Source organism: Schistocerca serialis, chromosome 1 (assembly GCF_023864345.2).
Source record: "Schistocerca serialis cubense isolate TAMUIC-IGC-003099 chromosome 1, iqSchSeri2.2, whole genome shotgun sequence".
Classification (NCBI taxonomy): domain Eukaryota; kingdom Metazoa; phylum Arthropoda; class Insecta; order Orthoptera; family Acrididae; genus Schistocerca; species Schistocerca serialis.
Window position 1 is genome coordinate 203,307,868 of NC_064638.1, and position 70,484 is coordinate 203,378,351.

General features: G+C 55.2%; 1 protein-coding gene across 1 annotated transcript; it reads right to left on the reverse strand.

The window, feature by feature from the left end:
• Nucleotides 1–15,297: 15,297 nt before the first annotated feature.
• Nucleotides 15,298–46,846, reverse strand: LOC126459460 (mucin-19-like). The gene is made up of 35 exons (XM_050095865.1): nt 46,760–46,846; nt 42,623–43,252; nt 42,278–42,574; nt 41,325–42,161; nt 40,724–41,164; nt 39,439–40,563; nt 38,951–39,325; nt 38,098–38,886; nt 37,330–38,052; nt 36,302–37,169; nt 35,794–36,218; nt 35,306–35,680; nt 34,453–35,241; nt 33,907–34,407; nt 33,150–33,848; nt 32,406–33,101; nt 31,860–32,360; nt 31,283–31,801; nt 30,795–31,169; nt 29,942–30,730; nt 29,015–29,896; nt 28,061–28,966; nt 26,854–27,900; nt 26,147–26,808; nt 24,018–26,035; nt 23,615–23,961; nt 22,670–23,569; nt 22,040–22,618; nt 20,642–21,991; nt 20,128–20,481; nt 17,889–20,042; nt 17,131–17,775; nt 16,512–16,970; nt 15,934–16,395; nt 15,298–15,888 (listed from the first exon to the last, which is right to left on the reverse strand). Exons 1-35 carry the CDS (start codon nt 46,844–46,846, stop codon nt 15,298–15,300), a joined length of 25,197 nt encoding a protein of 8,398 aa, XP_049951822.1.
• Between the last annotated feature and the right edge of the window lie 23,638 nt (nt 46,847–70,484).

Genomic DNA, 70,484 nt, shown 5'->3' on the forward strand with positions numbered 1-70,484 from the left:
ACCCACTAGTTCCACTGCACCTCTCGTACGCGAGCTCTTGCAGTAATAACTGAAACGATTTAACATCGTTCATGTTTCTCCTGGCAATTGCAATGCCACATTGTAGTCGTTGTTGGAGTTTTGTCAGGCAGCCGCGTGTCAACTCAGATGAGTCATAAGGCGCCTCCAGAAACTAATTACGTTGTATAAAGTCTTTAAAATAAGAAACAGGGCCTTCGGTTTGGTCATTATGATGTCCAAATTAACACGATCTTGATCACCCTTCAGGCAAAACTCCTAAACAAAGGCTTTTCGAAAATCCCTATATGATCGGCGGTCCCACATTGAGATTCGCATGCATCATTCCTGATATGCCGGCAGACGAAATTAATCTTGAGGGAAGGGCGCCACAGTAATGGAAAGACATTCTGAAATTGGTCAGTAAGTGTATGCGAATGTATCTCGAAAGCTGGGTAATGAAAGGTGCAGTATTTCCAAACTGACAGGAAGTGTCTCCGGTTGCCATCTTCCTCAACATCGTAGAACAATTCATCGTGTCTCTGATGGTCTGGCGGATTGCATTCTCGGAATCGACATAGTCTCTCCCCAAAATCCTTAAATTCATTTACGTTCACATCCCTAGGCCAGCGATCATTACTGTCTTCTATATTAGCCTTCATAATCGTTGCCGGCGTCCCGTTTTCATGCCAAGTGAATTTATGCAGCTCAAGCAATGTTCCTTGGTTTTCCCAGTTAATTTCCACCTGTTTCTCCTTAAAGCGTGATAGGAACTGGACATAATCACTTTTATTGTTTACTATCGGTTGAGTTCGGCCTGAGACTTAACTACTCTTTACTGACAGCTGTTTGGTTACTCAACTCCCTCCCTCCTCGGTACGAGAGACGTTCTGGCACACTTTCTGAACGATCGCAACTCGTTCTTTGTTGACGTCTGCTACAACGTCGCAAGTCTTGTCCACATTTACGGAAGGCACGTCTGAGCTACCAATTACACCACTTTCGACAGCGTTAATCCATTCTTCCAGTCAGTGATTGACGCTTACTTGGCCTTCTGTTATGTCACCTATATGACCGCAGATATCCTCACTCCAAGATTCAACAGATTCAAGTCCTCTTTTTATTTAATCTACTTCCTTCCTAAGTCCAGTCGTTACATTGTTCGTCTCAGTTTTTAAGAGTCTAGCCTAGTAGATCTTTCTTCACACTCACATCTTCGAGTCTCGAACGAGAAGCCTTCTGTTTCTCTCTATTAGCCGTTATTTCATTCAAAAGAACCTTAGGTTCCTCTCTGGAAGTCTCCTTGAATCGTAACAGCCCATTAAGAACCATTTAAAACGAACATTTCCCAGTGTCGTTCAGGATCGCACATGTAAACAAAATATGTAACTCGTCTAGAAAAAATTATAATTGAGATAACAACTGTTTAATTTGTTTCAGTTCAAAGTGTAGAAGCTCTGTAAATGAAGGGAACAATTCCCATGCAGGGAGTCTCTAGTAATTAATAAAAAATGTAAATGTATTATTGTAATTTCTTATTTGAGAGTTTATTCTCCAATGAAATAAGAGACATGTACTAATATCGTAGTACACTAGCTGTTCTAAAGAAAATATACAATCAGATATGTTTTCATTTTTTTGATAAGTTTTAATTGTTAATTAATGAAATAATAATTTTAAACAATGCCAAGGATTGTTCGGGATTGTTAAGAAAGTATAAATAGTTTCAGCCATATTGGCAAAGTGAGTCAATCTGGTTTTAGTTTTTGAGCATCCTGCCTCGGGCATGGATGTGTCAGATGTCCTTAGGTTAGTTAGGTTTAAGTAGTTCTAGGGGACTGATAACGTCAGCTGCTCCTTTTGTATTGTAAGTATTGTTTGCCTTTGTATAATACTTTAATTTTGTTTTGAAAGTATAATAAATGTATAAAAAAACATAATACAAGATTAATTTTAAATTTAACTTTTCGAAGTTAAATGTTACAGTAACCGTAAATGAATTCAGGACCACGACAGCAGCAGCTAAAGAGTAACTATGATCAACCCCATTATTACGAGTAGTTAGAGAAAAGTTATATCCTTGTGATCTTAATTTCTTCTCCACTAGGCAAAAGAATTTTACTTTCCTCCCTAAGAAGTGCCACTAAAGCTGACAGGTCGAGGGCAGTTGCCGCCCTCTGGCCGGCAGTATGGTGTGCGGACATTTGCCACGCTGGACATTTGCCACGATTTCACCTGCTCCGAAGGTTTGGGTCCTTTGTCTCCCCCTCTTCCTCCTTCTCCTCCTCCTCCTCCTCCAGACCCGTCGCCCGACCCGTGGAATTCCCGTGGACTGTGTCCAGTCACCGAACCTGCACACTGGCCGCAACAAAAGTCGTTACGCTCAGTTTGCTTTCGAAGATCCTAACGTGACCAACAGTATGGACGTTATTACAACGAACAGGACCAGGCCTTCTGCTCATTACAATGGTTACGCGTATCTTAAACAGAGGGAATCTAAAGAAGGTGTTGTTACGTGGATATGATTAGGCCGAAAATCGGATCATTGCAAGGGAAAGGTGCTGTCGAAGAACGGAGAAGTGTTGAACGTATTAGAACATCTCTGTGGACCACCTGACGATGCGGCTCTGGAAGTGAGAAAGCAAGTGGAAAGGGCGAAGAGAAGGTCTTAAGAAGAAACTACACAGTTATCGGAGATATACGCGGATGAAATAGGAAATCTACATAATAAAGGTTATGACTTTGTTACAGTGATGCCTAATTCACAATCTATGAAGAGAACCGTGCGTCATCGACGGAGTCAAGCGCGGGGGGAACCAACAAGAGCCTAAGAACTCTTATGAAATTGATCTTCCTGAAGATCTACTAAAAATGGGAAATGGCAGTAGTTTTCTTCTAGAAGACGACAGATTAGAGGAGAAAATAATGATTTTTAGTGGAAGCAAAGGAAAAGAAAGTTTAAATACATGTTCCCATTTTTGTATGGATGGAACATTTAAGAGCTGCAGCAGGCAGTTTGCACAAATCTACACCATACACGTAGACTTAGGAGGCCAGATTAAAGAAACAAACATTCTTCCTACTGTATTTGCACTGCTCCCTAATAAGAAGAAAGACACATATGTTCGTCTGTTTTGTCTGATAAAAAAGGGCAGTCTCTGAGTGGTGTCCTAAAGAAGTGAATGACGATTTTGAGGCAACTGCGACATCAGCCATTCGTCAAGTTTTTCCCACAATTGAAATAAATGGATGCTATTTCCATATGAAGAAGAGTTTATGGAGAAGAATTCAAGTTCTCGGTCTAACTGTGGAGTACCGCCAGAACTAGGATTTAAGACTTCAGGTCAGCATGTGTGCAGCGTTGGCATTTGTAAAACCGGAGGACGTAAACAATTGAGGGATTGAGATTCATGCAGAAGCTTCTGATAATGGAAGGCTCTATAAATTTTTTGACTACTTTATGGACAACTAGCTAGAGAATGAGGGTATCCCAATAGAAATGTGGAGCTCCTACGGGAAAAGGCACCGAACGACGAATGCTGTTGAAGGGTGGCACAACAAAATAAATAGTATTATTGGAAACCAGCATCCTAGAATCACCTATTTGGTTGAGTGCCTGAAGAAGGAAGCAGAGCTCACAAATTGCATGTACATGAAATTGGAAATGAATCTTGAAGGTAAGAACAGGAAGAAGTACTTGAAGCTGGACGACAGGATAGAGAGAATCGTAAAGAATTATGAACAGACTGGCAACATTAGGCCTTGCTTGAAAGCGATTGCCCATAATCAGAAACTGAACTAAAATATGTTAAAAATAATGCATTAAAAACTATGAGGACCACTGAGTCGTCACAGATTACTGAGTTAAAATTATTAAAACACTGAAGCAGCATTATCGGCGCTAATATTAAGTTGTAATTGTGTTGTGAATTGGCAGGAGCCAATTCACGGAGTTTGGAGGAAGCCGAAATGCACGCTTTTAAGCTCACGCAAACTGGCGTGAGGTCTGGAACAGGACAATGTAATTAATATAGCCAATAAGGTACGTTGCTGCTGGAATACTTAAATTTAATCCATAATTGGTATACATCGCTCTTGACGGTACATGTTTTACAATCTCAATATAAACTGGTAATGGCGCCTTGCTAGGTCGTAGCAAATGACGTAGCTGAAGGCTATGCTAACTATCGTCTCGGCAAATGAGAGCGTATTTGTCAATGTAGCATCGCTAGCAAAGTCGTCTGCACAACTGGGGCGAGTGCTAGGAAGTCCCTCTAGACCTGCCGTGTGGCGGCGCTCGGTCTGCAATCACTGACAGTGGCGACACGCGGGTCCGACGTATACTAATGGACCGCGGCCGATTTAAAGGCTACCACCTAGCAAGTGTGGTGTCTGGCGGTGACACCACAAATTGTAAATAGAGTGTACATTAGTTCAGCCTGTTTAGGCTGATTTTAAACACGCCAAAATGGTAAAAGGTCATTTATCATTTTCACAGTCCAAAGCCTGTGCAAAAAATTGTAAAAATTAAAGAGTGTTTCAAGCCTCACAAAAGTATCCCTAAATAGCTTAACGATGTAATTAGCTGGTCCCAGCTCGGTTCACTAGCGCGCCGGCCAAAGTGGCCGAGCGGTTCTAAGCGCTACAGTCTGGAACCACGCGACCGCTACGGTCGCAGATTCGAATCCTGCCTCGGGCATGGATGTGTGTGATGTGCTTAGGTTAGTTAGGTTTAAGTAGTTCTAGGGGACTGATAACGTCAGAAGTTAAGTCCCATAGTGCTCAGAGCCATTTGAACCGTTTCACTAACGCGTAATCAAGAAGCAGTGAAATTTGACTTAACGAAGCCAACATGAAACATCACTCAAATGTTCCTCCTGTAACCAGAATTTACAGTTACATCTAACTTTTTTCAGTAGCAATTTCCTATTTAAGTAAGAGCTCCTATTGTTGTCACGTTAAGATAACTTTTTTCTACCTTCTAATATTACGGCCATACTATTAAATAATTGTCAGTTCTAATATTATTTTCTTAAGCTTCAGAGTCGCATGTATCACCTCAAATACCATGGTTTGTTAAACATATAGTATACAGTTTTATAAAATAAAATGGAAACTGAACCTTTGAATTACACCTAAAATTGACATTCCAAAAGTGAACTGATTGGCAATTTTGGCACCTTAAATATTTTTATTTAAGTTAAATGCAAACATTTATAGTAGATGTAGATCTACTTAAGTACGTTTCGATATAGTCCTTTTAAAAATTAAAATTCCTTGCCAAAATGTTGATTATCTTTAAACAGGACAGTAAAAGCAACTAAAAGTAGGCAAGGAAATTACTACTGAAAATTAATTTTTACTAAGGAACATCAGAAACAAATGTATTAGACCTACTTTTCTTATACATTAGAGACTTTCTGAAAAAAAATCATCATTTCCTCTGTCACTGACAGTTCAGGCACCTAAGCAACATCAGTTACTTGACAGTGTAACTTGAGTTGCTTCGCAACACCGGAGATATCTACTTCTATATTATGTTTGTAGCTGTTCTCATTTCGAATTCTGGAATATTTACTTTGTTTTCTTTGGCGAAGGAATTTCGGAAAACTGCATTTAGTAACTCCACTTTAGTGGCACTGTCATCAGTAACTGTACTGTCGCACAGTAAAGGTACGAGTACTTAGTGAGCCTTTCCGCTGGTTTACTTAACGTAGGATCAGAATCTCTCTGGATTTTTCCGCCACATTTCTAGAGAGAGTTTCGTTGTGGAAACTGTTAAATGCACTGTTAAATCCGCACCAAATTTCGAGCCTCAGTAAAACTTCGCCAATCTTGGAGATTTTGCTTTCGTCTAAATTATACGTGCCTTTTACGGTGCTCCTGCAGCAGCTTTCTGTCGTGTTTTGTGTACCATGGGGGATCAGTACCGTCTCTTATTAATTTATTTGGTATGAATCTCTCGAGTGCTGTTGATACTATTTCTTTGAACTTAAGCCACATATGGTGTTCACTTACACAGTTTGGAAGGTTTGGAGACTGAGAAAGAAGTCAACCGAATTTTTAGCTGCTTTTATAAATAGATATATTTCGCGTTTAGTTGTGGTGAATTTCTTTGCTACGGAATTGAGCCTCGCTACGACTGTGTGTTCACTAATCCCTGTATCCGTCGTGATGCTCAGGATTATTTGTGGCTAAGAGGTCAAGTGTGTTTTCGTAACCATTTACAATTTGAATGGTCGCGTGAACTAATTGTTCAAAAAAATTAAAAAAAGTTAAGAACAATTACGGAAGTTGTTTCTATCTCCAATAGGGTCTGAAAATGTATTTTTGTCAACATACGGAGGGTAGATTGAAGTCACTGCCAACTATAATTGTATGAGTAGAGTACCTATTTGTGTTGAGGCTCAAGTTTCCTTTGAACTGTTCAGCAACTGTTTCATTTGAAACCAGGGGTCGGTAAAAAAAGCCAGTTATTAATATATTCCGGTTGTCGAATATAACCTCTACCAATACTAAGTTACAGCAACTACCTGCTCCAATGTCGCTTGTGAGCTGGAACACACATTACATTGTTTTTCCTTAAGTTGTGCTATTTGTTTCTGTTGTAGTGCATATCATTACAATTACGGCTTTTCCCTCCAAAACCTAGGATGCTTTGACTGTGGCCCTGTAAATACCAGAGCTAAACAATCTAGAACAAGAACGTGATGTGTCGACAGAAGTGCCGACACAGTGTTATTTTGAGGGGGCCGATAGGCACGCTATCTAACGCAGACGGGCGTGAATTCTGGAACAGGATAAGTAGTGAATTATCATAAGAAAAGTATGCAGCCCCTCAAATACTTATCTTTTATTCTTTGATGAATACAGCGTTCTTCTTGAGACATTTATACTATAACTCTCAAAGTAGGTAAGGCTAATGGCGCCTTGCTAGGTCGTAGCCATGGACTTAGCAGAAGGCTATTCTAACTGTCTCTCGGCAAATGAGAGGAAGGCTTCGTCCGTATGGTCGCTAGCAATGTCGTCCGTACAACTGGGGCGAGTGCTCTATCGTATATCGAGACCTGCCTTGTGGTGGCGCTAGGTCTGCGATCACACAGTGGCGACACGCGGGTCCGACATGTACTAAATGGACCGCGGCCGATTTAAGCTACCACCTAGCAAGTGTGGTGTCTGGCGGTGACACCACAGAACGTACGTCACAAGCATAGCATTCTGTATTACTTCGTTTCCTTATTTCTAACATTTTGAAATTGTACGTCGACTTTAGGTGACACGCCAGTCATAGATGTTCTTATCTCTATTTAGTGAACGTATTTTCAGTCATGTTTTGAACATTGTCCCGCTACACTTTACTAACTAATGTTTCGCCGCAAGGGATATCGGATTTTAGAGAGTAAATTAATATGGAGTATGTCGTTCTTCTTATGAAACATTCGCATACCCATTTCTTCTTTCCTTCTTGTCTTTTGGGCATGCAGTTGTAGTAATTAAAGTAGGCACAAATGAAATAATCAAAAAGAAATGATTAGCGTACATTCGCATTCTCTTTACACCGTTCCTTTCTTGTTGCTCCCATGGCGATGGACTGTTTCTATCGCAATCAGTAAGCGTGAAAGGAAGCTACCGTACAGACAGAGGGATCTATATTTATACTTGGCATAACTAATTACATACTGACATAATTGTCGGTATTGCTTTCGTTTCCAAAAAGTTATAAATATTTCGATTTCGGAAAAGAAGCTCTGTATTTCACCAAGATGTCGAAGAAGAAGGTCCCTTACCTACTGGTTCTATCGAATTAGATGTGGAGACAGCGGTTCGAAAGCGGACAGAAGTAGTACGAGGAAGGCCGTCCCTTACCTGAGAGAACGCTACTCAGGCTACCTGGCGAAAGGGCAAGTGTGGCAAATGTCCGGCATTTGTGCGGTCATGGTTCCACTGCCCTGTGGTTTCTGTACAAATTGTAAATAGCCTTTCGCTCCCTGTATTTTACCCCTACCACCTTCAGGATTTGAAAGAGAGTATTCCAGTCAACATTGTCAAAAGCTTTCTCTACCAATGCTAGAAACGTAGGTTTGCCTTTCCTTAATATAGCTTCTAAGATGGAAGCAGTGGTTCGGAAAGGAGTGAGACAGGGTTGTAGCCTCTCCCCGATGTTATTCAATCTGTGTATTGAGCAAGCAGTGAAGGAAACAAAAGAAAAATTGGGAGTAGGTACTAAAATCCATGGAGAAGAAATAAAAACTTTGAGGTTCGCCCATGCCATTGTAATTCTGTCAGAGACAGCAAATGACTTGGAAGAGCAGTTGAACGGAATGGACAGTGACTTGAAAGGAGGATATAACATGAACATCAACAAAAGCAAAACGAGGATAATGGAATGTAGTCGAATTAAGTCGGGTGATGCAGAGAGAATTAGATTAGGAAATGAGACACTTAAAGCAGTAAAGGAGTTTTGCTATTTGGGGAGCAAAATAACTGATGATGGTCGAAGTAGAGAGGATATAATATGTAGATGGGCAATGGCAAGGAAAGCGTTTCTGAAGAAGAGAAATTTGTTAACATCGAGTATAGATTTAAGTGTCAGGAAGTCGTTTCTGAGAGTATTTGTATGGAGTGTAGCCGTGTGTGGAAGTGAAACATGGACGATAAATAGTTTGGACAAGAAGAGAATAGAAGCTTTAGAAATGTGGTGCTACAGAAGAATGTTGAAGATTAGATGGGTAGATCACATAACTAATGAGGAAGTATTGAACAGGATTGGGGAGAAGAGAAGTTTGTGGCACAGCTTGACTAGAAGAAGGGATCGGTTGGTAGGACATGTTCTGAGGCATCAAGGGATCACAAATTTAGCATTGGAGGGCAGCGTGGAGGGCAAATCGTAGAGGGAGATGAAGAGATGAATACGCTAAGCAGATTCAGAAGGATGGAGGTTGCAGTAGGTAGTGGGAGATGAAGAAGCTTGCACAGGATAGAGTAGCATGGAGAGCTGCATCAAACCAGTCTCAGGACCGAAGACCGCAACAACAACTACGGTTCCGCTGCTTCGGCCTGCCCGAGCCGTGGGCACGTGCCGGCAGTGGTGAGCGGAGGGACCTGCAGCGGCCCGCCCCAGGGCCCTCGCCCGCGGTCGGTTCGCTGGCCGCCCGGCCATTCTATCGGCTAACGGAACCGCCTGTTTCACCGTCCTTGGAATGGGCGCGCTACCCTCATTCGTGGCTCCGAGAGAGTCGTCCGACTCCTGTTACTTTCTCACGCCTGAGAGGGTGTCAACGCTCATTCTAACGACTGTGGCCCACAACATTACTTAACAAGTCGCTGACCTCACGCTCTTTCGCCTCTTTACTTCCACACGGGCAATCTACCAAACTGAAAATACGAGGTGCGGCTAGAAAAAAACCGGACTGATGCTGGAAAAAACATTTATTTGCAATTATTTACAATTTCATGTTATCTCCTTCAATGTACTCTCCTCCTCGGTCTCTACACCGCTCCATACGAATTTTCCACTGTTCATAGCAATGCTGCAGATCATTTTCGGTAAGTCCATACATTACTTCCGTCGCTTTTTCTTTTACTGCTTCAACAGTCTCAAATCTAGTTCTTTTCAAAGCTGACTTGACTTTAGGGAAAAGAAAAAAGTCACAGGGGGCCAAATCAGGTGAGTAGGGTGGATGATCTAACTTAAAACAGACGCCACGGGCAGACTGAGTGCAGGAGGCAGATGAAACTCGAGCAGTAGGCGGAGCGAGAGTCACGTGACAGGCCACGCGACTTTCAGCCTTATTGCATTCGTTTTATTGTTTCACCAGTACTAGTCCGGTTTTTTTCTAGCCACACCTCGTAAACTGAGATTTGCAAAGACAAAAAATTAGTTAATTAATTAATATCCTCAAAAGAAGCACACAAAAAACACATAAGAAATCGAACAATGGTATATTAACTACGCAGATACGCCAGATACAAACAGAATAGCAAAGCAACCTGTGGAAATGAAAAAGTATAAGTTGCAAGAAAAGTTTTACAGTGATCGAAAACAATGTTCTGGCTGCGTATGGTTCGGGAATTCCTATCAGTAAGATCCTGCCGGGATGTCGCTAGATAAAAGCAGTGGCTTGTTTGCCTTTAATACTTTTCTATTGAAATTGGGTAAAGATTCCTGAACAAATAAATTCAGTGAATTTTTTTTGTAACGTAATAAACTTTTATTTTCTTGTGTTCATTTTCTGTTAGTTTTCGACAGCCCTTTTCTTTTCTTTTGCTGACAGTGATTTGTGGTACACAAACTTGTTTCTTGAATTGTCTATTTGGTGATTTAATTTTCACTTGCAAGCTGATTTATAATGTTGCTCTGATTTTATTTTAGTTCTAGTAATGTAGTTGTCTATGTCAGAGGGACATTGAGATTTTCAATCTTTTACAGTTTTTGTTTCGGTTTTTGATGATTTTATGGGTTGATATTTCTATCACTTCAAAGTTTCTGGCTTTGGGAGAGGTATTTATCTGGTGGCATAGTATGTCATCTCATAAAGGGTAGTTGTAGTGTTATCTTACTGGCTATGGCTTACATCTAAGAAAACAATGACCAGTTACAAGTGTATGTATAAAAGGAGGAAGGTACCATACTTGGTTTAACTAGGTAGTTACGAGACTGTGGAGGAGAGGGAGAGGGAGAGGGAGAGGGAGAGGGAGAGGGAGAGGGAGGGAGGGAGAGAGAGAGAGAGAGAGAGAGAGAGAGAGAGAGAGAGAGAGAGAGAGAGAGAGAGAGTGGGGGGGGGGGGAAGGAATACATTTGAGACATACAGTATAAAACGAGAAGAAATCTTACACATATTAATATTTGTATATGTGAACAAACACATTCTAGATAAGCTTAGCGTGCTTTTGATTCGGGTTGCAGAGAGGTGTTTGTTTCGTAAATGTACTTACATAATCATCTTCGACGTGGCGAGATATGTTTCACAGATTTATTTGCACGCTATTTGGGTATGCACTATATGTGGAGCCGTAACAGAACACATCTAATATTATTTACATTTCTATATTTTAAACACAGCTGCACAACAGCAACGGTTCCACGTAATAAAATTATAACCAGCCGACCAGTTGCAATGGATAAAGAAATTCTTTACCTAGGTTTCGACAAATATAAATTTGTCTTCTTCAGAAGGTAGCCTAAGGAAAATGAACATCATAGCTTACATTAGAAAAGTATGAAACTTAAGGCAAGAATAAATTTTAACACAAATTAGAGAACTCTTGCATTACAGAAATATGATAACGGCGACTGATACTTACAATTTTACATTAGTAAGGACTAATGGACCATCGCCGTTTTTACAATTGTCGGCATAGATCCATTTGTCAAAAATGAAAGATAGTCCTAGAATTAGGGTTTGTCACGTAAATACAAAATAATTCATTGATCTTGCAGAGCTCACAACCGTCTGAGTGTAATCGGCGAGCGTAGTTACTCTGAAACCAGGGCAGGTGGCGCTCGTGCCGAGAAACATGTGCCAATTGGCGTACAAAGACAACGTGTAAATTATCAGTATTAATAACGTCCTTAGGTAAAGTGACAATTTCCTGCTTTTCTGTCTGGCTCTCTTGTGCTCCTCCCAGTGATCTGTGAGGAACTGCATAGCGTCCGTTTGCTTTTTCGCGATTATTGCGTGCGCTGTCATCGCTAATATGCACATGGTGTCGACGCGCTTGGGTCGTGGGAAACGTTTTGCAGCAGGGACGGTGAGGGCTGTGACTGCTGCAGTTCGGTGGTCCGCCCTGTTCGTATGTGCCACCATTCTTCTGCATGTCTCCCATGTCTCCTGACTTGTCGGACGTGTGAAACGGTGTTCCAGAGAATCAACGCGGTAGCACGCTTCGCAGAGCGGCGCCTCGCGCATGCCGATGCGTGCTAGACTCTCGTTCGTGAGTATGTGTCTTCTGCCTTCTTTACCTCGTAATGCACAATACATTTTTCCTGATGTTCTCATTTCTCTAACTGCTAAGGTGGGTGTGATGTAGCTACTGTCTATGCTTCAGGCAGCGCATCTTGAAGGGTATCCGAGTGGCGTCTACCGGCGCTTCCTCGCAGTCTGGTCTGTATTGCTGGAGTAGAGACGACGTGGTACAGTCTACACTTCTGTCCTCCAGTTTTATTGCTCTGTGGAGCATTGCCGCGCTTGTCGTTGTAACGTCATTCAGCCCCAGCCCCCCTTCTTCTCTAATGAGTGTGCTGGTGGCTTGTGACGTTTTAAAAATTTCCCGCCTCCACAGCAGGTAGCACACAGCGCTTCTTATGGGCTTCCCTATTTCTGTCGGTACATTTGTCACTTGTGCCATGTACCAAGCCTTCGCCAGGATCGTTACGTTGATCAGCTGCGTATCTTGATCTAACGTTAGGTGTCTGTTGGAATGGGTCCTCACGAGCCCTCTGGTGGTGTTCAAGATGTTCCGCCAGTTTTCTGCGGCCATTGTCAGTGGGCAGGTCTGCAGCTGGACACCTAGCACATTATGTTTTTCGGTCACCTGGTAATGGTACCTCTCTCAGTTTCGCGTTCCCTTTTTCCTTGGGGTTGCTTTTCGCCCCAGATGCTTTGCCGAAAGATTCTATTATTGGGAAGACTTTGTCAATATCCTCCTCTCCGTCCACAAAAATGATCATGTCATCGGCATATGCCATACATATTACTTTAGTATCCTCCAACTTGTAGCCGTTGATGGTGGCGGCGAGTTTTCTGAGGACTGGGTCGAGGGCTACTGTGAATAATGCCATCGACTGTGGACACCCTTGCCTCACAGATTTTCCCAGTTTTATTGGCGGAGATATCCAGCCATTTACAGTCACTGGTGATGCGGCATTGGTCAATATGTTTTCGATGACTTGCGAGAATTTGGGGCCAAAACCGGGTCTTGTCAAGGTCTTTAGCAGGCACTGATGACCGATCCCGTCGAAGACCTTCTGGAAGTCGACAGTAATGATCGCTGCAGTCGCTCTGTTGGATGCGGCGTGGGCTGTAACGTCTCTGTACGTGCAGACGGCGTCGAAGGTGTTCCTGCCTACCACTGCACATGTCTGCCACGGGCTGATGGCTTTCTTCAGGGCGAGCTTCATGTTTTCAGCGACGCATTTTGCTATTAACTTGTAGTCCGCGTTACGAGAGTTATTGGGCGGAAGTCTGTTAGCACTTCCGGAGCTTTCGTTTTTGGAAGCATTGTCCCTTACAGGAACGAGGGTGGTATCTCCTTTCCGTCCAAAATTTCATTGACAATTTCCGTCATTATTCCACCTACATTGTCGCAGCAGGCGACGTAGAAGTCTGGCGGTAATCCGTCCGCTCCTGGAGCTTTGCCGTTGGCTCACGTTTTGAGGACAGCTCTCACTTCGTCCTCTGACACGGCATCGGTCAGCAGGGCGCGATCGGCGTTGTTCAGGTGTCTGCGCGTTTCTTCCCGTATTTTCGCTGTTTCTGCGTCGTCTGGTACATCGCCGTCGAAGAGGTCAGAGAAGTGCTCCTCTATGTGACGCATCATGTCCCATCCGGTCGTCATCTTGCGGCCTGTTGCGTCGCTAAGCTCCCTGATCGCTCTGCTATTTGCCCTTTCTCTTTCTTTTGCTGGTGGTGCAGCGTGGCAGGTTCGTCCTCGGTGGCGCCGTATGTCTGGCGCCGGACGACTACGCCTTTCATCTGTTGACGCTCGATATGTAGTAGGCGCGCCTTTATTCCTCTGACTCGCGTGAGAAGCAGGTCGTCGTCTGGAGGACCGCCGAGTGCGCCCTTTAGATATTGTGCGCAAAAGTCCGACGTGCTCTTCCTCCAGGAAGCCTTCTCCGCACTGTGCCTGATCAATGGGTTCCGTATTTTTGGTTTCCCATATTCGACCCCCCATTGTGTGGTGGACGGATATTGTCGCCGCATAAGTAAGCTTTCTTCTATGGTGTGCGCGATCTCCTGCCGCAATCTGGGGTCACTGAGTTGTTGGGTGTTAAGCTTCCACACTGATCTTCCTCCTGGGATTTTTTTTGACAGCTGCAGCTTGCATTTGTAGGTACAGTGGTCGGAGAAGATCAAAGGACAGACTTCCACATGCGATACAGAGGCGGCGAACTCCCTGGTCACATAAATCTTGTCGAGCCTGCTTCTTCCGCGGTTGTGGTAATACGTGAATTCGGTTGTGTTGGGGTCGTATAGTTTCAGTTTTGTTACGAGTTCCTGCAGCTCCATGCACAGATTTGGTAGCGGGACTCGATCTTCCGGAGCAGACGCGCAGCTGAAGTCGCCTCCCAGCACAACGTTGCTATTGTTGTGTGGAAGGAGCCCACAGATATCTTCATTTAAGAACTGGCTTCTGGCTCGCTTATTTTATGTGCCTGACGGCTCATAGATATTGACGAAGTAGGTCTCAGCTATTTTGATTGTTATTCTGCGGCCTTCAATCAGGGTCTCGATGTTCTGTATGTCGATCCCTTTTCTCACCATTATAGCAGTTCTAGTTCTCGTTTCTGCGTCTATGTTGGTGAAGACGTCGAATCCGTGTATTTGTTCTAAGTCGGTAGTGACAAATTCTTGTAACATTACCACATCGGCAGCTCGGTGCTGCAGGGATTCTGTGAGGGCGTCTATCTTCACAACTAATTTCATCTTATTTAAATCGCACGTGATGAAGTTATAGTCAGAGCGTTCCTGCATTTAAGCGCCGTGCGGAGTCGGGAGTTGTACTGGCTATGGGTGGTACGGCCGGAGGACAAGGTCCTCTGGTTCGATGTTTTGTTTTCCCGCGACGTTTCCCCGTCAAAGGTCTCCATCCTCTCGTCGTTCGAGCCGTTGTTGCGGCTTCGCCGTCTGTTGCCCCACCATTTGGATTTGGACGCCGATTGCGGCTGGTCACTCGACTCTTTAGGTTCGTCGTCGGATTCTTTTAAAATGCTCGCGAGTTTTGTCACCTGCTTCTCGATGCTGACCTCTCGCGCCTCGGTGTACGTGGCGGGCGTGGTCTCGGCTCCGGGCCCGGTCGGCTGGCCGCTGTGAATGACGGGCACAGCTGGCGGCTGGGCGGCCTCGGCTGGCTGCTGTGAATGACGGGCACAGCTGGCGGCTGGGCGGCATCAGCTGGCTGCTGTGAATGACGGGCACAGCTGGCGGCTGGGCGGCCTCGGCTGGCTGCTGTGAATGACGGGCAAAGCTGGCGGCTGGGCGGCCTCGGCTGGCTGCTGTGAATGACGGGCAGTGTTGGCGGCTGGGCGGCCTCAGCTGGCTGCTGTGAATGACAGGCACAGCTGGCGGCTTGGCGGCCTCAGCTGGCTGCTGTGAATGACGGGCAAAGCTGGCGGCTGGGCGGCCTCGGCAGGCTGCTGTGAATGACGGGCACAGCTGGCGGCTGGGCGGCCTCAGCTGGCGGCTGGGTGGCCTCGGCTGGCTGCTGTGAATGACGGGCACAGCTGGCGGCTGGGCGGCCTCGGCTGGCTGCTGTGAATGACGGGCACAGCTGGCGGCTGGGCGGCCTCAGCTGGCGGCTGGGTGGCCTCGGCTGGCTGCTGTGAATGACGGGCACAGCTGGCGGCTGGGCGGCCTCGGCTGGCTGCTGTGAATGAAGGGCACAGCTGACGGCTGGGCGGCCTCGGCTGGCTGCTGTAAATGACGGGCACAGCTGGCGGCTGGGCGGCCTCGGCTGGCTGCTGTAAATGATGGGCACAGCTGGCGGCTGGGCAGCCTCGGCTGGCTGCTGTGAATGACGGGCACACCTGGCAGCTGGGCGGCCTCGGCCGGCTGCTGTGAATGACGGGCACAGCTGGTGGCTGGGCGGCCTCAGCTGGCGGCTGGGTGGCCTCGGCTGGCTGCTGTGAATGACGGGCAAAGCTGGCGGCTGGGCGGCCTCGGCTGGCTGCTGTGAATGACGGGCACAGCTGGCGGCTGGGCGGCCTCAGCTGGCGGCTGGGTGGCCTCGGCTGGCTGCTGTGAATGACGGGCACAGCTGGCGGCTGGGCGGCCTCGGCTGGCTGCTGTGAATGACGGGCACAGCTGGCGCCTGGGTGGCCTCAGCTGGCGGCTGGGTGGCCTCGGCTGGCTGCTGTGAATGACGGGCAAAGCTGGCGGCTGGGCGGCCTCGGCTGGCTGCTGTGATTGACGGGCACAGCTGGCGGCTGGGCGGCCTCAGCTGGCAGCTGGGTGGCCTCGGCTGGCTGCTGTGAATGACGGGCACAGCTGGCGGCTGGGTGGCCTCGGCTGGCTGCTGTGAATGATGGGCACAGCTGGCGGCTGGGCGGCCTCGGCTGGCTGCTGTGAATGACGGGCACAGCTGGCGGCTGGGCGGCCTCAGCTGGCGGCTGGGCGGCCTCGGCTGGCTGCTGTGAATGACGGGCAAAGCTGGCGGCTGGGCGGCCTCAGCTGGCTGCTGTGAATGACGGGCACAGCTGGCGGCTGGGCAGCCTCAGCTGGCGGCTGGGTGGCCTCGGCTGGCTGCTGTGAATGACAAGCACAGCTGGCGGCTGGGCGGCCTCATCTGGCTGCTGTGAATGACGGGCACAGCTGGCGGCTGGGCGGCCTCAGCTGGCAGCTGGGCGGCCTCAGGTGGCGGCTGGGTGGCCTCGGCTGGCTGCTGTGAATGACGGGCACAGCAGGCGGCTGGGCGGCCTCAGCTGGCGGCTGGGTGGCCTCGGCTGGCTGCTGTGAATGACGGGCACAGCTGGCGGCTGGGCGGCCTCGGCTGGCTGCTGTGAATGAAGGGCACAGCTGGCGGCTGGGCGGCCTCGGCTGGCTGCTGTAAATGACGGGCACAGCTGACGGCTGGGCGGCCTCGGCTGGCTGCTGTAAATGATGGGCACAGCTGGCGGCTGGGCAGCCTCGGCTGGCTGCTGTGAATGACGGGCACAGCTGGCGGCTGGGCGGCCTCGGCTGGCTGCTGTGAATGACGGGCACAGCTGGCGGCTGGGCGGCCTCAGCTGGCGGCTGGGTGGCCTCGGCTGGCTGCTGTGAATGACGGGCACAGCTGGCGGCTGGGCGGCCTCAGCTGGCGGCTGGGCGGCCTCGGCTGGCTGCTGTAAATGACGGGCAAAGCTGGCGGCTGGGCGGCCTCGGCTGGCTGCTGTGAATGACGGGCACAGCTGGCGGCTGGGCGGCCTTAGCTGGCGGCTGGGTGGCCTCGGCTGGCTGCTGTGAATGACGGGCACAGCTGGCGGCTGGGCGGCCTCGGCTCGCTGCTGTGAATGACGGGCACAGCTGGCGGCTGGGCGGCCTCAGCTGGCGGCTGGGCGGCCTCAGGTGGCGGCTGGGTGGCCTCGGCTGGCTGCTGTGAATGACGGGCACAGCTGGCGGCTGGGCGGCCTCGGCTGGCTGCTGTGAATGACGGGCACAGCTGGCGGCTGGGCGGCCTCAGCTGGCTGCTGTGAATGACGGGCACAGCTGGCGGCTGGGCGGCCTCGCCTGGCTGCTGTGAATGACGGGCAAAGCTGGCGGCTGGGCGGCCTCGGCTGGCTGCTGTGAATGACGGGCACAGCTGGCGGCTGGGCAGCCTCAGCTGGCGGCTGGGCGGCCTCGGCTGGCTGCTGTGAATGACGGGCACAGCTGGCGGCTGGGCGGCCTCAGCTGGCGGCTGGGTGGCCTCGGCTGGCTGCTGTGAATGACGGGCACAGCTGGCGGCTGGGCGGCCTCGGCTGGCTGCTGTGAATGACGGGCACAGCTGGCGGCTGGGCAGCCTCAGCTGGCGGCTGGGCGGCCTCGGCTGGCTGCTGTGAATGACGGGCACAGCTGGCGGCTGGGCGGCCTCGGCTGGCTGCTGTAAATGACGGGCACAGCTGGCGGCTGGGCGGCCTCGGCTGGCTGCTGTAAATGACGAGCACAGCTGGCGGCTGGGCTACCTCGGCTGGCTGCTGTGAATGACGGGCACACCTGGCGGCTTGGCGGCCTCGGCTGGCTGCTGTGAATGACGGGCACAGCTGGCGGCTGGGCGGCCTCAGCTGGCGGCTGGGTGGCCTCGGCTGGCTGCTGAGAATGACGGGCACAGCTGGCGGCTGGGTGGCCTCGGCTGGCTGCTGTGAATGACGGGCACAGCTGGCGGCTGGGCGGCCTCGGCTGGCTGCTGTAATTGACGGGCACAGCTGGCGGCTGGGCGGCCTCGGCTTGCTGCTGTAAATGACGGGCACAGCTGGCGGCTGGGCAGCCTCGGCTGGCTGCTGTGAATGACGGGCACAGCTGGCGGCTGGGCGGCCTCGGCTGGCTGCTGTGAATGACGGGCACAGCTGGCGGCTGGGCGGCCTCTGCTGGCTGCTGTAAATGACGGGCACAGCTGGCGGCTGGGCGGCCTCGGCTGGCTGCTGTGAATGACGGGCACAGCTGGCGGCTGGGCGGCCTCGGCTGGCTGCTGTGAATGACGGGCACAGCTGGCGGCTGGGCGGCCTCAGCTGGCTGCTGTGAATGACGGGCACAGCTGGCGGCTGGGCGGCCTCGGCTGGCTGCTGTGAATGACGGGCACAGCTGGCGGCTGGGCAGCCTCAGCTGGCGGCTGGGCGGCCTCGGCTGGCTGCTGTGAATGACGGGCACAGCTGGCGGCTGGGCGGCCTCGGCTGGCTGCTGTGAATGACGGGCACAGCTGGCGGCTGGGTGGCCTTGGCTGGCTGCTGTGAATGACGGGCACAGCTGGCGGCTGGGCGGCCTCGGCTGGCTGCTGTAATTGACGGGCACAGCTGGCGGCTGGGCGGCCTCGGCTTGCTGCTGTAAATGACGGGCACAGCTGGCGGCTGGGCAGCCTCGGCTGGCTGCTGTGAATGACGGGCACAGCTGGCGGCTGGGCGGCCTCGGCTGGCTGCTGTGAATGACGGGCACAGCTGGCGGCTGGGCGGCCTCAGCTGGCTGCTGTGAATGACGGGCACAGCTGGCGGCTGGGCGGCCTCGGCTGGCTGCTGTGAATGACGGGCACAGCTGGCGGCTGGGCAGCCTCAGCTGGCGGCTGGGCGGCCTCGGCTGGCTGCTGTGAATGACGGGCACAGCTGGCGGCTGGGCGGCCTCGGCTGGCTGCTGTGAATGACGGGCACAGCTGGCGGCTGGGCGGCCTCGGCTGGCTGCTGTGAATGACGGGCACAGCTGGCGGCTGGGCGGCCTCGGCTGGCTGCTGTGAATGACGGGCACAGCTGGCGGCTGGGCGGCCTCGGCTGGCTGCTGTGAATGACGGGCACAGCTGGCGGCTGGGTGGCCTCGGCTGGCTGCTGTGAATGACGGGCACAGCTGGCGGCTGGGCGGCCTCGGCTGGCTGCTGTAATTGACGGGCACAGCTGGCGGCTGGGCGGCCTCGGCTTGCTGCTGTAAATGACGGGCACAGCTGGCGGCTGGGCAGCCTCGGCTGGCTGCTGTGAATGACGGGCACAGCTGGCGGCTGGGCGGCCTTGGCTGGCTGCTGTGAATGACGGGCACAGCTGGCGGCTGGGCGGCCTCAGCTGGCTGCTGTGAATGACGGGCACAGCTGGCGGCTGGGCGGCCTCGGCTGGCTGCTGTGAATGACGGGCACAGCTGGCGGCTGGGCAGCCTCAGCTGGCGGCTGGGCGGCCTCGGCTGGCTGCTGTGAATGACGGGCACAGCTGGCGGCTGGGCGGCCTCGGCTGGCTGCTGTGAATGACGGGCACAGCTGGCGGCTGGGCGGCCTCGGCTGGCTGCTGTGAATGACGGGCACAGCTGGCGGCTGGGCGGCCTCGGCTGGCTGCTGTGAATGACGGGCACAGCTGGCGGCTGGGCGGCCTCGGCTGGCTGCTGTGAATGACGGGCACAGCTGGCGGCTGGGCGGCCTCGGCTGGCTGCTGTGAATGACGGGCACAGCTGGCGGCTGGGCAGCCTCGGCTGGCTGCTGTGAATGACGGGCACAGCTGGCGGCTGGGCGGCCTCGGCTGGCTGCTGTGAATGACGGGCACAGCTGGCGGCTGGGCGGCCTCGGCTGGCTGCTGTGAATGACGGGCACAGCTGGCAGCTGGGCGGCCTCAGCTGGCGGCTGGGTGGCCTCGGCTGGCTGCTGTGAATGACGGGCACAGCTGGCGGCTGGGCGGCCTCGGCTGCCTGCTGTGAATGACGAGCACAGCTGGCGGCTGGGCGGCCTCAGCTGGCGGCTGGGTGGCCTCGGCTGGCTGCTGTGAATGACGGGCACAGCTGGCGGCTGGGCGGCCTCGGCTGGCTGCTGTGAATGACGGGCACAGCTGGCGGCTGGGCAGCCTCGGCTGGCTGCTGTGAATGACGGGCACAGCTGGCGGCTGGGCGGCCTCGGCTGGCTGCTGTGAATGACGGGCACAGCTGGCGGCTGGGCGGCCTCAGCTGGCGGATGGGTGGCCTCGGCTGGCTGCTGTGAATGACGGGCACAGCTGTCGGCTGGGCGGCCTCGGCTGGCTGCTGTGAATGACGGGCACAGCTGGCGACTGGGTGGCCTCAGCTGGCGGCTGGGTGGCCTCGGCTGGCTGCTGTGAATGACGGGCACAGCTGGCGGCTGGGCGGCCTCGGCTGGCTGCTGTGAATGACGGGCACAGCTGGCGGCTGGGCAGCCTCAGCTGGCGGCTGGGCGGCCTCGGCTGGCTGCTGTGAATGACGGGCACAGCTGGCGGCTGGGCGGCCTCGGCTGGCTGCTGTGAATGACGGGCACAGCTGGCGGCTGGGTGGCCTCAGCTGGCGGCTGGGCGTCCTTTGCTGGCTGCTGTGAATGACGGGCACAGCTGGCGGCCGGGCGGCCTCGGCTGGCTGCTGTAAATGACGGGCACAGCTGGCGGCTGGGCGGCCTCGGCTGGCTGCTGTGAATGACGGGCACAGCTGGCGGCCGGGCGGCCTCGGCGGGCTGCTGTAAATGACGGGCACAGCTGGTGGCTGGGCAGCCTCGGCTGGCTGCTGTAAATGACGGGCACAGCTGGCGGCTGGGCGGCCTCAGCTGGCTGCTGTGAATGACGGGCACAGCTGGCGGCTGGGCGGCCTCGGCTGGCTGCTGTGAATGACGGGCACAGCTGGCGGCTGGGCAGCCTCAGCTGGCGGCTGGGCGGCCTCGGCTGGCTGCTGTGAATGACGGGCACAGCTGGCGGCTGGGCGGCCTCGGCTGGCTGCTGTGAATGACGGGCACAGCTGGCGGCTGGGCGGCCTCGGCTGGCTGCTGTGAATGACGGGCACAGCTGGCGGCTGGGCGGCCTCGGCTGGCTGCTGTGAATGACGGGCACAGCTGGCGGCTGGGCGGCCTCGGCTGGCTGCTGTGAATGACGGGCACAGCTGGCGGCTGGGCGGCCTCGGCTGGCTGCTGTGAATGACGGGCACAGCTGGCGGCTGGGCGGCCTCGGCTGGCTGCTGTGAATGACGGGCACAGCTGGCGGCTGGGCGGCCTCGGCTGGCTGCTGTGAATGACGGGCACAGCTGGCGGCTGGGCGGCCTCGGCTGGCTGCTGTGAATGACGGGCACAGCTGGCGGCTGGGCGGCCTCGGCTGGCTGCTGTGAATGACGGGCACAGCTGGCAGCTGGGCGGCCTCAGCTGGCGGCTGGGTGGCCTCGGCTGGCTGCTGTGAATGACGGGCACAGCTGGCGGCTGGGCGGCCTCGGCTGCCTGCTGTGAATGACGAGCACAGCTGGCGGCTGGGCGGCCTCAGCTGGCGGCTGGGTGGCCTCGGCTGGCTGCTGTGAATGACGGGCACAGCTGGCGGCTGGGCGGCCTCGGCTGGCTGCTGTGAATGACAGGCACAGCTGGCGGCTGGGCAGCCTCGGCTGGCTGCTGTGAATGACGGGCACAGCTGGCGGCTGGGCGGCCTCGGCTGGCTGCTGTGAATGACGGGCACAGCTGGCGGCTGGGCGGCCTCAGCTGGCGGATGGGTGGCCTCGGCTGGCTGCTGTGAATGACGGGCACAGCTGTCGGCTGGGCGGCCTCGGCTGGCTGCTGTGAATGACGGGCACACCTGGCGGCTGGGTGGCCTCAGCTGGCGGCTGGGTGGCCTCGGCTGGCTGCTGTGAATGACGGGCACAGCTGGCGGCTGGGCGGCCTCGGCTGGCTGCTGTGAATGACGGGCACAGCTGGCGGCTGGGCAGCCTCAGCTGGCGGCTGGGCGGCCTCGGCTGGCTGCTGTGAATGACGGGCACAGCTGGCGGCTGGGCGGCCTCGGCTGGCTGCTGTGAATGACGGGCACAGCTGGCGGCTGGGTGGCCTCAGCTGGCGGCTGGGCGTCCTTTGCTGGCTGCTGTGAATGACGGGCACAGCTGGCGGCCGGGCGGCCTCGGCTGGCTGCTGTAAATGACGGGCACAGCTGGCGGCTGGGCGGCCTCGGCTGGCTGCTGTGAATGACGGGCACAGCTGGCGGCCGGGCGGCCTCGGCGGGCTGCTGTAAATGACGGGCACAGCTGGTGGCTGGGCAGCCTCGGCTGGCTGCTGTAAATGACGGGCACAGCTGGCGGCTGGGCGGCCTTGGCTGGCTGCTGTGAATTACGGGCACAGCTGGCGGCTGGGCAGCCTCGGCTGGCTGCTGTGAATGACGGGCACAGCTGTCGGCTGGGCGGCCTCGGCTGGCTGCTGTGAATGACGGGCACAGCTGGCGGCTGGGCGGCCTCAGCTGGCGGCTGGGTGGCCTCGGCTGGCTGCTGTGAATGACGGGCACAGCTGGCGGCTGGGTGGCCTCGGCTGGCTGCTGTGAATGACGGGCACAGCTGGCGGCTGGGCGGCCTCAGCTGGCGGCTGCGTGGCCTCGGCTGGCTGCTGTGAATGACGGGCACAGCTGGCGGCTGGGCGGCCTCGGCTGGCTGCTGTGAATGACGGGCACAGCTGGCGGCTGGGCGGCCTCGGCTGGCTGCTGTGAATGACGGGCACAGCTGGCGGCTGGGCAGCCTCGGCTGGCTGCTGTGAATGACGGGCACAGCTGGCGGCTGGGCGGCCTCGGCTGGCTGCTGTGAATGACGGGCACAGCTGGCGGCTGGGCGGCCTCAGCTGGCGGCTGGGTGGCCTCGGCTGGCTGCTGTGAATGACGGGCACAGCTGGCGGCTGGGCGGCCTCGGCTGGCTGCTGTGAATGACGGGCACAGCTGGCGGCTTGGCAGCCTCAGCTGGCGGCTGGGCGGCCTCGGCTGGCTGCTGTGAATGACGGGCACAGCTGGCGGCCGGGCGGCCTCGGCTGGCTGCTGTAAATGACGGGCACAGTTGGCGGCTGGGCAGCCTCGGCTGGCTGCTGTGAATGACGGGCACAGCTGGCGGCCGGGCAGCCTCGGCTGGCTGCTGTAAATGACGGGCACAGCTGACGGCTGGGCGGCCTCGGCTGGCTGCTGTAAATGATGGGCACAGCTGGCGGCTGGGCAGCCTCGGCTGGCTGCTGTGAATGACGGGCACAGCTGGCGGCTGGGCGGCCTCGGCTGGCTGCTGTGAATGACGGGCACAGCTGGCGGCTGGGCGGCCTCAGCTGGCGGCTGGGTGGCCTCGGCTGGCTGCTGTGAATGATGGGCACAGCTGGCGGCTGGGCGGCCTCGGCTGGCTGCTGTGAATGACGGGCACAGCTGGCGGCTGGGCGGCCTCAGCTGGCGGCTGGGCGGCCTCGGCTGGCTGCTGTAAATGACGGGCAAAGCTGGCGGCTGGGCGGCCTCGGCTGGCTGCTGTGAATGACGGGCACAGCTGGCGGCTGGGCGGCCTTAGCTGGCGGCTGGGTGGCCTCGGCTGGCTGCTGTGAATGACGGGCACAGCTGGCGGCTGGGCGGCCTCGGCTCGCTGCTGTGAATGACGGGCACAGCTGGCGGCTGGGCGGCCTCAGCTGGCGGCTGGGCGGCCTCAAGTGGCGGCTGGGTGGCCTCGGCTGGCTGCTGTGAATGACGGGCACAGCTGGCGGCTGGGCGGCCTCGGCTGGCTGCTGTGAATGACGGGCACAGCTGGCGGCTGGGCGGCCTCAGCTGGCTGCTGTGAATGACGGGCACAGCTGGCGGCTGGGCGGCCTCGCCTGGCTGCTGTGAATGACGGGCAAAGCTGGCGGCTGGGCGGCCTCGGCTGGCTGCTGTGAATGACGGGCACAGCTGGCGGCTGGGCAGCCTCAGCTGGCGGCTGGGCGGCCTCGGCTGGCTGCTGTGAATGACGGGCACAGCTGGCGGCTGGGCGGCCTCAGCTGGCGGCTGGGTGGCCTCGGCTGGCTGCTGTGAATGACGGGCACAGCTGGCGGCTGGGCGGCCTCGGCTGGCTGCTGTGAATGACGGGCACAGCTGGCGGCTGGGTGGCCTCGGCTGGCTGCTGTGAATGACGGGCACAGCTGGCGGCTGGGCGGCCTCGGCTGGCTGCTGTAATTGACGGGCACAGCTGGCGGCTGGGCGGCCTCGGCTTGCTGCTGTAAATGACGGGCACAGCTGGCGGCTGGGCAGCCTCGGCTGGCTGCTGTGAATGACGGGCACAGCTGGCGGCTGGGCGGCCTCGGCTGGCTGCTGTGAATGACGGGCACAGCTGGCGGCTGGGCGGCCTCAGCTGGCTGCTGTGAATGACGGGCACAGCTGGCGGCTGGGCGGCCTCGGCTGGCTGCTGTGAATGACGGGCACAGCTGGCGGCTGGGCAGCCTCAGCTGGCGGCTGGGCGGCCTCGGCTGGCTGCTGTGAATGACGGGCACAGCTGGCGGCTGGGCGGCCTCGGCTGGCTGCTGTGAATGACGGGCACAGCTGGCGGCTGGGCGGCCTCGGCTGGCTGCTGTGAATGACGGGCACAGCTGGCGGCTGGGCGGCCTCGGCTGGCTGCTGTGAATGACGGGCACAGCTGGCGGCTGGGCGGCCTCGGCTGGCTGCTGTGAATGACGGGCACAGCTGGCGGCTGGGCGGCCTCGGCTGGCTGCTGTGAATGACGGGCACAGCTGGCGGCTGGGCGGCCTCGGCTGGCTGCTGTAATTGACGGGCACAGCTGGCGGCTGGGCGGCCTCGGCTTGCTGCTGTAAATGACGGGCACAGCTGGCGGCTGGGCAGCCTCGGCTGGCTGCTGTGAATGACGGGCACAGCTGGCGGCTGGGCGGCCTCGGCTGGCTGCTGTGAATGACGGGCACAGCTGGCGGCTGGGCGGCCTCAGCTGGCTGCTGTGAATGACGGGCACAGCTGGCGGCTGGGCGGCCTCGGCTGGCTGCTGTGAATGACGGGCACAGCTGGCGGCTGGGCAGCCTCAGCTGGCGGCTGGGTGGCCTCGGCTGGCTGCTGTGAATGACGGGCACAGCTGGCGGCTGGGCGGCCTCGGCTGGCTGCTGTGAATGACGGGCACAGCTGGCGGCTGGGCGGCCTCGGCTGGCTGCTGTGAATGACGGGCACAGCTGGCGGCTGGGCGGCCTCGGCTGGCTGCTGTGAATGACGGGCACAGCTGGCGGCTGGGCAGCCTCAGCTGGCGGCTGGGCGGCCTCGGCTGGCGGCTGGGTGGCCTCGGCTGGCTGCTGAGAATGACGGGCACAGCTGGCGGCTGGGTGGCCTCGGCTGGCTGCTGTGAATGACGGGCACAGCTGGCGGCTGGGCGGCCTCGGCTGGCTGCTGTAATTGACGGGCAATCCTGGCGGCTGGGCGGCCTCGGCTGGCTGCTGTAAATGACGGGCACAGCTGGCGGCTGGGCAGCCTCGGCTGGCTGCTGTGAATGACGGGCACAGCTGGCGGCTGGGCGGCCTCGGCTGGCTGCTGTGAATGACGTGCACAGCTGGCGGCTGGGCGGCCTCTGCTGGCTGCTGTAAATGACGGGCACAGCTGGCGGCTGGGCGGCCTCGGCTGGCTGCTGTGAATGACGGGCACAGCTGGCCTCTGGGCGGCCTCGGCTGGCTGCTGTGAATGACGGGCACAGCTGGCGGCTGGGCGGCCTCAGCTGGCTGCTGTGAATGACGGGCACAGCTGGCGGCTGGGCGGCCTCGGCTGGCTGCTGTGAATGACGGGCACAGCTGGCGGCTGGGCAGCCTCAGCTGGCGGCTGGGCGGCCTCGGCTGGCTGCTGTGAATGACGGGCACAGCTGGCGGCTGGGCGGCCTCGGCTGGCTGCTGTGAATGACGGGCACAGCTGGCGGCTGGGTGGCCTCGGCTGGCTGCTGTGAATGACGGGCACAGCTGGCGGCTGGGCGGCCTCGGCTGGCTGCTGTAATTAACGGGCACAGCTGGCGGCTGGGCGGCCTCGGCTTGCTGCTGTTAATGACGGGCACAGCTGGCGGCTGGGCAGCCTCGGCTGGCTGCTGTGAATGACGGGCACAGCTGGCGGCTGGGCGGCCTCGGCTGGCTGCTGTGAATGACGGGCACAGCTGGCGGCTGGGCGGCCTCAGCTGGCTGCTGTGAATGACGGGCACAGCTGGCGGCTGGGCGGCCTCGGCTGGCTGCTGTGAATGACGGGCACAGCTGGCGGCTGGGCAGCCTCAGCTGGCGGCTGGGCGGCCTCGGCTGGCTGCTGTGAATGACGGGCACAGCTGGCGGCTGGGCGGCCTCGGCTGGCTGCTGTGAATGACGGGCACAGCTGGCGGCTGGGCGGCCTCGGCTGGCTGCTGTGAATGACGGGCACAGCTGGCGGCTGGGCGGCCTCGGCTGGCTGCTGTGAATGACGGGCACAGCTGGCGGCTGGGCGGCCTCGGCTGGCTGCTGTGAATGACGGGCACAGCTGGCGGCTGGGCGGCCTCGGCTGGCTGCTGTGAATGACGGGCACAGCTGGCGGCTGGGTGGCCTCGGCTGGCTGCTGTGAATGACGGGCACAGCTGGCGGCTGGGCGGCCTCGGCTGGCTGCTGTAATTGACGGGCACAGCTGGCGGCTGGGCGGCCTCGGCTTGCTGCTGTAAATGACGGGCACAGCTGGCGGCTGGGCAGCCTCGGCTGGCTGCTGTGAATGACGGGCACAGCTGGCGGCTGGGCGGCCTCGGCTGGCTGCTGTGAATGACGGGCACAGCTGGCGGCTGGGCGGCCTCAGCTGGCTGCTGTGAATGACGGGCACAGCTGGCGGCTGGGCGGCCTCGGCTGGCTGCTGTGAATGACGGGCACAGCTGGCGGCTGGGCAGCCTCAGCTGGCGGCTGGGTGGCCTCGGCTGGCTGCTGTGAATGACGGGCACAGCTGGCGGCTGGGCGGCCTCGGCTGGCTGCTGTGAATGACGGGCACAGCTGGCGGCTGGGCGGCCTCGGCTGGCTGCTGTGAATGACGGGCACAGCTGGCGGCTGGGCGGCCTCGGCTGGCTGCTGTGAATGACGGGCACAGCTGGCGGCTGGGCGGCCTCGGCTGGCTGCTGTGAATGACGGGCACAGCTGGCGGCTGGGCGGCCTCGGCTGGCTGCTGTGAATGACGGGCACAGCTGGCGGCTGGGCGGCCTCGGCTGGCTGCTGTGAATGACGGGCACAGCTGGCGGCTGGGCGGCCTCGGCTGGCTGCTGTGAATGACGGGCACAGCTGGCGGCTGGGCGGCCTCGGCTGGCTGCTGTGAATGACGGGCACAGCTGGCAGCTGGGCGGCCTCAGCTGGCGGCTGGGTGGCCTCGGCTGGCTGCTGTGAATGACGGGCACAGCTGGCGGCTGGGCGGCCTCGGCTGCCTGCTGTGAATGACGAGCACAGCTGGCGGCTGGGCGGCCTCAGCTGGCGGCTGGGAGGCCTCGGCTGGCTGCTGTGAATGACGGGCACAGCTGGCGGCTGGGCGGCCTCGGCTGGCTGCTGTGAATGACGGGCACAGCTGGCGGCTGGGCAGCCTCGGCTGGCTGCTGTGAATGACGGGCACAGCTGGCGGCTGGGCGGCCTCGGCTGGCTGCTGTGAATGACGGGCACAGCTGGCGGCTGGGCGGCCTCAGCTGGCGGATGGGTGGCCTCGGCTGGCTGCTGTGAATGACGGGCACAGCTGTCGGCTGGGCGGCCTCGGCTGGCTGCTGTGAATGATGGGCACAGCTGGCGGCTGGGTGGCCTCAGCTGGCGGCTGGGTGGCCTCGGCTGGCTGCTGTGAATGACGGGCACAGCTGGCGACTGGGCGGCCTCGGCTGGCTGCTGTGAATGACGGGCACAGCTGGCGGCTGGGCAGCCTCAGCTGGCGGCTGGGCGGCCTCGGCTGGCTGCTGTGAATGACGGGCACAGCTGGCGGCTGGGCGGCCTCGGCTGGCTGCTGTGAATGACGGGCACAGCTGGCGGCTGGGTGGCCTCAGCTGGCGGCTGGGCGTCCTTCGCTGGCTGCTGTGAATGACGGGCACAGCTGGCGGCCGGGCGGCCTCGGCTGGCTGCTGTAAATGACGGGCACAGCTGGCGGCTGGGCGGCCTCGGCTGGCTGCTGTGAATGACGGGCACAGCTGGCGGCCGGGCGGCCTCGGCGGGCTGCTGTAAATGACGGGCACAGCTGGTGGCTGGGCGGCCTCGGCTGGCTGCTGTAAATGACGGGCACAGCTAGCGGCTGGGCGGCCTTGGCTGGCTGCTGTGAATTACGGGCACAGCTGGCGGCTGGGCAGCCTCGGCTGGCTGCTGTGAATGACGGGCACAGCTGGCGGCTGGGCGGCCTCGGCTGGCTGCTGTGAATGACGGGCACAGCTGGCGGCTGGGCGGCCTCAGCTGGCGGCTGGGTGGCCTCGGCTGGCTGCTGTGAATGACGGGCACAGCTGGCGGCTGGGCGGCCTCGGCTGCCTGCTGTGAATGACGAGCACAGCTGGCGGCTGGGCGGCCTCAGCTGGCAGCTGGGTGGCCTCGGCTGGCTGCTGTGAATGACGGGCACAGCTGGCGGCTGGGCGGCCTCGGCTGGCTGCTGTGAATGACGGGCACAGCTGGCGGCTGGGCAGCCTCGGCTGGCTGCTGTGAATGACGGGCACAGCTGGCGGCTGGGCGGCCTCGGCTGGCTGCTGTGAATGACGGGCACAGCTGGCGGCTGGGCGGCCTCAGCTGGCGGATGGGTGGCCTCGGCTGGCTGCTGTGAATGACGGGCACAGCTGTCGGCTGGGCGGCCTCGGCTGGCTGCTGTGAATGACGGGCACAGCTGGCGGCTGGGTGGCCTCAGCTGGCGGCTGGGTGGCCTCGGCTGGCTGCTGTGAATGACGGGCACAGCTGGCGGCTGGGCGGCCTCGGCTGGCTGCTGTGAATGACGGGCACAGCTGGCGGCTGGGCAGCCTCAGCTGGCGGCTGGGCGGCCTCGGCTGGCTGCTGTGAATGACGGGCACAGCTGGCGGCTGGGCGGCCTCGGCTGGCTGCTGTGAATGACGGGCACAGCTGGCGGCTGGGTGGCCTCAGCTGGCGGCTGGGCGTCCTTCGCTGGCTGCTGTGAATGACGGGCACAGCTGGCGGCCGGGCGGCCTCGGCTGGCTGCTGTAAATGACGGGCACAGCTGGCGGCTGGGCGATCTCGGCTGGCTGCTGTGAATGACGGGCACAGCTGGCGGCCGGGCGGCCTCGGCGGGCTGCTGTAAATGACGGGCACAGCTGGTGGCTGGGCGGCCTCGGCTCGCTGCTGTAAATGACGGGCACAGCTGGCGGCTGGGCGGCCTTGGCTGGCTGCTGTGAATTACGGGCACAGCTGGCGGCTGGGCAGCCTCGGCTGGCTGCTGTGAATGACGGGCACAGCTGGCGGCTGGGCGGCCTCGGCTGGCTGCTGTGAATGACGGGCAAAGCTGGCGGCTGGGCGGCCTCGGCTGGCTGCTGTGAATGACGGGCACAGCTGGCGGCTGGGCGGCCTCAGCTGGCGGCTGGGTGGCCTCGGCTGGCTGCTGTGAATGACGGGCACAGCTGGCGGCTGGGTGGCCTCGGCTGGCTGCTGTGAATGACGGGCACAGCTGGCGGCTGGGCGGCCTCAGCTGGCGGCTGGGTGGCCTCGGCTGGCTGCTGTGAATGACGGGCACAGCTGGCGGCTGGGCGGCCTCGGCTGGCTGCTGTGAATGACGGGCACAGCTGGCGGCTGGGCGGCCTCGGCTGGCTGCTGTGAATGACGGGCACAGCTGGCGGCTGGGCAGCCTCGGCTGGCTGCTGTGAATGACGGGCACAGCTGGCGGCTGGGCGGCCTCGGCTGGCTGCTGTGAATGACGGGCACAGCTGGCGGCTGGGCGGCCTCAGCTGGCGGCTGGGTGGCCTCGGCTGGCTGCTGTGAATGACGGGCACAGCTGGCGGCTGGGCGGCCTCGGCTGGCTGCTGTGAATGACGGGCACAGCTGGCGGCTTGGAAGCTTCAGCTGGCGGCTGGGCGGCCTCGGCTGGCTGCTGTGAATGACGGGCACAGCTGGCGGCCGGGCGGCCTCGGCTGGCTGCTGTAAATGACGGGCACAGTTGGCGGCTGGGCAGCCTCGGCTGGCTGCTGTGAATGACGGGCACAGCTGGCGGCCGGGCAGCCTCGGCTGGCTGCTGTAAATGACGGGCACAGCTGGCGGCCGGGCAGCCTCGGCTGGCTGCTGTAAATGACGGGCACAGCAGGCGGCTGGGCGGCCTCGGCTGGCTGCTGTGAATGACGGGCACAGCTGGCGGCTGGCAGCCTCGGCTGGCTGCTGTGAATGACGGGCACAGCTGGCGGCTGGGCGGCCTCGGCTGGCTGCTGTGAATGACGGGTACAGCTGGCGGCTGGGCGGCCTCAGCTGGCGGCTGGCTGGCCTCGGCTGGCTGCTGTGAATGACGGGCACAGCTGGCGGCTGGGTGGCCTCGGCTGGCTGCTGTGAATGACGGGCACAGCTGGCGGCTGGGCGGCCTCAGCTGGCGGCTGGGTGGCTTCGGCTGGCTGCTGTGAATGACTGGCACAGCTGGCGGCTGGGCGGCCTCGGCTGGCTGCTGTGAATGACGGCACAGCTGGCGGCTGGGCGGCCTCGGCTGGCTGCTGTGAATGACGGGCACAGCTGGCGGCTGGGCGGCCTCGGCTGGCTGCTGTGAATGACGGGCACAGCTGGCGGCTGGGCGGCCTCAGCTGGCTGCTGTGAATGACGGGCACAGCTGGCGGCTGGGCGGCCTCGGCTGGCTGCTGTGAATGACGGGCAAAGCTGGCGGCTGGGCGGCCACGGCTGGCTGCTGTGAATGACGGGCACAGCTGGCGGCTGGGCAGCCTCAGCTGGCGGCTGGGCGGCCTCGGCTGGCTGCTGTGAATGACGGGCACAGCTGGCGGCTGGGCGGCCTCAGCTGGCGGCTGGGTGGCCTCGGCTGGCTGCTGTGAATGACGGGCACAGCTGGCGGCTGGGCGGCGTCGGCTGGCTGCTGTGAATGACGGGCACAGCTGGCGGCTGGGCAGCCTCAGCTGGCGGCTGGGCGGCCTCGGCTGGCTGCTGTGAATGACGGGCACAGCTGGCGGCTGGGCGGCCTCGGCTGGCTGCTGTAAATGACGGGCACAGCTGGCGGCTGGGCGGCCTCGGCTGGCTGCTGTAAATGACGGGCACAGCTGGCGGCTGGGCTACCTCGGCTGGCTGCTGTGAATGACGGGCACACCTGGCGGCTTGGCGGCCTCGGCTGGCTGCTGTGAATGACGGGCACAGCTGGCGGCTGGGCGGCCTCAGCTGGCGGCTGGGTGGCCTCGGCTGGCTGCTGAGAATGACGGGCACAGCTGGCGGCTGGGTGGCCTCGGCTGGCTGCTGTGAATGACGGGCACAGCTGGCGGCTGGGCGGCCTCGGCTGGCTGCTGTAAATGACGGGCACAGCTGGCGGCTGGGCGGCCTCGGCTTGCTGCTGTAAATGACGGGCACAGCTGGCGGCTGGGCAGCCTCGGCTTGCTGCTGTGAATGACGGGCACAGCTGGCGGCTGGGCGGCCTCGGCTGGCTGCTGTGAATGACGGGCACAGCTGGCGGCTGGGCGGCCTCAGCTGGCTGCTGTAAATGACGGGCACAGCTGGCGGCTGGGCGGCCTTGGCTGGCAGCTGTGAATGACGGGCACAGCTGGCGGCTGGGCGGCCTCAGCTGGCTGCTGTAAATGACGGGCACAGCTGGTGGCTGGGCGGCCTCGGCTCGCTGCTGTAAATGACGGGCACAGCTGGCGGCTGGGCGGCCTTGGCTGGCTGCTGTGAATTACGGGCACAGCTGGCGGCTGGGCAGCCTCGGCTGGCTGCTGTGAATGACGGGCACAGCTGGCGGCTGGGCGGCCTCGGCTGGCTGCTGTGAATGACGGGCAAAGCTGGCGTCTGGGCGGCCTCGGCTGGCTGCTGTGAATGACGGGCACAGCTGGCGGCTGGGCGGCCTCAGCTGGCGGCTGGGTGGCCTCGGCTGGCTGCTGTGAATGACGGGCACAGCTGGCGGCTGGGTGGCCTCGGCTGGCTGCTGTGAATGACGGGCACAGCTGGCGGCTGGGCGGCCTCAGCTGGCGGCTGGGTGGCCTCGGCTGGCTGCTGTGAATGACGGGCACAGCTGGCGGCTGGGCGGCCTCGGCTGGCTGCTGTGAATGACGGGCACAGCTGGCGGCTGGGCGGCCTCGGCTGGCTGCTGTGAATGACGGGCACAGCTGGCGGCTGGGCAGCCTCGGCTGGCTGCTGTGAATGACGGGCACAGCTGGCGGCTGGGCGGCCTCGGCTGGCTGCTGTGAATGACGGGCACAGCTGGCGGCTGGGCGGCCTCAGCTGGCGGCTGGGTGGCCTCGGCTGGCTGCTGTGAATGACGGGCACAGCTGGCGGCTGGGCGGCCTCGGCTGGCTGCTGTGAATGACGGGCACAGCTGGCGGCTTGGCAGCCTCAGCTGGCGGCTGGGCGGCCTCGGCTGGCTGCTGTGAATGACGGGCACAGCTGGCGGCCGGGCGGCCTCGGCTGGCTGCTGTAAATGACGGGGACAGTTGGCGGCTGGGCAGCCTCGGCTGGCTGCTGTGAATGACGGGCACAGCTGGCGGCCGGGCAGCCTCGGCTGGCTGCTGTAAATGACGGGCACAGCTGGCGGCCGGGCAGCCTCGGCTGGCTGCTGTAAATGACGGGCACAGCAGGCGGCTGGGCGGCCTCGGCTGGCTGCTGTGAATGACGGGCACAGCTGGCGGCTGGCAGCCTCGGCTGGCTGCTGTGAATGACGGGCACAGCTGGCGGCTGGGCGGCCTCGGCTGGCTGCTGTGAATGACGGGTACAGCTGGCGGCTGGGCGGCCTCAGCTGGCGGCTGGGTGGCCTCGGCTGGCTGCTGTGAATGACGGGCACAGCTGGCGGCTGGGTGGCCTCGGCTGGCTGCTGTGAATGACGGGCACAGCTGGCGGCTGGGCGGCCTCAGCTGGCGGCTGGGTGGCTTCGGCTGGCTGCTGTGAATGACGGGCACAGCTGGCGGCTGGGCGGCCTCGGCTGGCTGCTGTAAATGACGGGCACAGCTGGCGGCTGGGCAGCCTCAGCTGGCGGCTGGGCGGCCTCGGCTGGCTGCTGTGAATGACGGGCACAGCTGGCGGCTGGGCGGCCTCGGCTGGCTGCTGTAAATGACGGGCACAGCTGGCGGCTGGGCGGCCTCGGCTGGCTGCTGTAAATGACGGGCACAGCTGGCGGCTGGGCTACCTCGGCTGGCTGCTGTGAATGACGGGCACACCTGGCGGCTTGGCGGCCTCGGCTGGCTGCTGTGAATGACGGGCACAGCTGGCGGCTGGGCGGCCTCAGCTGGCGGCTGGGTGGCCTCGGCTGGCTGCTGAGAATGACGGGCACAGCTGGCGGCTGGGTGGCCTCGGCTGGCTGCTGTGAATGACGGGCACAGCTGGCGGCTGGGCGGCCTCGGCTGGCTGCTGTAAATGACGGGCACAGCTGGCGGCTGGGCGGCCTCGGCTTGCTGCTGTAAATGACGGGCACAGCTGGCGGCTGGGCAGCCTCGGCTTGCTGCTGTGAATGACGGGCACAGCTGGCGGCTGGGCGGCCTCGGCTGGCTGCTGTGAATGACGGGCACAGCTGGCGGCTGGGCGGCCTCAGCTGGCTGCTGTAAATGACGGGCACAGCTGGCGGCTGGGCGGCCTTGGCTGGCAGCTGTGAATGACGGGCACAGCTGGCGGCTGGGCGGCCTCAGCTGGCTGCTGTAAATGACGGGCACAGCTGGTGGCTGGGCGGCCTCGGCTCGCTGCTGTAAATGACGGGCACAGCTGGCGGCTGGGCGGCCTTGGCTGGCTGCTGTGAATTACGGGCACAGCTGGCGGCTGGGCAGCCTCGGCTGGCTGCTGTGAATGACGGGCACAGCTGGCGGCTGGGCGGCCTCGGCTGGCTGCTGTGAATGACGGGCAAAGCTGGCGGCTGGGCGGCCTCGGCTGGCTGCTGTGAATGACGGGCACAGCTGGCGGCTGGGCGGCCTCAGCTGGCGGCTGGGTGGCCTCGGCTGGCTGCTGTGAATGACGGGCACAGCTGGCGGCTGGGTGGCCTCGGCTGGCTGCTGTGAATGACGGGCACAGCTGGCGGCTGGGCGGCCTCAGCTGGCGGCTGGGTGGCCTCGGCTGGCTGCTGTGAATGACGGGCACAGCTGGCGGCTGGGCGGCCTCGGCTGGCTGCTGTGAATGACGGGCACAGCTGGCGGCTGGGCGGCCTCGGCTGGCTGCTGTGAATGACGGGCACAGCTGGCGGCTGGGCAGCCTCGGCTGGCTGCTGTGAATGACGGGCACAGCTGGCGGCTGGGCGGCCTCGGCTGGCTGCTGTGAATGACGGGCACAGCTGGCGGCTGGGCGGCCTCAGCTGGCGGCTGGGTGGCCTCGGCTGGCTGCTGTGAATGACGGGCACAGCTGGCGGCTGGGCGGCCTCGGCTGGCTGCTGTGAATGACGGGCACAGCTGGCGGCTTGGCAGCCTCAGCTGGCGGCTGGGCGGCCTCGGCTGGCTGCTGTGAATGACGGGCACAGCTGGCGGCCGGGCGGCCTCGGCTGGCTGCTGTAAATGACGGGCACAGTTGGCGGCTGGGCAGCCTCGGCTGGCTGCTGTGAATGACGGGCACAGCTGGCGGCCGGGCAGCCTCGGCTGGCTGCTGTAAATGACGGGCACAGCTGGCGGCCGGGCAGCCTCGGCTGGCTGCTGTAAATGACGGGCACAGCAGGCGGCTGGGCGGCCTCGGCTGGCTGCTGTGAATGACGGGCACAGCTGGCGGCTGGCAGCCTCGGCTGGCTGGTGTGAATGACGGGCACAGCTGGCGGCTGGGCGGCCTCGGCTGGCTGCTGTGAATGACGGGTACAGCTGGCGGCTGGGCGGCCTCAGCTGGCGGCTGGGTGGCCTCGGCTGGCTGCTGTGAATGACGGGCACAGCTGGCGGCTGGGTGGCCTCGGCTGGCTGCTGTGAATGACGGGCACAGCTGGCGGCTGGGCGGCCTCAGCTGGCGGCTGGGTGGCTTCGGCTGGCTGCTGTGAATGACTGGCACAGCTGGCGGCTGGGCGGCCTCGGCTGGCTGCTGTGAATGACGGCACAGCTGGCGGCTGGGCGGCCTCGGCTGGCTGCTGTGAATGACGGGCACAGCTGGCGGCTGGGCGGCCTCGGCTGGCTGCTGTGAATGACGGGCACAGCTGGCGGCTGGGCGGCCTCAGCTGGCTGCTGTGAATGACGGGCACAGCTGGCGGCTGGGCGGCCTCGGCTGGCTGCTGTGAATGACGGGCAAAGCTGGCGGCTGGGCGGCCACGGCTGGCTGCTGTGAATGACGGGCACAGCTGGCGGCTGGGCAGCCTCAGCTGGCGGCTGGGCGGCCTCGGCTGGCTGCTGTGAATGACGGGCACAGCTGGCGGCTGGGCGGCCTCAGCTGGCGGCTGGGTGGCCTCGGCTGGCTGCTGTGAATGACGGGCACAGCTGGCGGCTGGGCGGCCTCGGCTGGCTGCTGTGAATGACGGGCACAGCTGGCGGCTGGGCAGCCTCAGCTGGCGGCTGGGCAGCCTCGGCTGGCTGCTGTGAATGACGGGCACAGCTGGCGGCTGGGCGGCCTCGGCTGGCTGCTGTAAATGACGGGCACAGCTGGCGGCTGGGCGGCCTCGGCTGGCTGCTGTAAATGACGGGCACAGCTGGCGGCTGGGCTACCTCGGCTGGCTGCTGTGAATGACGGGCACACCTGGCGGCTTGGCGGCCTCGGCTGGCTGCTGTGAATGACGGGCACAGCTGGCGGCTGGGCGGCCTCAGCTGGCGGCTGGGTGGCCTCGGCTGGCTGCTGAGAATGACGGGCACAGCTGGCGGCTGGGTGGCCTCGGCTGGCTGCTGTGAATGACGGGCACAGCTGGCGGCTGGGCGGCCTCAGCTGGCTGCTGTAAATGACGGGCACAGCTGGCGGCTGGGCAGCCTCGGCTTGCTGCTGTAAATGACGGGCACAGCTGGCGGCTGGGCAGCCTCGGCTGGCTGCTGTGAATGACGGGCACAGCTGGCGGCTGGGCGGCCTCGGCTGGCTGCTGTGAATGACGGGCACAGCTGGCGGCTGGGCGGCCTCAGCTGGCTGCTGTAAATGACGGGCACAGCTGGCGGCTGGGCGGCCTTGGCTGGCAGCTGTGAATGACGGGCACAGCTGGCGGCTGGGTGGCCTCAGCTGGCGGCTGGGCGTCCTTCGCTGGCTGCTGTGAATGACGGGCACAGCTGGCGGCCGGGCGGCCTCGGCTGGCTGCTGTAAATGACGGGCACAGCTGGCGGCTGGGCGGCCTCGGCTGGCTGCTGTGAATGACGGGCACAGCTGGCGGCCGGGCGGCCTCGGCGGGCTGCTGTAAATGACGGGCACAGCTGGTGGCTGGGCGGCCTCGGCTGGCTGCTGTAAATGACGGGCACAGCTGGCGGCTGGGCGGCCTTGGCTGGCTGCTGTGAATTACGGGCACAGCTGGCGGCTGGGCAGCCTCGGCTGGCTGCTGTGAATGACGGGCACAGCTGGCGGCTGGGCGGCCTCGGCTGGCTGCTGTGAATGACGGGCACAGCTGGCGGCTGGGCGGCCTCAGCTGGCGGCTGGGTGGCCTCGGCTGGCTGCTGTGAATGACGGGCACAGCTGGCGGCTGGGCGGCCTCGGCTGCCTGCTGTGAATGACGAGCACAGCTGGCGGCTGGGCGGCCTCAGCTGGCGGCTGGGTGGCCTCGGCTGGCTGCTGTGAATGACGGGCACAGCTGGCGGCTGGGCGGCCTCGGCTGGCTGCTGTGAATGACGGGCACAGCTGGCGGCTGGGCAGCCTCGGCTGGCTGCTGTGAATGACGGGCACAGCTGGCGGCTGGGCGGCCTCGGCTGGCTGCTGTGAATGACGGGCACAGCTGGCGGCTGGGCGGCCTCAGCTGGCGGATGGGTGGCCTCGGCTGGCTGCTGTGAATGACGGGCACAGCTGTCGGCTGGGCGGCCTCGGCTGGCTGCTGTGAATGACGGGCACAGCTGGCGGCTGGGTGGCCTCAGCTGGCGGCTGGGTGGCCTCGGCTGGCTGCTGTGAATGACGGGCACAGCTGGCGGCTGGGCGGCCTCGGCTGGCTGCTGTGAATGACGGGCACAGCTGGCGGCTGGGCAGCCTCAGCTGGCGGCTGGGCGGCCTCGGCTGGCTGCTGTGAATGACGGGCACAGCTGGCGGCTGGGCGGCCTCGGCTGGCTGCTGTGAATGACGGGCACAGCTGGCGGCTGGGTGGCCTCAGCTGGCGGCTGGGCGTCCTTCGCTGGCTGCTGTGAATGACGGGCACAGCTGGCGGCCGGGCGGCCTCGGCTGGCTGCTGTAAATGACGGGCACAGCTGGCGGCTGGGCGGCCTCGGCTGGCTGCTGTGAATGACGGGCACAGCTGGCGGCCGGGCGGCCTCGGCGGGCTGCTGTAAATGACGGGCACAGCTGGTGGCTGGGCGGCCTCGGCTCGCTGCTGTAAATGACGGGCACAGCTGGCGGCTGGGCGGCCTTGGCTGGCTGCTGTGAATTACGGGCACAGCTGGCGGCTGGGCAGCCTCGGCTGGCTGCTGTGAATGACGGGCACAGCTGGCGGCTGGGCGGCCTCGGCTGGCTGCTGTGAATGACGGGCACAGCTGGCGGCTGGGCGGCCTCAGCTGGCGGCTGGGTGGCCTCGGCTGGCTGCTGTGAATGACGGGCACAGCTGGCGGCTGGGTGGCCTCGGCTGGCTGCTGTGAATGACGGGCACAGCTGGCGGCTGGGCGGCCTCAGCTGGCGGCTGGGTGGCCTCGGCTGGCTGCTGTGAATGACGGGCACAGCTGGCGGCTGGGCGGCCTCGGCTGGCTGCTGTGAATGACGGGCACAGCTGGCGGCTGGGCGGCCTCGGCTGGCTGCTGTGAATGACGGGCACAGCTGGCGGCTGGGCAGCCTCGGCTGGCTGCTGTGAATGACGGGCACAGCTGGCGGCTGGGCGGCCTCGGCTGGCTGCTGTGAATGACGGGCACAGCTGGCGGCTGGGCGGCCTCAGCTGGCGGCTGGGTGGCCTCGGCTGGCTGCTGTGAATGACGGGCACAGCTGGCGGCTGGGCGGCCTCGGCTGGCTGCTGTGAATGACGGGCACAGCTGGCGGCTTGGCAGCCTCAGCTGGCGGCTGGGCGGCCTCGGCTGGCTGCTGTGAATGACGGGCACAGCTGGCGGCCGGGCGGCCTCGGCTGGCTGCTGTAAATGACGGGCACAGTTGGCGGCTGGGCAGCCTCGGCTGGCTGCTGTGAATGACGGGCACAGCTGGCGGCCGGGCAGCCTCGGCTGGCTGCTGTAAATGACGGGCACAGCTGGCGGCCGGGCAGCCTCGGCTGGCTGCTGTAAATGACGGGCACAGCAGGCGGCTGGGCGGCCTCGGCTGGCTGCTGTGAATGACGGGCACAGCTGGCGGCTGGCAGCCTCGGCTGGCTGCTGTGAATGACGGGCACAGCTGGCGGCTGGGCGGCCTCGGCTGGCTGCTGTGAATGACGGGTACAGCTGGCGGCTGGGCGGCCTCAGCTGGCGGCTGGGTGGCCTCGGCTGGCTGCTGTGAATGACGGGCACAGCTGGCGGCTGGGTGGCCTCGGCTGGCTGCTGTGAATGACGGGCACAGCTGGCGGCTGGGCGGCCTCAGCTGGCGGCTGGGTGGCTTCGGCTGGCTGCTGTGAATGACTGGCACAGCTGGCGGCTGGGCGGCCTCGGCTGGCTGCTGTGAATGACGGCACAGCTGGCGGCTGGGCGGCCTCGGCTGGCTGCTGTGAATGACGGGCACAGCTGGCGGCTGGGCGGCCTCGGCTGGCTGCTGTGAATGACGGGCACAGCTGGCGGCTGGGCGGCCTCAGCTGGCTGCTGTGAATGACGGGCACAGCTGGCGGCTGGGCGGCCTCGGCTGGCTGCTGTGAATGACGGGCAAAGCTGGCGGCTGGGCGGCCACGGCTGGCTGCTGTGAATGACGCGCACAGCTGGCGGCTGGGCAGCCTCAGCTGGCGGCTGGGCGGCCTCGGCTGGCTGCTGTGAATGACGGGCACAGCTGGCGGCTGGGCGGCCTCAGCTGGCGGCTGGGTGGCCTCGGCTGGCTGCTGTGAATGACGGGCACAGCTGGCGGCTGGGCGGCCTCGGCTGGCTGCTGTGAATGACGGGCACAGCTGGCGGCTGGGCAGCCTCAGCTGGCGGCTGGGCGGCCTCGGCTGGCTGCTGTGAATGACGGGCACAGCTGGCGGCTGGGCGGCCTCGGCTGGCTGCTGTAAATGACGGGCACAGCTGGCGGCTGGGCGGCCTCGGCTGGCTGCTGTAAATGACGGGCACAGCTGGCGGCTGGGCTACCTCGGCTGGCTGCTGTGAATGACGGGCACACCTGGCGGCTTGGCGGCCTCGGCTGGCTGCTGTGAATGACGGGCACAGCTGGCGGCTGGGCGGCCTCAGCTGGCGGCTGGGTGGCCTCGGCTGGCTGCTGAGAATGACGGGCACAGCTGGCGGCTGGGTGGCCTCGGCTGGCTGCTGTGAATGACGGGCACAGCTGGCGGCTGGGCGGCCTCGGCTGGCTGCTGTAAATGACGGGCACAGCTGGCGGCTGGGCGGCCTCGGCTTGCTGCTGTAAATGACGGGCACAGCTGGCGGCTGGGCAGCCTCGGCTTGCTGCTGTGAATGACGGGCACAGCTGGCGGCTGGGCGGCCTCGGCTGGCTGCTGTGAATGACGGGCACAGCTGGCGGCTGGGCGGCCTCAGCTGGCTGCTGTAAATGACGGGCACAGCTGGCGGCTGGGCGGCCTTGGCTGGCAGCTGTGAATGACGGGCACAGCTGGCGGCTGTGCGGCCTCGGCTGGCTGCTGTGAATGACGGGCACAGCTGGCGGCTGGGCGGCCTCGGCTGGCTGCTGTGAATGACGGGCACAGCTGGCGGCTGGGCGGCCTCGGCTAGCTGCTGTGAATGACGGGCACAGCTGGCGGCTGGGCGGCCTCGGCTGGCTGCTGTGAATGACGGGCACAGCTGGCGGCTGGGCGGCCTCGGCTGGCTGCTGTGAATGACGGGCACAGCTGGCGGCTGGGCGGCCTCGGCTGGCTGCTGTGAATGACGGGCACAGCTGGCGGCTGGGCGGCCTCGGCTGGCTGCTGTGAATGACGGGCACAGCTGGCAGCTGGGCGGCCTCAGCTGGCGGCTGCGTGGCCTCAGCTGGCTGCTGTGAAAGACGGGCACAGCTGGCGGCTGGGCGGCCTCGGCTGGCTGCTGTGAATGACGAGCACAGCTGGCGGCTGGGCGGCCTCAGCTGGCGGCTGGGTGGCCTCGGCTGGCTGCTGTGAATGACGGGCACAGCTGGCGGCTGGGCGGCCTCGGCTGGCTGCTGTGAATGACGGGCACAGCTGGCGGCTGGGCGGCCTCGGCTGGCTGCTGTGAATGACGGGCACAGCTGGCGGCTGGGCGGCCTCGGCTGGCTGCTGTGAATGACGGGCACAGCTGGCGGCTGGGCGGCCTCGGCTGGCTGCTGTGAATAACGGGCACAGCTGGCGGCTGGGCGGCCTCAGCTGGCGGATGGGTGGCCTCGGCTGGCTGCTGTGAATGACGGGCACAGCTGGCGGCTGGGCGGCCTCGGCTGGCTGCTCTGAATGACGGGCACAGCTGCCGGCTGGGCGGCCTCAGCTGGCGGCTGGGTGGCCTCGGCTGGCTGCTGTGAATGACGGGCACAGCTGGCGGCTGGGCGGCCTCGGCTGGCTGCTGTGAATGACGGGCACAGCTGGCGGCTGGGCAGCCTCAGCTGGCGGCTGGGCGGCCTCGGCTGGCTGCTGTGAATGACAGGCACAGCTGGCGGCTGGGCGGCCTCGGCTGGCTGCTGTGAATGACGGGCACAGCTGGCGGCTGGGTGGCCTCAGCTGGCGGCTGGGCGTCCTTGGCTGGCTGCTGTGAATGACGGGCACAGCTGGCGGCCGGGCGGCCTCGGCTGGCTGCTGTAAATGACGGGCACAGCTGGCGGCTGTGCGGCCTCGGCTGGCTGCTGTGAATGACGGGCACAGCTGGCGGCCGGGCGGCCTCGGCGGGCTGCTGTGAATGACGGGCACAGCTGGCGGCTGGGCGGCCTCGGCTGGCTGCTGTGAATGACGGGCACAGCTGGCGGCTGGGCGGCCTCAGCTGGCGGCTGGGTGGCCTCGGCTGGCTGCTGTGAATAACGGGCACAGCTGGCGGCTGGGCGGCCTCGGCTGGCTGCTGTGAATGACGGGCACAGCTGGCGGCTGGGCGGCCTCAGCTGGCGGCTGGGTGGCCTCGGCTGGCTGCTGTGAATGACGGGCACAGCTGGCGGCTGGGCGGCCTCGGCTGGCTGCTGTGAATGACGGGCACAGCTGGCGGCTGGGCGGCCTCGGCTGGCTGCTGTGAATGACGGGCACAGCTGGCGGCTGGGCAGCCTCGGCTGGCTGCTGTGAATGACGGGCACAGCTGGCGGCTGGGCGGCCTCGGCTGGCTGCTGTGAATGACGGGCACAGCTGGCGGCTGGGCGGCCTCAGCTGGCGGCTGGGTGGCCTCGGCTGGCTGCTGTGAATGACGGGCACAGCTGGCGGCTGGGCGGCCTCGGCTGGCTGCTGTGAATGACGGGCACAGCTGGCGGCTGGGCAGCCTCAGCTGGCGGCTGGGCGGCCTCGGCTGGCTGCTGTGAATGACGGGCATAGCTGGCGGCCGGGCGGCCTCGGCTGGCTGCTGTAAATGACGGGCACAGCTGGCGGCTGGGCGGCCTCGGCTGGCTGCTGTGAATGACGGGCACAGCTGGCGGCCGGGCAGCCTCGGCTGGCTGCTGTAAATGACGGGCACAGCTGGCGGCTGGGCGGCCTCGGTTGGCTGCTGTAAATGACGGGCACAGCTGGCGGCTGGGCGGCCTCGGCTGGCTGCTGTGAATGACGGGCACAGCTGGCGGCTGGCAGCCTCGGCTGGCTGCTGTGAATGACGGGCACAGCTGGCGGCTGGGCGGCCTCGGCTGGCTGCTGTGAATGACGGGCACAGCTGGCGGCTGGGCGGCCTCAGCTGGCGGCTGGGTGGCCTCGGCTGGCTGCTGTGAATGACGGGCACAGCTGGCGGCTGGGCGGCCTCGGCTGGCTGCTGTGAATGACGGTCACAGCTGGCGGCTGGGCGGCCTCAGCTGGCAGCTGGGTGGCCTCGGCTGGCTGCTGTGAATGACTGGCACAGCTGGCGGCTGGGCGGCCTCAGCTGGCGGCTGGGCGTCCTTGGCTGGCTGCTGTGAATGACGGGCACAGCTGGCGGCTGGGCGGCCTCGGCTGGCTGCTGTGAATGACGGGCACAGCTGGCGGCTGGGCGGCCTCAGCTGGCGACTGGGTGGCCTCGGCTGGCTGCTGTGAATGATGGGCACAGCTGGCGGCTGGGCGGCCTCGGCTGGCTGCTGTGAATGACGGGCACAGCTGGCGGCTGGGCGGCCTCAGCTGGCGGCTGGGTTGCCTCGGCTGGCTGCTGTGAATGACGGGCACAGTTGGCGGCTGGGCGGCCTCGGCTGGCTGCTGTGAATGACGGGCACAGCTGGCGGCTGGGCAGCCTCAGCTGGCGGCTGGGCGGCCTCGGCTGGCTGCTGTGAATGACGGGCACAGCTGAGGGCTGGGCGGCCTTGGCTGGCTGCTGTGAATGACGGGCACAGCTGGCGGCTGGGCGGCCTCAGCTGGCGGCTGGGCGTCCTTGGCTGGCTGCTGTGAATGACGGGCACAGCTGGTGGCCGGGCGGCCTCGGCTGGCTGCTGTAAATGACGGGCACAGCTGGCGGCTGGGCGGCCTCGGCTGGCTGCTGTGAATGACGGGCACAGCTGGCGGCCGGGCGGCCTCGGCTGGCTGCTGTAAATGACGGGCACAGCTGGCGGCTGGGCGGCCTCGGCTGGCTGCTGTAAATGACGGGCACAGCTGGTGGCTGGGCGGCCTCGGCTGGCTGCTGTGAATGACGGGCACAGCTGGCGGCTGGGCAGCCTCGGCTGGCTTCCTCTTCGGCAGGCTCGTCGTTGGCGCGCGGGCTCCAGCCCGCCAGAATTCCCGCCTAACTTGTCGCCTGATCAGTCGCGTTGTCCGCGTTTTTGCGTGGCAGCTGAGCCACTCTTTTATTTCTCGGGCAGCTGCACCACACGTGTTCCATGGAACTGCAAATGGAGCACGATGGTGGGTGCCCGCTATACTGGACGACTTCTCCGTATCCCCCTATGACAATGAATGATGGCACGTGTTTCCTTAGGACCACCCTGACGGATCTAAGAACTTGTATGTGTGCCCGGCACGCCAGAAGTCTCTCGCTACAGAGAGAACTTCTCCATACAACTTGAGGCAGCGTGCTGCTTCCTTGTTCGGCACCTCAAAGGGGAGGTTGTACACTTTAGTATTTCTGATGCCGTGTCCGGCGTACGTGATTTTCACCTTGCTCACGCGACCGTCCCTGTGTTTGAACTTTCTAATACTCCCGCTTACATTCACGACAGTCTCACATCTCACGTCCGTTTTCAATTTCAGAAAGAGGCTGAACAGCGTGAAAACCGGCTGCAACCCCTCTATTTCGTCTTCCTGTATTTTTAGTTCGTGGGCAAGTGCTCTACCAACTGAGCTACCCAAGCACGACTGACGCCCCGTCCTCACTGCTTTACTTCTGCCTGTATCTCGTCTCCTACCTAGGTGATAGTTATTTAATTCAGACTCTCTATCACCTATTCAGGATAAGGCAACCAACTTTCACCTCATCAAGTGGAATTTTATTCAAGACTCGCAGTGAACAATGACTTTTTCCTTATTTAGAAGAACTTTTTGTACTGTTAATTAGTTCTCACTCTTTAAATTGTGTTTCTAATGCTTTTACATAAGCAAAAAGTTGCCATGCCTGCTGTTGTCAAAGAAAACGTTAGAAACAGTCAAAATCTAAATGCAGCAGCCCATTACAAACAGTATTTTAAGGTGCTTAAAAATGTTATTAGGAAGGCAAAAAGTATGTGGTATGCAGATAGAATAGCTAAGTCTCAGGATAAAATTAAAACCATATGGTCAGTCGTAAAGGAAGTTGCTGGTCTGCAGAGACAGGTCGAGGATATAGAATCAGTGCGTAGTGGGAATGTCCGTGTTACTGATAAGTCGCATATATGTACAGTATTTAATAATCACTTTCTGAATATAGCAAGTGAACTAAATAGAAACCTAGTCCCAACAGGGAATCATATAGCGCTCTTAGAAAAAAGTGTTCCGAGACTGTTACCTGAAATGCTCCTCCATGATACTGACAAGAGGGAGATTGAGTTAATAATTAAATCACTAAAGACCAAGAACTCTCATGGATATGACGGGGTATCTAGCAGAATACTGAAGTATTGTTCTACGTATGTTAGCCCAGTTCTCAGCCATATCTGTAACTTTTCCTTCAGGAGTGGTCGGTTTCCTGACCGATTAAAGTACTTGGTAGTGAAGCCACTTTATAAAAAGGGAGACATTGATAATGTTGACAATTTTAGACCTATTTCTATGCCGCCGGTGTTTGCTAAAGTTATCGAGAAGGTTGTATATACAAGGTTACTGGAGCATTTAAATTCACATAATTTGCTGTCAAATGTTCAGTTTGGTTTTAGAAATGGTTTAACAACTGAAAATGCTATATTCTCTTTTCTCTGTGAGGTTTTGGACGGATTAAATAAAAGGTTGCGAACGCTAGGTGTTTTCTTTGATTTAACGAAGGCTTTTGACTGTGTTGACCACAAAATATTACTGCAGAAGTTGGACCATTATGGAGTAAGGGGAGTAGCTTACAATTGGTTCGCCTCTTACTTTAAGAACAGAAAGCAGACGGTAATTCTCCGCAATATTGAGAGTGGTAGTGATGTTCAGTCCCAATGGGGCACTGTTAAGTGGGGCGTTCCCCAAGGGTCGGTGCTGGGGCCACTGCTGTTTCTTATTTATATAAATGATATGCCTTCTAGTATTACAGGTCGTACAAAAATATTTCTGTTTGCTGATGACACCAGCTTGATAGTGAAGGATCTTGTGTGTAATATTGAAACAGTAACAAATAATGTAGTTCATGAAATAAGTTCGTGGCTTGTGGAAAATAATTTGATGCTAAATCACAGTAAGACTCAGTTTTTACAGTTTCTAACTCACAATTCAACAAGAACCAATATTTTGATCAGACAGAATAGGCATATTATAAGCGAGACGGAACAGTTCAAGTTCCTAGGCGTTCGGATAGATAGTAAGCTGTTGTGGAAAGCCCATGTCCAGGATCTTGTTCAGAAGCTAAAAGCTGCTTTATTTACCATTAGAACAGTATCTGCAATAAGTGACACTTCAACACGAAAAGTAGTCTACTTCGCATATTTTCATACACTTATGTCATATGGTATTATTTTTTGGGGTAATTCTTCTGATTCCAAAAAGGTATTTTTGGCTCAAAAACGGGCTGTTCGAGCTATATGTGGTGTAAGTTCGAGAACCTCTTGTCGACCCCTATTCAAAAATCTGGGAATTCTGACATTGCCCTCGCAGTATATATTTTCTTTAATGTCGTTTGTTGTTAGCAATATTAGCCTATTCCCAAGAATTAGCAGCTTTCACTCAGTTAATACTAGGCAGAAATCAAATCTGCATGTAGAATGCACTTCCTTGACTCTTGTGCAGAAAGGAGTGCAGTATTCTGCTGCATCCATTTTCAATAAGCTACCACAAGAGCTCAAAAATCTTAGCAGTAGCCCTAACTCTTTTAAGTCTAAACTGAAGAGTTTCCTCATGGCTCACTCCTTCTATTCTGTCGAGGAGCTCCTGGAAGAGCTAAAAAATTAAGCAAATTCCAGTGTTACATTGTTGATTTTCTTCATTTAAACTTACGACTTGTCACCTGAATATGTTTTTTTATATTTCATTTTATCTGTTACTAATATCGTGTTATAATTTCATGTATTGACTCGTTCCATGACCATGGAGACTTCTGCTTAATTTGGTCCCACGGAACAATAAATAAATAAATAAATAAAACTGACTGGTAGTTCATGTACTAAATACTGTTCATTTTAGCATTCAACTGTCTATATTTTAATTGTTGAGTAGCCTACTCCTATTTAGGGCTACTAGACGGCACTCTTGGTGCAATGTTCACCTGCCCGCACTTGCTAACGCGGGCGTCTCAGTCTGTCGCTACCTGAGGCTTAGATGTGAGCAGCCCATAATCGATCGCCTTTCATGTATTATTTTTAAAACTTTTGTGACTAAGCCTTTCTGGCTTGATATTTATCTTATACGTGAGATGTAAAGAAAGTACTGTTTCTTTCTTGTTCTGTTAGTCAATAGCCGTCCGCAGTGGTCTAGCGGTTCTTGGCACTTCAATCCGGAGCCACGCGACTGCTATGGTCGCAAGTTCGAATCCTGCCTCGGACATGGATGTGCGTGATGTCCTTAGGTTAGTTAGGTTTAAGTAGTTCTAAGTTCTAGGGAACTGATGACCTCAGCAGTTAAGTCCCATAGTGCTCAGAGCCATTTGAACCATTTGAACGAGTATGGGTTGTTCACTGTAGAGAAAATATAGTCGAGTAGAACGTTGGGAAATTCTCGAACCAAAATTTATCCTGCCGTAGTTGTTGGTACAGTAAACATGAGCGAATCGGCAGTAACTGATTGTGACAGCAGTAAATGGAAGTAGGCGCTTCAGTAGATGCGCATTGCTTTACACTCTATCTTACTTACCAGCGCGCCCGGCGCATCACGCTCGGCTCGGACACTGTGCCCGGTCAGCACTGTCGGATGGGTGGTGCGCAAGGCAGATTCGCGCATCGGAAGCCGTACAGATAGACATACTATTGAATTTTGTGCTTGCTCTTATGAGCTCATGTTCCATGTGAAATGAAATCAATTAAAAACTAAATCGTGGCAATATTATGATTCAGTGAGTTGGGGGACCTACTAAATGCCTATATGTGAATGACCAAGCATGGATTTCAACACCACTAAAAGTCGAGGCAAGTTTAGGATCTTAGCAACTGCACCAAATTTCTTTGTGCGGTTTGTACGGTTTCTTATTGGTGATGATTTCCTTCCAAATGATATGGAGGTCAGGGTCACTTAATTCATTATGTCAAGCTTTAAATTCTGAAACAGGAGTAGCTGACACCTTGTCACTTTGATAACGCAAATTACGCTATAATTCGGCCTGACGAGTGCGCGGTTTGACCAGTGGACAGATATGATCGATGTTACCGTCCTTAATTGATCTCGAGAGGCTCCGACTGTCGTCTCATTAACGATGTTGTGCGCGTGTGATTGTGTTCCCGATAACTCAGAGGAAGTCGGCGCCGTGAGCTACGAAGGCAGGGCTCATCCAGCAGTACGCCCTAACTCAACTGTTCTGCTTCCCGTCAGTACCGCATCACTGTATGCGCTATATTACACTGCACAATACCAATTTAAATTATGATATCTAACTGCGTCATAGGGCCCAAGATTCTAACGTTCTACGCCATTACCCCTCGCTTTCGGAATGGCATTACAAAGATCAGGAAAAAGTTTTTTTTCCGACCCAGCAACGTCACAGAAATTAGATGATTGCATATGGTTCCAACGAAGGTTTTTTTTTGGGGGGGGAGGGGGATGTACAGTGAGTGAACAATAACTTGGAAACACTCTCAGGCATTAATACATTGTGAACCAAGTCCGAGGCCATTCACAAGCATACGTAGGTACCTCAGGTATCCAATGTGAAACTGCCATTGAACAGAACTGATGTGTTGGCAAATGTGCCAACACCTTGTAGATAGAGGAGGCCGAAATGTAAGCCATCTAACGCAGACGGGCGTGAATTCTGGAACAGGATAAGTAGTGAATTCTTATAAGAAAAGTATGCAGCTCCTCGAATACTTATCTTTTATTCTCTGATGTGAATACAGCATTCTTGATGAGACATTTCATACGATAACTATCAAACTATGTAAGGCTAATGGCGCCTTGCTAGGTCGTAGCCATGGACATAGCTGAAGGCTATTCTAACAGTCTCTCGGCAAATGAGAGAAAGGCTTCGTCAGTGCAGTCGCTAGCAATGTCGTCGTACAACTGGGCGAGTGCTATTCCGTAACTCGAGACCTGCCTTGTGGTGGCGCTCGGTCTTCGATCACACGGTGGCGACACGCGGGTCCGACATGTACTAAATGGACCGCGGCCGATTTAAGCAACCACCTAGCAAGTGTGGTGTCTGGCGGTGACACCACATTCCTCCCCCGCAAATCGGCGAACGGTCGTGTTATAAGGCTTCCGCCCGCCGTGGGGAGGACCCCATGTTGACGTATGCGATGAGGTGGGGAGCCTAGCAACAGGCGAGGCCGTGCCACCCGCACCCGGCCATTCGGTCCGAGGGGAGCTAGGATACGCCTGAAAACCTAGTCCAGGGTGCACGTCAACATGCGGTGTATGCGCCCGTAAAGAGACAGGAGGGGCCGAAGGGTCGAACAAAAAGTCTCTCCTTGTGAGCCAAAAATCGGCGAACCAACGGATCCTCGATCCGAGACTTTGACAAAGGCCATTGTGTAGTAACAAAACGCAAAACGGTAGCAAGGACAGGGTCAGCAGCTGTGGCTGTAGCTACACGACGAAAATCAATCGGAAACGATTCGACCACTTCATCGGTTTCCGAATCAATGAACATGCAAGCAAGTTCGGAAGAATCGAATGCTTTATCCTCAGCAACAGGCAAACGGGACAACGTATTAGCGTTGCCGTGCTTAGCAGTGGACCGATACAAGATATCGTAGCGGTACTGCAAGAGGAAAATAGACCAGCGAATGAACTTCTGCGCTGTACGCGGAGGTACAGGCAGGTTCGGATGAAAAAGCGACGTCAAAGGTTTGTGGTCTGTGATGATGGTAAAGTGACGACCATACAAGAAATCATGGAACTTAGTAACACCAAACACGAGAGCCAAAGCTTCTTTCTCTATCTGCGAGTAATTTCTTTGCGCAGACAAGAGCAATTTTGACGCAAAGGCAATAGTGCGATCATGCAAGCCAACTTTGTACGCAAGCACAGCACCGACCCCGAAATCCGATGCATCTACCATCAACAAAAGGGGTTTCTTGGGATCGAATGGCGTAAGGCAAGCATTTGAAAGCAACGCCGATTTCAACTGGCGAAAAGCGCGTTCGCATTCCGTCGTCCAGAGAAACGGAACACCTGTACGGCGTAAGCGATGAAGCGGAGCTGAAAGGGAAGAGGCATTGCGCACATTCACTCACACCTTGTGATTCTAAATCGTTTAATGTTCTTGCGACCTCATCACGCAATGCGTGAGGAACATTGCGCGCTCGGAAAAATTTCGGTTGCGCGTTGACTTTCAGTTCCAAATGTGCTTCATAGTTTTTAGCGCAACCTAAGCCCGGGGCAAAAATGTCTGCAAATTCTTCACATAGACGAGAAACACTGTCTGAATGCACAGTCTGATTCACTGATAAGACCTGATTTACTATAGACATGTTAAACAATTGAAATAAATCTATACCAAACAAGTTCACTGCATTAGAAGAACGAAGAATGTAAAATGACACAAGTTTTGTTTGTCCCTTGTATGTTGCAAGAAGGGTGCACTGTCCTAACACAGGGATAAGCTGTCCTGAATAACTTTTTAACTGAACATTTGCGGCATGCAACGGAGGTTTGCCCAGTTGTTTGTACGTGTCGTGATTGAACAATTAAACTGCAGCTCCGGTATCGAGCTGGAATGGGATCACTTTGCCATTTAAGTCCAAATCTACTAAAAGTTTATTGTCCTGCTGACGACAAGAGCGACTGTCTCGTGCAATTTGAACTGATACAGGTACAGCATCACTTGCTAATTGATGTGATTTCCGGCGATGTCGACGCACACTTTTTGTGGGACGAGCACAGTCACTGTTAGAGAAAGTGGCACCGGACGAAGCGGATTTAACTACATGAATGTCCATGGGCGAAGGTTTACGAGCCTGAGTGTCCTTGGTTCGTTTCCGGCGCGAAGCAAAGGGCCTGGAATGATTAAGAGTGTCTGATCTGAGCCGTTTCTGGCAAACACTTTGAACATGTCCTTTCTTATTACAGAAAAAGCAAATAGCTTGGCGTGACGGGCAATTGTCACACGAATGTCTAGTTGCACACCGCGGGCATGATTTCACTGCAGTTGTGTGCTGGCGCGGCGCACCTGGTGTAGAGCGTGGCGGCAGCTGCGCAGACGTGCGCGAGGGCAGTTTACCGGGCCGCGCAGCGCGCTCGGCCGGCCGGATAATGTTACACACGGCTGGCGAAGTTGCAAATGATTCCTGAGCAAAGTCAAGCGTGTCTTGTCTATCCAATATGTCTATCACTTGCTGAAGGGAGGGATTAACAAGTTTCAAAATCTGTTCCCGTATGCGAACATCAGAAACGTTCTGTGCTATTGCGTCACGTACCATTGTATCTGAATAAGGAAGGCCACAGTCACATTCAAACGCACAATCCCTAGTAAGGCCTTGCAAAGTTGCAACCCACTCCCGACTAGTTTGACTGGCCATACGTTTTGTACGAAAGAACGTATACCTTTTTGCAACGTCATTAACTGTTTCTTTGAAATAGGCGCCCAATGCCGACAAAATTTCTTCGTAGGACAGAGTGGCTACGTCGTGTCGGGGAAACAATTTCACTATCACACGGTACTTTTGCACCCCTACACACGCTAATAAATGAGGCTGCCGCTCGTTACCTTGAATTCTGTAGGCGGCGAGATGAAATCCAAACTGGCGTGACCACTCAGTCCAGGTCTCTTGCTGTGCATCAAAATTGCGAAACGGCGGTGCAACTGCATGTTGTGGCGGCGGTAGCGGCGAAGCGGCGGCCGCCGCATCGGTTTGAATGGCACGTTGACCCTGGACGAGCTGTCCAAGGGCATCCAATAACGCCTGCGTCTGCTGATGCTGCAAGCGATAAAATTCGGACAGTACATCTGGCGAAGCCATGACACAAGTAAATGTAAGCAATTAGAAAGAACACGTTTCCCTCGTCGCCAATGATGTGTTGGCAAATGTGCCAACACCTTGTAGATAGAGGAGGCCGAAATGTAAGCTATCTAACGCAGACGGGCGTGAATTCTGGAACAGGATAAGTAGTGAATTCTCATTAGAAAAGTATGCAGCTCCTCGAATACTTATCTTTTATTCTTTGATGTGAATACAGCATTCTTGATGAGACATTTCATACGATAACTATCAAACTATGTAAGGCTAATGGCGCCTTGCTAGGTCGTAGCCATGGACTTAGCTGAAGGCTATTCTAACAGTCTCTCGGCAAATGAGAGAAAGGCTTCGTCAGTGTAGTCGCTAGCAATGTCGTCGTACAACTGGGCGAGTGCTATTCCGTAACTCGAGACCTGCCTTGTGGTGGCGCTCGGTCTTCGATCACACAGTGGCGACACGCGGGTCCGACATGTACTAAATGGACCGCGGCCGATTTAAGCTACCACCTAGCAAGTTTGGTGTCTGGCGGTGACACCACCAGAATGATATGCTTCACTGGAACTGCATCGTGATTCAGTACCGTTCTAAGGATTAGTTTACGTTTCATTATGGCCAGTCGAGTCCAACGGTAGTTTCATTTAACCAGCTGATGCTCTAAGTCTGAAGGCTGTCACTGCTCTGGTGTACCTTGTTAGACTCGGCTTCACGGCTGGTCAACCACAAGTAAATACATACTCTGCAAATCACTGTCCAGCGCTTGCCGACGGGAATTAGCGTTGTAGCGTATGTAGTTATAGCGTAACAACGCTTGCCTGTTGCAGACTTGGAAAATTTTGCGTTAATGACATGGGCCTTGTGACTAGATTTTTGTGAGTGGACCAAATTCTTATGTTTGTTCTGTTGCAAACATATGGATTGCGCATGTCCTTTCTGTGGTGTCACCGCCAGACACCACACTTGCTAGGTGGTAGCTTAAATCGGCCGCGGTCCATTTAGTACATGTCGGACCCACGTGTCGCCACTGTGTGATCGCAGACCTAGCGCCACCACAAGGCAGGTCACGAGAGACGATATAGCACTCGCCCCAGTTGTACGAGGAGATTGCTAGCGACCATACGGACGAAGCCTTCCTCTCATTTGCCGAGAGCCAGTTAGAATAGCCTTCTGCTAAGTCCATGGCTACGACCTAGCAAGGCGCCATTAGCCTTACCTACTTTGAGAGTTATAGTATAAATGTCTCAAGAAGAATGCTGTAGTCATCAAATAATAAAGTTAAGTATAAAGCAGCTACGTACTTTTCTTGCTACCATTCAATAGTTATCCTGTTCCAGAATTGACGCCCGTCGGCGTGAGTGTGTACGCCTGCCTTTCTATCGGCTACCCGTCACTGTGGACTGGCTGCCTTGTCAGTCCACTTCACTTTCCTACCACGAGCGCGACACTAAGCTTGTCAGGAGGGCAGTCTTGGCATTTGTGTTGTGAATAAAAGCAAGGGCAAGACTTCATTCTCTTCGCCTGTGTAGCGAACTGCTTACTCGGTGTAGAAGGTTGTTTACTCGGTGTGGCAAGCTGCTGCTACCATCGAATGGGCCAATCGCAACTAAGGGACTCAACCTGACAAAAACTGGCCACTCAGATTTATGAGCTGACAGGGCACCTGAATTGTACTGATGTAGTATTTGCACTACCTGCTGAAACGATGGATCGGACTGTTGCAAAATGTGTTCCCTGCATTTGATATCAGGTACATTTACACATCACGCAACATAAAATTTGAATGTAAAGCACCGCAAACACATTTGAATTTGAATTTCCTTGTTGTACCCTGCAAATCTGTTACCCACACTCACGATAAGTTTGTTCTGACCCTTTTTTGGAATTAAAGAATTGACAGCTGGCTGCTACCACATTCACTTCTTGGTAATAATAGTTAATCACCAAAGAGACAACTTCATTATACATAAGTTCACTTGGTGCGACGTTTGGGAAAAGTTTTTGCATGAGTCGGAACACTGCACTTCCTACCATGGATAATACATATGGAAGTTTCACAGTACCTGGTACATTGTGAACGATGACGTGAGCTTCAAACTGGGACAACCACTCGAGTCATTCCTCATCTTGTTTACAAAACTGTTGAAAAGGCAGTATAGCAGGAGGTGTTGCTGTAGGTGGTGCTCGTTCTGTCGGGCATGCAGCGTTGGCCAGTAGTTGCTGCACCGTGTTGAGTAACGTAGAAATTTGTTGCTTCTGGAACTGAAACATCTGCATTAGCTGTGTGGCATCTAACACTTGCAGCTGTGGCGCCTGAGCAGGGTGCTGGAGAGTTGGGGTGGACATGTTGGAAAACACAAATGCAACAAACAGACAAGGCAAGCAAGTAAAGAAATTTTCTGCGACGCCCATCTGAAAACACTGATTAGCAAAAACGACAAGGAACTGTTAAAGCAAATGAACGCTACTGCAAAATAAAGACAAGAGAAATTAAGGCGCCAGAAAAAAAAATCCATGGCCGTCAGGTGTAGGGTTTGGGGGATACTCGTCTCCAAAATGTGGGGTCCCGCCCACTCGTATCGAATAGGGTGCCTAAAGGATGCTGCATTCTCAGAATGCTATACAACAATTCAAGCAAATCACATTAATAGTTTTATTTCAATAAAACAGATCTGACAATACTTAACTTTAAATGCATTACGTTGTCGCAACTGCCGGGCAAAGTGGAAACAATCAAAGTCCTTTGCAGTATACATGGTCCATGTAAGCAAACTGATACGGACCACACTTCACTGCTATCGTAGTACTGGTCTACTACTGTTCTGGTCCTGTGCTAATACTGTCCCTGAGGCTGGCAGGGCTGGCGCTTATATTCTCTTCAGCTAGAGGGTATAGTCCTCGTCAGTGGGCTATTGGCAGATGTCATCTCACTGCCTTCTTTGCTCTTGCGATCTTCTCCGTGCCGGAGCTCTGGCACATTGTACTGCATCTGCAGCAGCTAGTTGACAAGCGGGTGGCTTCATAGGCACACAAAAAATTGTTACAAATCAGTTACTTCAAGAACAGCTCTGAGCCAGGAGCCCTGTAGCATGCACTCCACTGACCCTATGCTGTCACCATTTGAGACTTCTGTTGTGTCAAGTGAGAGCTCATTGGAGGGCATGGTGGAGGTCTATTGTGCTTTCTGATGAAAGCTGGTTCTGCCTCGGTGTCAGTGATGGCCGTGTGTTCATTAGGAGGAGGCCAGTTTAGGGCCTGCAACAAAAGAGTCTGTTTTGTAGATACACTGGGCCTACACTTGCAGTTATAGTCTGGGGTGTGATATCGTTTGACTGCAGAAGCTCTCTCGTTGCTATCCCAAGCACCCTTACTGCAAATTTGTATGTCGGTCTGGTGATTCAACCTGTTGTTCTGCCGTTCATGAATAGCATTCCAATAGATGTTTTCTATCAGGATAACACTATTTTAATCCAACAGAGTGTTGACATGTCACCTTGGCCAGCTGAATCATCAGATTTGTCTCCGATTAAGCACATATAGGACATCACCAGATGACAACTCCAGCATCATACCCAAACAACATTAACCATCCCTGTATTAGCCGATCGAGGGCAACATGCATGAAAATCCATCCCACAAACTGAAATCTGGAACCTGTACAACACAATTCATGAATGTTTGCATGCTTGCGTTCAAGTCTGTGAGGGCTTGTGTCTCACTTCCATTAACCTGTGATCTTGCAACATTAATCACATAAAAATTTTATCTAGACAAATGGGGAATACATTTGTCTAGATAAAATTTTTATGTGATTAATGTTGCAAGATCACAGGTTAATGGAAGTGAGACACAAGCCCTCACAGACTTGAACGCAAGCATGCAAACATGTATTCCCCCCCCATGAACCATGGACCTTGCCGTTGGTGGGGAGGCTTGCGTGCCTCAGCGATACAGATAGCCGTACCGTAGGTGCAACCACAACGGAGGGGTATCTGTTGAGAGGCCAGACAAACGTGTAGTTCCTGAAGAGGGGCAGCAGCCTTTTCAGTAGTTGCTAGGGCAACAGTCTGGATGATTGACAGATCTGGCCTTGTGACAATAACCAAAACGGCCTTGCTGTGCTGGTACTGCGAACGGCTGAAAGCAAGGGGAAACTACAGCCGTAATTTTTCCCGAGGGCATGCAGCTTTACTGTATGATTAAATGATGATGGCGTCCTCTTGGGTAAAATATTCCGGAGGTAAAATAGTCCCCCATTCGGATCTCCGGGCGGGGACTACTCAAGAGGATGTCGTTATCAGGAGGAAGAAAACTGGCGTTCTACGGATCGGAGCATGGAATGTCAGATCCCTTAATCGGGCAGGTAGGTTAGAAAATTTAAAAAGGGAAATGGATAGGTTGAAGTTAGATATAGTGGGAATTAGTGAAGTTCGGTGGCAGGAGGAACAAGACTTCTGGTCAGGTGACTACAGGGTTATAAATACAAAATCAAATAGGGGTAATGCAGGAGTAGGTTTAATAATGAATAGGAAAATAGGAATGCGGGTAAGCTACTACAAACAGCAGAGTGAACGCATTATTGTGGCCAAGATAGATACGAAGCCCACGCCTACTACAGTAGTACAAGTTTATATGCCAACTAGCTCTGCAGATGACGAAGAAATTGAAGAAATGTATGATGAAATAAAAGAAATTATTCAGATTGTGAAGGGAGACGAAAATTTAATAGTCATGGGTGACTGGAATTCGAGTGTAGGAAAAGGGAGAGAAGGAAACATAGTAGGTGAATATGGATTGGGGGACAGAAATGAAAGAGGAAGCCGCCTGGTCGAATTTTGCACAGAGCACAACATAATCATAACTAACACTTGGTTTAAGAATCATGAAAGAAGGTTGTATACATGGAAGAACCCTGGAGATACTAAAAGGTATCAGATAGATTATATAATGGTAAGACAGAGATTTAGGAAACAGAGATTTAGGAACCAGGTTTTAAATTGTAAGACATTTCCAGGGGCAGATGTGGACTCTGACCACAATCTATTGGTTATGACCTGTAGATTAAAACTGAAGAAACTGCAAAAAGGTAGGAATTTAAGGAGATGGGACCTGGATAAACTAAAAGAACCAGAGGTTGTACAGAGATTCAGGGAGAGCATAAGGGAGCAATTGACAGGAATGGGGGAAATAAATACAGTAGAAGAAGAATGGGTAGCTTTGAGGGATGAAATAGTGAAGGCAGCAGAGGATCAAGTAGGTAAAAAGACGAGGGCTAGTAGAAATCCTTGGGTAACAGAAGAAATATTGAATTTAATTGATGAAAGGAGAAAATATAAAAATGCAGTAAGTGAAACAGGCAAAAAGGAATACAAACGTCTCAAAAATGAGATCGACAGGAAGTGCAAAATGGCTAAGCAGGGATGGCTAGAGGACAAATGTAAGGATGTAGAGGCCTATCTCACTAGGGGTAAGATAGATACTGCCTAAAGGAAAATTAAAGAGACCTTTGGAGATAAGAGAACGACTTGTATGAATATCAAGAGCTCAGATGGAAACCCAGTTCTAAGCAAAGAAGGGAAAGCAGAAAGGTGGAAGGAGTATATAGAGGGTCTATACAAGGGCGATGTACTTGAGGACAATATTATGGAACTGGAACAGGATGTAGATGAAGATGAAATGGGAGATATGATACTGCGTGAAGAGTTTGACAGAGCACTGAAAGACCTGAGTCGAAACAAGGCCCCCGGAGTAGACAATATTCCATTGGAACTACTGACGGCTGTGGGAGAGCCAGTCATGACAAAACTCTACCATCTGGTGAGCAAGATGTATGAAACAGGCGAAATACCCTCAGACTTCAAGAAGAATATAATAATTCCAATCCCAAAGAAAGCAGGTGTTGACAGATGTGAAAATTACCGAACTATCAGCTTAATAAATACTAACACGAATTCTTTACAGACGAATGGAAAAACTAGTAGAAGCCAACCTCGGGGAAGATCAGTTTGGATTCCGTAAAAACACTGGAACACGTGAGGCAATACTGACCTTACGACTTATCTTAGAAGAAAGATTAAGGAAAGGCAAACCTACGTTTCTAGCATTTGTAGACTTAGAGAAAGCTTTTGACAATGTTGACTGGAATACTCTCTTTCAAATTCTAAAGGTGGCAGGGGTAAAATACAGGGAGCGAAAGGCTATTTACAATTTGTACGGAAACCAGATGGCAGTTATAAGAGTCGAGGGACATGAAAGGGAAGCAGTGGTTGGGAAGGGAGTAAGACAGGGTTGTAGCCTCTCCCCGATGTTGTTCAATCTGTATATTGAGCAAGCAGTAAAGGAAACAAAAGAAAAATTCGGAGTAGGTATTAAAATTCATGGAGAAGAAATAAAAACTTTGAGGTTTGCCGATGACATTGTAATTCTGTCAGAGACAGCAAAGGACTTGGAAGAGTAGTTGAATGGAATGGACAGTGTCTTGAAAGGAGGATATAAGATGAACATCAACAAAAGCAAAACAAGAATAATGGAATGTAGTCTAATTAAGTCGGGTGATGCTGAGAGAATTAGATTAGGAAATGAGGCACTTAAAGTAGTAAAGGAGTTTTGCTATTTGGGGAGCAAAATAACTGATGATGGTCGAAGTAGAGAGGATATAAAATGTAGGCTGGCAATGGCAAGGAAAGCGTTTCTGAAGAAGAGAAATTTGTTAACATCCAGTATTGATTTAAGTGTCAGGAAGTCATTTCTGAAAGTATTCGTATGGAGTGTAGCCATGTATGGAAGTGAAACATGGACGATAAATAGTTTGGACAAGAAGAGAATAGAAGCTTTAGAAATGTGGTGCTACAGAAGAATGCTGAAGATTAGATGGGTAGATCACATAACTAATGAGGAAGTATTGAATAAGATTGGGGAGAAGAGAAGTTTGTGGCACAACTTGACCAGAAGAAGGGATCGGTTGGTGGGACATGTTCTGAGGCATCAAGGGATCACCAATTTAGTATTGGAGGGCAGCGTGGAGGGTAAAAATCGTAGAGGGAGACCAAGAGATGAATACACTAAGCAGATTCAGAAGGATGTAGGTTGCAGTAGGTACTGGGAGATGAAAAAGCTTGCACAGGATAGAGTAGCATGGAGAGCTGCATCAAACCAGTCTCAGGACTGAAGACCACAACAACAACAACAAATGTATTCCCCAAGATACATTTCTATATTAATTGTTTTTTGGCATTGTAGTTTTTTTCTGTCAGTGAAGTTGCGCTTCTCACTATCCTCCTCCTGTGGCTGTCGCATCAGGGATTCTTGAGATGCCCGTGGAGAGCTACCAGTTGCGCAAGCAAAATCCCTTCAGTGCTACTGTCATGACAAAACTAATGGTACATGATGGAAAGCAACAAACCAATAGGACAGGAGTGCCTGTGGTACTGACCACAACTGGTCTACTCAAATTCATTTCAAACTAAGTGGAGGCAAGTGCCACAGATTTGACCTTAGGGCAGGATAGTGATGATAATATTACACTACTGGCCATTAAACTTGATACCTCACGAAGATGACGCGCTACAGACGCGAAATTTAACCGACAGGATGAAGATGCTGTGATTAGCTTTTCAGACCGTTCACACAAGGTTGGCGCAGGTGGCGACACCTACAACGTGCTGACATGAGGAAAGTTTCCAACCGATTTCTCATACACAAACAGCAGTTGAACGGCGTTGCCTGGTGAAACGTTGTTGTGATGCCTCGTGTAAGGAGGAGAAATGCGTACCATAACATTCCCGACTTTGATAAAGGTTGGATTGTAGCCTATAGCGATTGTGGTTTATCGTATCGCGACATTGCTGCTCGCATTGGTCGACATCCAATGACTGTTAGGAGAATATGGAATCGGTGGGTTCAGGAGGGTAATATGGAACGCCGTGCTGGATCCCAACGGCCTCGTATCACTAGCAGTCGAGATGACACGCATCTTATCTGCACGTCATCTGCACGAGCAGTTCGACGACGTTTGCAGCAGCATGGACTATCAGCTCGGAGACCATGGCTGCGGTTACCCTTGACGCTGCATCACAGACAGGAGCGCCTGCGATGGTGTACTCAATGACAAACCTGGGTGCACGAATGGCAAAACGTCATTTTTTCGGATGAATCCAGGTTCTGTTTACAGCATCATGATGGTTGCATCCATGTTTGGCGACATCGTGGTGAACGCACATTGGAAGCGTGTATTCTTCATCGCCGTACTGGTGTATCACCCCATGTGATGGTATGGGGTGCCATTGGTTACACGTCTCAGTCACCTCTTGTTCGCATTGACGGCACTTTGAACAGTGGATGTTACATTTCAGATATGTTACGACCCGTGGCTCTACCCTTAATTATATCGCTACAAAACCCCACATTTTAGGAGGATAATGCACGACCGCATGTTGCATGTCCTGTATGGGCATTTCTGGATACAGAAAATGTTCGACTGCTGCCCTGGCCAGCACATTCTCCAGATCTCTCACCAGCTGAAAACGTCTGGTCAATGGTGGCTGAACAACTGGCTCGTCACTCTTGATGAACTGTGGTATTGTGTTGAAGTTGCATGGGCAGCTGTACCTGTACACAGCATCCAAGCTCTGTTTGACTCAATGCCCAGGCGTATCAAGGCCATTATTACGGCCAAAGGTGGTTGTTCTGGGTACTGATTTCTCAGGATTTATGCACCCAAATTGCATGAAAATGTAATCACATGTCAGTTCTAGTATAATATATTTGTCCAATAAGTACCCGTTTATCATCTGCATTTCTTCTTGATGTAGCAATTTTAATGGCCGGTAGTGTAATAATGACAAGACCATTTCTCTAACATTCCAGATTCTGATACAACAATCATGGATGAAGTTACTGAAGTAATAAATGCAGGATACCATTGCTTAAATTTATCGCAAGATCAAGAACTTAATCTTTGAATAAGTGTGCTTTGAATATGAGGAGAATTTTGGGGCCTCCCACAACAACTTTTCCTGGCAGTTACAAATTGATCTCACAAAGTTGCTAGAGTATCACAGTTTCAATGCAGATGATTCTGTAAGATCACAACTTTTGACCCACTTAATAACTCTTTTATTCAAACACATGGGAAGATGCAATTTAATTTGAACTTTGGTTTGGATAGAAAGTCCAGTGGACCCTCATAGTCATGGCCATTATCAAACCTATTAAAGTGGCATATTTCCTTCACAACTTCCTACTAGTGGAAGTTCTCCACACTGAGAAACTGTCATTAACAGCACTACAATCTACACAGTATAATTAGAACTTTTGGTTTCACCATCGAAGAATTTCTAGAGATTAAATTAGTAGAAAAGGAAAAGTGCATAGGCAATCACAACATACTTCATTCACACATTGCCTGGATCATCAGTGGTGTCTAAGCTCTGCCACCCAGCACCTGAAAAATTTGCAGCTGCATGAGAAGACATTAACTAGAAGATCCAAGATGGTGTGATAGCACCTTCAGCTGCTCAGTGGGTCTTGCCAGTACATATGGTATTAAAGCGGAATAATACAGGGCATTTATGCAGTGAACAAAACTGTGCCAGAGAGGTATCCTAGTCCACATGTAGTGGATTTCAACAATGCTGTTGTGGAAGCTCGAATACTGAGCATCATTGATTGTGAAAAGGCCTATTCACAAATAACAGTCTCAATTGTAGATATAAAAAAGACAACCATCACTTCACCATTTATTCTGTTTGAGTACTGCTTCATGCCATACAATCTGAAAAATGTGGCACAAACTTGGCAGAGCTTTACTCATCAGCTTCTCAGAGGGTTTGATTTTGTGTTTCTTTAAATGGATGATCTTTTAGAGTTTTGGAGTTGCTAGAGCAGCACAAGAATCATCTAACAGCTTTCACAATGCCTATGTCACCACAGGACTGTCATCAACAAAAGAAAATCCATCTTGGGGAAAAAGAAATGTGAACTTTCTTGGTTTTAACATGTTAACAGGGAGTATAGCTCCAATGCCTGAAAGGGCAGAAATCATTCACAAAGGGCTGATACCACAGACATACAAAGATCTATAGTGCTTCCTTGTGAAGAGTAATTATTACAGAAGGTACCTAATGAAAACAGCAGAACTACAGGCACCCCTCAGAGAGTTGTTGAAAAGAAAATATACAGCTGACAGGAGGAAAGTTAAGTGGAGTCAAGAACAATTGATGGAATTCAACTCAATTAAGAAACATGCAGCTCAGCTCATTGCACACTCACAGCATAAACCACTCATTGGCTTAATGATGGGGATGTGAGTCCCATAGTGGTTGGAGTCGCCTTTCAGCAACTCATACATGAAGTGTGGCAGGCCCTAGTATTTTTCTTGCACACCATTATGACAGCACTGCAAAAATAGAGCATAACAGACACTTAATACTTTCTTTTATAAAGTCTCTGCATATGGCTGTCTGAGGCAATGTATACAAGCAAAATGCATTTCTCAGTTCACCACAGAATAAAACATATCAGCGGGTGCAGAAATGTGGTTGCTAATTTTTCCCCCACACTGTTGTGCAAGTGTGAAGCCATTCTGTTGGATAGCATTATGGAACAACAAAAGAATGACTGTGACCTGTTTTATGCTCAAGCAGCAGCAGCAGCAGCAGTCCAGCCTCAACTAGTCACAGAGTCCTGTGTCCACACTGCAAGCTTCATTGTGATGTCACATCACATGATCTATGTGCGCTTTTATTCCCACAAAATTATTCCCCTATATTTTTCAGACCTCTACAGTTTAGCATATCTGAGTAAGAGCTATGGTCATGTTGACAAAGAAAGTGGTTTGGCCAGGCATCAAAAAATATTGCTGAAAACGGGTTCAAGCATACCTCAGAAGCCAAAGCGCAGGATTGGAAGATGCATTTCAGCACCCCTTGGCATCATAATCACCCCTAAGGTGCACCTGATTCACATTCACATTGTATTGATCTGGTGGGGCCTTTGCTATGTACAGGACAGTGTAGTTATTTATTAATGGTGGTTGACACACTTACAAGCTGGCCTGAGACCTTTCTTATCCAATGGTATGGCCACAGAAACAGTGGCCATAAATTCTGGAAACAGCTTGATTGCAAGATTTAGGGTACTTCAGACAATGACAGCAGACTGTGGTAAGCTCTTTTCACAAGCTCCTAGGGATATATGGCTGCTCACATATCAGAACAACCAGCTACCATACTGCTAGCAACACGATGGTAGAGATGTTCCATAGGACCTTGACTGCAGCCATTATGTGCAGGGGAGAGTAGTGGACCTATGTGTTATCCCTGATGCTTCTGGGGTTACAGACAACAGTGCAGGAAGACCTGGGCTAATTTGCAGTTCAATTGGATGCAGAGAGCACCTGAGACTTCTGAGGAAGCCACAACAGAATTTGGACAGCTTCTCCAAAAAAGCATGGCCCAAATTCAATCTTCAGTACCAAAAACTCATGATACTAAACCTATTTTGTCCACAAATACCTACAAGAAACCTCACATATTTGGTTGTGGAATTATGTCTTATGACCATCTTTGAGACCTCCTTACACAGGGCCTATAAAGTCATCCATTATGGAGCAAATAAGTTCAAGATTGCATGGAATGATAGAAAAGAAATGGTCTCCACCAAATAACTGAAGCCATCGTACATGGGGAATGGCTTGACAGATCAGAGGCCTTGAGTCACACCTGCTACACCACCAGGTTCTAACTTCAGCCAGTCTCCTCCAGTGAAATGACAGGGGCCTTGGACAATGTTGCGGAAGACTCACCGGTGCACAAGTATCACCAGCTACAAACACCTTGACCACTGTGACCAACAATGGAAGAGCAGTAAAACACCACTTACCTGACGGACCCTGCGCTCAGGAATTTAAAAAAATGTGTGTGTGTGTGTGTGGGGGGGGGGGGGGGGGGGGTGCTGGTCTAGTGATCTCAGGATCAACCAATCAGCCACGAACAAACAAAAGACAATCTGTGTATGATATTTTTCTATGTTATGCTCTTTGTGCTTTCTTGCTTATCATAAGCTTTTGCTTGTTGTAAAAATTTTTCATGTGGTGTAAGGTTCCACTTAACTCTTGTTTAAAGCCTTACAAATTATAAGCATAGTACTGATGTTGCCTCAAGGTCATACAGATATTACACCATAACAAAATTATATTCACCTTCACATAGTTACCTTTGTATACCTCCTTTTTCCTGTACTCGAATTAAGAACTTTACCTAATAAACCTTGTTAACTGTAGCAGCACATGTGCAAAAACAAACTACCACAATGATAGGTTTCTATCCATTGCCACACTCCATGGTACTATTCCATTACTAAAGTCATTATTACCTCGTTGCTCAATTACTTTTCCATTACATCTCATTACTTCATTACTTCCTTGCAGTACCTTCTCTCCATCACAAAATTCTCCTGCTATGTTATCCCTAATTCCTGGAACCCATAATTCACATTGAAACTCTTGCCCTGCAGGAACTTGAACAACATGCACAATGCCACCTCAAAAAGCTCTCCACCCTTCTCACTTCCTACTTCTGCCTCAGAGTGCCATTGTCCATCACTTCCACAACAACCTCCAAACCTCCCCCATGCCCCCTCATAGCTGACAGACCCTGTATCACAGACTTACTACACTTACCCCACCCTCCAAAGCTCCCTCCCACCATCACACAGAACCCAGAACCTAAACAGGCCCTCAACACAGTTATGAACCTTTCCTCCAGAGGCCTTAGTCCCACAGAAATATCAGCCCTTTCCAAAGGCCTCACCTTTTGTCCCACTCCCAAATTCAAGCATGCTGGACTAGTTAAAAACCTTCTCTCCTTCTCCTGGTTCCTAGAGTGGAAGCAGTTTTTTGCCACCAGCTCGACCATACTCAACCAAAGACCAATATTGAACCTTGCCTCCATCCAACTGTGACCCACCCCCACTATCTCCAGACCACCCCCTGTTGACTTTCCAGAATTTCTCAACCTCAAACCTTGCCTCATCATCATTCCCCAAATACCTCAACATGTAAGCTAACCTTACATCTGCAGAAAGAACTGCAGTTCACCATCTAAAAACTGATACCGACCTTATATTCCTACCCGCAGACAAAGGCTCCACCACCGTTGTTTTGAGCTGCAAAGGTTACATAGCAGAAGGACTCTGTCAGCTGTCAGATACTTCCACCTACAAACCATGCCACAGTGATCCCATTCCAGTAATCCAGCGGGAGCTCCAGTCACTACTCAAATCCTTAGGCCCATCCCAGAACCTTTCCCCAGAGTCCACCTCTCTACTTACCCCTAACACACCCGCACTCCCACCTTCTACATGCTTCCTAAAGTCCATAAACCCAACCACCCAGGACGCCCCATTGTGGCCGGTTACTGTGCCCCCACTAAGAGAATCTCTGCTCTCATAGACCAACACCTTCAATCTATTACCCAGAACCTATCCTCCTATATAAAAGATACCAACCATTTCCTCGACCGACTCTCCACAGTTCCTGTCCCTTTACCACATGGTGCCCTGCTCAACACTATTGATGCCACCTCCCTGTACACTAACATTCCTAATGCCCATGGGCTTACTGCTATAGAACATTACCTTTCCAGATGTCCTATGGATTCCAAACCAACAACCTCCTTCCTAGTCTCCTTGACCAACTATATCCTCACCTACAATTACTTCTCCTCTGAAGGAATTACCTATGGCTGTGGGGACCCGTATGGCACTATCCTATGCTAATCTATTCATGGGTCATCTAGAGGAATCCTTCCTAAAAACCCAGAATCCTAAACCCCTCACATAGTTCAGATTCATTGATGACATCTTTGCTATCTGGATTGAAGGTGCGGACACCTTATTCACATTCCTCCAGAATCTCAACAACCTCTCCCCAATTTGCTTCACCTGGTACTACTCAACCCAAGAAGCCACCTTCCTAGATGTTGACCTCCACCTCAGAGATGGCTACATCAGTACCTCCGTTCATATCAATCTTACCAACCACCAGCAATATCTCTACTTCGACAGCTGCTACCCATTCCATACGAAGAAGTCTCTTCCACACAGCCTAGCCACCTATGGTCATCACATCTGCAGTGACAAGCAGTCCCTCTCTAAATATACCAAGGGTCTCACTGAAGCCTTCACTGACCATAATTATCCTCACATCCTTGTACAAAAATAAATCTCTCATGCCTTATGTTGTGTCCAGACAAGACAGCCTAGACACAATGAGAGGAAGCCGAAAGGCACACGCTAAGCTAAAGCTGGATGGCGAGAGGTCTGAAACAGGATACGTAATGAATGCTATAAAGAAAAGTAAGTAGTTCCTGGAATACTTAACTTTAATCCATCATTGTATACAGCATTCTTGATGATACAAGTGAGACTCTGTAGTTTCAGACAATATACTGCTAATGGCGCCTTGCTAGGTCGTAGCCATTGACTTAGCTGAAGGCTATTCTAACTATCTGCTCGGCAAAGGAGTGAGGCTTCGTCAGTGTGCATCGCTAGCTACGTCGTCCGTACAACTGGGGCGAGTGCTAGTCCGTATGTCGAGACCTGCCTTTTGGTGGCGCTCGGTCTGCGATCCCTGACAGTGGCGACAAGTGGGTCCGACATGTACTAATGGACCGCGGCCGATTTAAAGCTACCACCTAGCAAGTGTGGTGTCTGGCGGTGACACCTCATTCCTCCCCCGCAAATCGGCGAACGGTCGTGTTATAAGGCTTCCGCCCGCCGTGGGGAGGACCCCATGTTGACGTATGCGATGAGGTGGGGAGCCTAACAACAGGCGAGGCTGTGCCACCCGCACCCGGCCATTCGGTCCGAGGGGATCTAGGAAACGCCTGAAAACCTAGTCCAGGGTGCACGTCAACATGCGGTGTATGCGCCCGTAAAGAGACAGGAGGGGCCGAAGGGTCAACCTCCATTGCGTCGGGGTATCCGACGCGCGATGACGTCATGTGGTCCAGAGCGGGCAAGAGGTCCATGGCGGAGGACAGCTGGTCACGGGAAGCGATCGGCGGCGCGTGACCCAGAGAGGCGTTTGGCGGCTGCAGCGAAGCGTCCACTGCGGGCGGCGCCGGCTGGAGGACAGGCGGCGGCGGCGGAGGCGGCAGCGGCGCGTCGCCATGGGGCAAAATGGAAGGCACCGTCGGTAACACCTGGGGACGAGGCGAGCCAGTAGATGGGTCCCCAGGGCGCTGACCGGACGGCACCGTCGCTGAAAGCAGACGGGGAGCGGCAGAACCCGTGCGACGACAGAGGCGCAGCTGATTGAGATGCCGACGCACCTCACCAGAGGCCCCCAAAACCAAATACATCGCGCGGCCGAGGCAGCGAAGAATGCGCCCTGCGAGCCAACGCCGTGAACCTCGATAGTTGCGATAGAATACAACGTCGCCTGGAGCAAAAGCAGGAGTCTGCCGCTGCACAGAAACCTGATGCGGCGGATGCAGCAAAGACATCAAGGTTCGATGAGGACGACCATGGAGCAACTCAACCGGCGAGCGACCATCTCGGGGCTGAGAGCGATACGATAACAAAAAGAGCAACAACGCGTCCTCCCGAGAATGCGACTCTGTCAACTTCAACATCTGTGACTTGAAAGTCCGGACCAATCGTTCAGCGGCACCGTTTGACTGAGGCAAAAACGGCGCGGATGTCAGATGTTGAATACCATTGGCCTGGCAGAATGAAATTCTGCGGACATGAATTGTGGGCCATTGTTGGAAACAATAGTCTGCGGAAGACCTTCAATGCAAAAGATAGCAGACAACGCTTGGATGGTGGCAGATGACGTCGTGGAAGACATCCGGACAACAAAAGGAAAATTACTGAAGGCATCTACCAGAACCAACCATCGAGCATTCCAGAATGGACCAGCAAAATCGATGTGCAAGCGTTGCCAAGGGGAAGTGGCTTTTGGCTATGCAAAGACTTTCCACGGCGGTGCGGATTGTTGTTCGGCACACGCCAGGCAAGAAGAGCACATATTCGTAATCGCAGCATCGATTCCTAACCAAGTACAGTGCTGACGAGCAAGTTGTTTCGTTTGCACTATACCCCAATGTCCTTGGTGAAGAAGCCGTAAGACAGAGGACAGTAACGAACGTGGGACCACGACTCTGGACTGGTCATTATCAGAACGCAACAACAAAACACCACGTCGTACAAAAAGTCTCTCCTTGTGAGCAAAAAATCGGCGAACCAACGGATCCTCGATCCGAGACTTTGACAAAGGCCATTGCGTAGCAACAAAACGCAAAACGGTAGCAAGGACAGGGTCAGCAGCTGTGGCTGTAGCTACACGACGAAAATCAATCGGAAACGAGTCGACCACGTCATCAGTTTCCGCATCAATGAACATGCAAGCAAGTTCGGAAGAATCGAATGCTCTATCCTCAGCAACAGGCAAACGGGACAACGCATCGGCGTTTCTGTGCTTAGCAGTGGACCGATACAAGATATTGTAGCGGTACTGCGAGAGGAAAATAGACCAGCGAATGAATTTCTGCGCTGTACGCGGAGGTACAGGCTTGTTCGGATGAAAAAGCGACGTCAAAGGCTTGTGGTCTGTGATGATGGTAAAGTGACGACCATACAAGAAATCGTGAAACTTAGTAACGCCAAACACGAGAGCCAAAGCTTCTTTCTCTATCTGTGAATAATTTCTTTGCGCAGATGAGAGCAATTTGGACGCAAAGGCAATAGGGCGATCATGCGAGCCATCTTTGTGCGCAAGCACAGCACCGATCCCGAAATCCGATGCATCTACCATCAACAAAAGGGGTTCCTGGGGATCGAATGGCGTAAGGCAAGTATGAGAAAGCAACGCCGATTTCAACTGGCGAAAGGCGCGTTCGCATTCCGTCGTCCAGACGAACGGAACACCCTTACGGCGTAAGCTATGAAGCGGAGCTGAAATGGAAGAGGCATTGCGCAGAAAGCGATAATAATAGTTTAATTTTACCCAACACACTGTAGCTGCTTCAAATTCTGCGGCGAAGGCAAGTCGTGGATGGCACGGAGGTGCTCTGGACTGGGGTGTATGCCTTGAGCATTGATGACATGTCCCAGATATGGTAAGTCACGAGCAAGAAACACACACTTGTCCTTCCGCAAGCGAAGACCATTTTGTCACAACACTTGAAATAATGTTCGTAGGTGTGCTAAATGCTCATCTGCTGTCTTTCCAGAGATCACAATATCGTCCAGATAGTTCGCTGCAGTAGGGACCGACGCACAAACAGTTTGTAAATATTGCTGAAACAATGCAGGGTCGGATGCACACCCGAATGGCAGTCTTTTGAATCGGTACAAACCAAGATGCGTGTTAACCACCAAGACGCGCTGGGATTCTTCGTCCACTGGTATTTGCAAGTACGCATCTGCGAGGTCCAACTTCGAAAAGTATTTACCCGGGCACAGTTAATCAAAAAGATCTTCTGGGCGGGGTAAAGGAAAAGATGCAGTCACTAGTTGTGGATTCACTGTTGCCTTGAAGTCCACACAAAGTCTCAATTTTCCGGAAGGTTTTGGCAAAATTACTAAGGGTGAGGCCCAGAGAGAAGCCTGCACACGTTCAATTACACCTTGTGATTCTAAATCGTTTAATGTTCTTGCGACCTCATCACGCAATGCGTGGGGAACATTGCGCGCTCTGAAAAATTTCGGTTGCTCATTGACTTTCAGTTCCAAATGTGCTTCATAGTTTTTAGCGCAACCTAAGCCCGGTGCAAAAATGTCTGCAAATTCTTCACACAGACGAGAAACACTGGCGGAAGACACAGTCTGATTCACTGATAGGACCTGATTTACTATAGAAATGTTAAACAACTGAAATAAATCTAAACCAAACAAGTTCACTGCAGTAGAAGAACGAAGAACGTAAAATGACACAAGTTTTGTGTGTCCCTTATATGTTGCAAGAAGGCTGCACTGTCCTAACACAGGGATATTCTGACCTGAATAACTATGTAACTTAACATTTGCGGCACGCAACGGAGGTTTGCCCAGTTGTTTGTACGTGTCGTGATTGATCAATGAAACTGCAGCTCCGGTATCGAGCTGGAATTGTATGACCTTGCCATTAAAGTCCAAATCTACAAAAAGTTTATTGTCCTGCTGACGACAAGAGCGACTGTCTTGTGCAATGCGAACTGACACTGGTACAGCATCACTTGCGACTTGACGCGATTTCCGGCGACGTCGACGCACAGTATTTGTGGGACGAACACAGTCACTGTTAGAGAAAGTGGCACTGGACGAAGTGGAATTAACTACATGAATGTCCATGGGCGAAGGTTCACGAGTCTGAGTATTCTTGTTTCGATTCTGGCGCGAAGCAAAGCGCCTGGAATGATTGTGATTGTCTGATCGGAGCTTTTTCTGGCAAACACTTTGAACATGTCCTTTCTTATTACAGAAAAAGCAAATAGCTTGGCGTGACGGGCAATTGTCACGCGAATGTCTAGTAGCACACCGCGGGCATGATTTCACTGCATTTGTATGCTGGCGCGGCACACCTGGTTTAGAGCGTGGCGGCAGTTGCGCAGACGTGCGTGAGGGCAGTCGACCGTTCTGTGCAGCGCGCCTGGCGGGCCGGTGAACTTGACACACGGCTGGCGAAGTTGCAAATGATTCCTGAGCAATTTCAAGCGTGTCTTGTCTATCCAATATGTCCATCACTTGTTGAAGGGAGGGATTGACGAGTTTCAAAATCTGTTCCCGTATGCGAACATCAGAAACATTCTGTGCTATTGCAGCACGTACCATAGTATCTGAATAAGGGAGTCCACATGCACATTCAAAAGCACAATCCCTTGTAAGGCCTTGCAATGTTGCAACCCACTCCCTATTAGTCTGACCGGATGTACGTTTTGTACGAAAGAAAGTATACCTTTTTGCAACTACATTAACTGTTTCCTTGAAATAGGCATCTAAAGCAGACAAAATTTCTTCGTAGGACAGAGTTGCTACGTCGCGTCGGGGAAATAATTTCACTATCACACAGTACGTGTGCACCCCTACACACAACAATAAATGAGGCTGCCGCTTGTTACCTTGAATTCTGTAGGCGGCGAGATGAAATCCAAACTGGCGTGACCACTCCGTCCATGTTTCCACGTCTGCGTGAAAATTACGGAATGGTGGTGCAACTGCATGTTTTGGGTGCGGTAGCGGTGAAGCGGTGGTGGCCGCATCGTTTTGCAGTGCACGTTGACCCTGGACGAGCTGTCCAAGGGCATCCAATAATGCCTGTGTCTGCTGATTCTGCAAGCGATAAAATTCGGACAGTACATTTGGCGAAGCCATGATACAAGTAAATGTAAGCAATTAGAAAGAACAAGACCCTTTCCGTTGACTCGTCGCCAAAAATGTTGTGTCTAGACAAGACAGCCTAGACACAATGAGAGGAAGCCAAAAGGCACGCG

Coding starts and splice junctions, on each gene's coding strand:
- LOC126459460 (XM_050095865.1), bottom strand. CDS start 46,846: ATGCGCGAATCTGCCTTGCGCACCACCCATCCGACAGTGCTGACCGGG. Junction 22,619..22,669: donor CAGCAGCCAGCCGAGGCCAC/GCAGCCGCCAGC, acceptor CGTCATTCACAG/CAGCCAGCCGAGGCCACCCA. Junction 21,992..22,039: donor CAGCCAGCCGAGGCCGCCCA/GCCGCCAGCTGA, acceptor CGTCATTCACAG/CAGCCAGCCGAGGCCGCCCA.